At 34.2% G+C, this 72,089-nt stretch overlaps 1 protein-coding gene and 1 long non-coding RNA gene across 2 annotated transcripts; one reads left to right on the plus strand and one right to left on the minus strand.

The window, feature by feature from the left end:
- Nucleotides 1–2,986: 2,986 nt before the first annotated feature.
- LOC127732328 (uncharacterized) lies at nucleotides 2,987–5,312 on the minus strand. Its single transcript, XR_007996188.1, has 3 exons — nucleotides 5,238–5,312; nucleotides 3,978–4,379; nucleotides 2,987–3,258 (listed from the first exon to the last, which is right to left on the minus strand). It is a non-coding gene; the product is annotated as an uncharacterized LOC127732328 (long non-coding RNA).
- A 10,840-nt stretch (nucleotides 5,313–16,152) lies between these two features.
- LOC127732257 (uncharacterized) lies at nucleotides 16,153–47,781 on the plus strand. Its single transcript, XM_052241337.1, has 6 exons — nucleotides 16,153–16,168; nucleotides 16,791–16,911; nucleotides 25,887–26,109; nucleotides 33,337–33,469; nucleotides 41,545–41,693; nucleotides 47,761–47,781. Exons 1-6 carry the CDS (start codon nucleotides 16,153–16,155, stop codon nucleotides 47,779–47,781), a joined length of 663 nt encoding a protein of 220 aa, XP_052097297.1.
- Nucleotides 47,782–72,089: the final 24,308 nt, after the last annotated feature.

A 72,089-nucleotide genomic window follows, 5' to 3' on the forward strand; every position in this document is an offset into this window, starting at 1 on the left:
ATAAGGCCAACAAATCCTAAACTGTGCCAGTCTCTAATCTAGACATTTTGCAATCAATGTACCTAAAAAAAAGATGATTCTTAATGTTATGCAGCACTAAATGTTGTACAAAGTTCCTGACTGGGTCTCCCATTTCCCGATTTTACAATCAAACAATCTGCCAATGGGAACACAATGTGTTCTTCAGTCAGGGAACAGGAACTTTAAATAGGTTGAAAACATTAAATATACAGTAAAGAAGAGATAATTACATACACAGTCTTCCAAATATAAAACATAAAATCATAATTTATAATGTTTAAACAATTAAAAAGCATCTGCACCCATAATTCATGTAAATATAATGTTGCACTTGACACCAGGATCAAACACACAAACAATATGAGCAATCCAGCACCAAACGTTATCCCGTACCAATGGTGCTGGCAGCTGCTTACATGTATTTCTATGTTCAATCAGAATTAGACAACCTAAAAGTGGAAAAAAGAAGGAATAAATATCAACATAGCTTCATTTACTTAACAACAGACAATTAAAAGTGCAACCATTTCTTACAACATCTACACACACTTGACAATTATTCACTTTCACCACGCATCTATATGCATTAAATTAAAGTACTGATATTGCATTATCTATAAACAATATTGTTCTACTGTACTTCCACTTGCCATACTGGGCAACATAATCAAACATAGAATCATTATAAACAAAACAGCACAAATTTTATCCCATACCAGGGGTGCTGTTAGTTGCTTACGTGTATTTCTCTATATTCAATCAAAAAGAGACATGATTTAAGTGGAAGTAAAGAAGAAATAACTTACTCATTTTCCATGTTTACTGGAATACAGACATATTAATTTAAAATCTATACAATCATTTCATACAACAACTACACACTTGACAATTATTCACAACTTCACAACAGGCATATATCTGCATAATGTACAAATTTTACATTATCTATTAATATATATTGTTCTACTGTACTTCCACTTGCCATCATGGGCAACATGATCAAACATAGTATCAATATAAACAATACAGCACAAAACGTTATCCCGTACCAGGGGTGCTGTCAGTTGCTTACGTGTATTTCCCTATATTCAATCAAAAAGAGACATGACTAAAGTGGAAATAAAGAAGAAATTACATACTCATTTTCAATGTTCATATTAATTTAAAAACTATACAATCATTTCGTACAACAACTACACACTTGACAATTATTCACAACTTTACGTATAATAAGAAATCAAACTTGTTCATTATGTTTTTTAACTGGATAAAGAAGTTTATCTGCCTCAGTTATGGTTAAATTTCTGTTTCTATCCAATATACCCTCATATCCCGTGGCAGTCTAAATTTTTCCGACCTTAATCCCAAACGCCTCTTACAGAACCTACCTATTGTATTTATTGTTAATGTGTTCTCGTCCTGAATATGCATGAAATATTTGCCACTGGACGTTAAGCAACCAACAATCAATCAATCTTTGAAACAAATCAGTGTATCATATTTAAGCAGTAAATGATTAAGGAATGTTCCATTCATAAATGCATGTTGCACAAGGATAAACTTTCAATTGCGGCTATAACCACCTTATAGAAAAGTGTAATTGATTCAAGTGTTTCTATCTATTTCACCAAAGTTACAAACAACAGTGGTAATTTCAAACTGCCTTCAAGGCGGGGTTCATTATTCAGCAGGTTTTAGTCCTTTTCTAAAACAATTTTTGAATTACATAGAAAATGCTAAAATACTATTAGAACCAACAATTTGTTATGATATAATTAAGGAATCAACCTTAAAATGTTTACCAAGCAAAAATGACTTCACAAATTACAGGTTTCTGAAAAATTATTGCCAAGTCAACATATTTGATTTCTTAATTCATGTATACTTACATGTGGAACTTTTAATTATTTGAAGTACAATAAAAAAAACAATAGCATTTTCAAGAAAAAGTTGGACTGTTCCTTACATCTATCTAGACGGTCCCTTTCAAAAGAGCACATTTCCCAACTAAATAAGACTCATATGTGTCTTGGGTGATTGGCAGCTAATGGTGAGTTTCAATTCCTTTTGAACTCACACACTTATTGAAATTTCATACATTATTGTATGTAAAAACATGTTATTTAAGTAGCATTTTTGTAAGTTAACTGATACTTTTGGTTGTATCTGTTCTCCTTTTCACCCCCAAGGGTGACTGGGTAATAGAAGTATGGTCACCATTGGTTTTCCTCCGACCGGCAGTAAAACCCTTGCTAAAGTGGGGCGTCCGTTTGGCTGTGCGGGATGTACAAATTTGCAGCCACGTCCGGTCAGAATGGGGACGTTAAATCCGATGCCTCGTGTAAAGAGAGTGCTACGCTCTTTGCACGTTAAGAACCCTTGCATCAACTCTTTGAGGGGTCCGTAGGTGACCTGTTGCAGGGCTAAATTTCTGTCCCTATCCAATATACCCTCATTTCCCGTGGCAGTCTATATTTCTCCGACCTTAATCACGGACGCCCCTATTACAGAACCTACCTATTGTATTTATTGTTAATTTCAATTAATATTCAAGTTTTTGCTTATATATCATATAATTTCTCAACTAAAAATACATAGGTACTTACCCTAGGACAACTCAACCAAGTCTTTTCAAACCATTTGCGTAGCTTTTCCATCTCATTCCACACAGAACTTGACTGAAATATGACTTCATGAGTTAAAATTGTATCATAAAAACAAACAACAGGTTTACAGTGAAATCAAAAAAGCTTAATATACTCAAACTAGTAATAGGGAACTATGTTGACACACATTTTATTTTGTCATTCTTGTCCTCATACTTCTAAATTTTCTTGTCTGGTATAGTACTGGTGTTGCAATTTCAAGCATTTTCATTATCTGTTTAAAAACTGTCACTTTATTTTTTCATACTCATGTGAAAATTGCAAAGGTTAACCATATGCGAAAATAAATGGGTTTACAATAAGTTATTATATTAAGTTCATTGTTTTTTCCAGAATTTGTAAGTGTTTTATGAACACCATATTTGAATATGTCTGAGAATAAGCTTATCTTATTTTAATACCTTTAATGTAGACAAGGCATAATTATAATCATCTTCATTAAGTGCCCTAGCAATAGGTCTTAGAAGTGGAAGAACATTGGTCTTCTCTGTGTGCAGTCCATTATGTGCTGCAGTAAGCCATCTTTCCCAACTCTGCTCTCGGTGAAAATCACAAAGGTATACAAAAGAACCTAAAATGGAAGTGTTATATTACAGAAAAGTTACCTCTGATTAATCTTGCATCATTAACATATATAATAGTTATCCAGATTTAGAGTAATTTCTCCCAATTAGATTGGCTGATATTGTCTTAATAAATTACAGTGTAATTTTTTTTAGCTGCTTAATAGTCTTAATATTTTTAATTTATTTTCAGTTTTAGATTTAATCTCAAAATCTAATTGGTTGAATTTAAAACTGTCCTAATAATTTCGAGCAGAGTATAATTAATATTTATGGTAAAAACCGTCATTTTTTTATTTGGAGTGGACGTCTTAAAATTTTTGTGAACCTGTGTGTTTTATTGACGTCATAAATAAAACTTTACGTAAACGCATTGTCAACATCATAAACAAGGCGATATACGGTCAGTGACTGTATATGACATATGATTATACAGTCAATGCAATTTTACTGCGCAAATCATAAGCACAGCTGCAGTATATAATTCTCGTATTAGGACAATTGCACACTGTGTAACTTATTGTGTTGGATTAGACCAATCTAATGGTAACTTTGAAAATATTATATATCAATGTTATCTTTGCAAAACAATCAAAATCACAATAATTAAAGTACCTATAACATGTATTTTTTCTAACACATTCTTTGCATCAATTGTAAGAAGTATATTTTATAGGCTGATATAAATTCGGCATATATAAAGTAATAGAAAGTTTAACTTGCAAACCTGGAAAAACGTTTTCAAGGGCATTGATTTCTTCAGTGGCATAGTCACACATAAAGAACTTGGGTAACCACTCGGGATTCCATTCTTTTATAACCTGCAAGGCCTCCATCAGTGAAGCGCTGTCCTTGGTCTCTGTAACAAAGGTTCCAACAGTAATGTAATTTACGTTCGTAGGCACACATAGGAAATATAATGGGACAGAATATCTGGTTGACCTATATGTAGCATCCAAAAGGCATATCTCTTTCCCATACAGCTCAAGAAGTCTTCTCTGCCATTGAGTTTGGTGTACAAACAGGAACTTACTGTTTGTACCATACAGCTTCCTAGTGTAGGCCTCCCCTATTCTTACATCATCCTCTGCCTCTTGCTCATCACCATGATTCAATTCCAAGTCTGAGTCTGAAATTAAAATTGAAGTATATAGACTACATGTTTGTGTCCTTTTTCAGAAATTTTGTCTTATTTAAACACCCACAATATGGAAGCATCTAATATTCATACATGTTATATAAACTTCACATAATGTCATAGTCCAATATCAATGCTCTTTACAACTACATAATTCTTATATGATTTGCATATTAGGGAATACGTTGATATGATTGGTCGCGAGGACTTCCAGTAGATGTTCTTGACGTTGTTTATTTTTAGATAGACAACGTTGACCAAACTTCTTTTTATAACCAATGTAAACAAGATGGCGGCGATAATTACACAATCCGGCTCGACTTTACCATATTTATTTTCATTTCGCTTTAATCGTTAATTTAGATAATAAACACACAACATTTATTTGCATGATAAAGAAGAGTTTTTGTAGTAAATTTATATAAGAGTGCAAATTTCATGGAGTACATATTTTTGCGGTAACCAACAAATATATTCATGAGCCAGGCCAATTCAATGACTCACATATACAATTTACGAGTGTGGAAAAATAAATTCCTTTTCTCCTATTTTAAGAATAATAAGGATTAAACGCCTTTTTAAAGGAATTTATTGGCGTATAAACTCGACCAATTCACTCACAAACATGTTTGTGAGTGAATTGGTTGAGTTTATACACCAATAAATTCCTTTAAAAAGGCGTTTTATCCTATAATGGAGAGGAAAAAGAGACATAGAATTATACTTATTTTGACTAAACAATTTTTATATTATTTCCTGTTTGTATCCAATCTGAACTTAGCATACAGTAACACACAAAAGATTAACATCTTTAAAGACAATATAAATATAATAATTTGTTACACCTACTGTCCTTATCTTGTTCCAGATGATCTCGCTACAGACGAAGATGGAAGTTGTCTTCAGGGCGCTCATTTTTCCATTTTTCAACTTTAAGATAAGTCCAGAAATTAAATTTATAGAAACAAAATCTTCCTTCGAAAAACGTTTTTGCAGCTTATGTAGGTCAGCAAGGACTTCGGAATTGAAAGAAAATTGGATTTGATTACCTTCACTCTTTAGTTTCACGGACGCTTCCTTTTTCAACTTAGTGGCTATGGAGTCGTTGCCCGACACTAACTCGTTCTTCAATGCAGATATTTTAGAATCGAAGTACGACGTAAACAGTTGAAAAGTGCTGTCACTTATTTGTTGCTGTGGCGCTGTTTGCTGGGTTGCTGTCGACGGTACTGGTATAGGCAAACTAGGAAATGCAGCTTCTCTTATGAACGACAGGAGTTGTAGACTCGTGTAGTAGTAATTCGTCTTCGTCTTCGGAACGGTGATCTGTCATGGTTAATACAGACAAGGCAGTAGTACGGCGTTTGCTACTCAGCGTAAGGCAGAACTTCGAATAATAACATTATAAATTACATTTAATTTATATCAAACAGCAAGCACGAGAAACACGAGCCAAAATCATACGATACATAGAATACCTGTTTTAAATTCGCAATGCGACGAATTTCATCCAATGGAATACATTGTAAACATTACAGGTATTCTAAAAACATGTTCCCCAAGGGTGACTGGGGAATAGAAGTATGGTCACCTTTGGTCTTCCTCCGACCGGCGGTAAAACCCTCGCTAAAGTGGGGCGTCCGTTTGGCTGTGCGGGATGTACAAATTTGCAGCCACGTCCGGTCAGAATGGGGACGTTAAATCCGATGTCTCGTGTAAAGAGAATGCCACGCTCTTTGCACGTTAAGAACCCTTGCAACAACTCTTTGAGGGGTCCGTAGGTGACCTGTTGCAAGGCTAAATTTCTGTCCCTATCCAATATACCCTCATTTCCCGTGGCAGTCTAAATTTCTCCGACCTTAATCCCTTAATCTATTACAGAACCTACCTATTGTATTTATTGTGATCTTGTTCTCGTCCTGAATATGCATGAAATATTTGCCACTGGACGTTAAGCAACCAACAATCAATCAATCTAAAAACATGTGTTGATGTAAACAAACACACGTGTTTTACCAAAACATATACATGTGCTCCCGTACTATTATTAAATATATTGATGTCAGTAGTTACCACGTGTTACCGGAAGCATGGTTTGTTGTGATCATATGAGGCGTCCACCACGTGTTTATGTTTATCAACAAAAGACTACATGTGCGTGTGACCGGATGTTTATATTCTACACCAAAGGACAACACTACAGTTCATTATATATGTTCCGGAAGTTACTTTAAATAGTAATCGAACTTTTTGATTTCCAATTTTGGAAATAGGACTTAGTTATTTTGTGATTGTGATTTTGAAATTAATTTAATTTTGATATCATATTTATCAGAAATTAATACTTTGTGCATATATATTAGCAGATTAAAATTACATTGAAGGTAAATCATTTATATATTATTCCTGTATACATTTGAATGTTTTATTTCTGATTTAAACATTACAAACATTTAGTTAAATTTAGTTTACACATACACTAGTATACACCCCCCAAGGGTGACTGGGGAATAGAAGTATGGTCACCATTGGTCTTCCTCCGACCGGCAGTAAAACCCGTGCTAAAGTGGGGCGTCCGTTTGGCTGTGCGGGATGTACAAATTTGCAGCCACGTCCGGTCAGAATGGGGACGTTAAATCCGATGCCTCGTGTAAAGAGAGTGCCACGCTCTTTACACGTTAAGAACCCTTGCAACAACTATTTGAGGGGTCCGTAGGTGACCTGTTGCAAGGCTAAATTTCTGTCCCTATCCAATATACCCTCATTTCCCGTGGTAGTCTAAATTTCTCCGACCTTTATCCCTTAATCTATTACAGAACCTACCTATTGTATTTATTGTGAACTTGTTCTCGTCCTGAATATGCATGGAATATTTGCCACTGGACGTTAAGCAACCAACAATCAATCAATCAATCACTAGTATACATATACAGTACTTAGTATTTGTTGATAGCATACATTGATACTTTGATAGTCGATTACACGTACACATATTAGCATCACACTACAGTTGATACCTGATTTAACTTACACATCCGTGCATACTTAGGTGCATCTGTACTTAGGTACATTCATACTGAGGTACATCCATACATGTTTACATTCATACTTAGATATTTGGTTGATACATACATGACTTAGTATCACTTACTGTTATAACTTACCTAGTTGATTTAGTACAATACACAACTTATACTACGCACATAGAAGTTCATACTTGGAACTTAGTAGTTGTAGTTGTGCATTGATATAATAAATACACAGTTAGGATTTTCATTTTTATTTTTTGTATACAGAGATAGTATATGATATCTATGTTGGCTGACTCACAAGTAGCCACGAGGTTATGAAACACAGAACCATGTCATATTATTGAATAATATGTGGTAATACTTAGATTTTGAAATTGAATATGAGACATTGTATATACATATTTTTTAAACATACTTGGATATTGTTATACCTTGAGTAAAACATATAGGTTTGATTGTTCATGTTCATATGATTACATACTGGTGATTATTTTGTAAATTGTTTGTATACATACAGAGAATGTGATATAATATTGGTGTAATATTGTAATATAGCAATAATTTGTCATTATTGTTATGTGATAACTATATTGTTATAATATCCCTTGACTGATTGAATATTTGAATAGAAGTGATTTATTTAATACTAATATACTTATACTGATTTTCCTTTGACATTACTTAGACCTTAGACTTATTCATTGATAGTTTAGTATCGTCGAGTGAGATATTTGTAGTTTGATTAATATTCTGTAGTTACACTACACTTGGTCTTTATTGTTTGTAGTTACACTTTGATCATTTGAGATTTGAGGGACTATTGTTCATACTGTGTATTGTGTTAGATTGGTACAGTTTGGAAGTTAGTTTGTTCAATATGAATTGAGCATACTAGGATTGTACTTATTCGACAAGTCTCTACGTATAACTTGACTCATGGATCTGAATCTGACGGCTATCAACTTATACTATACGATGGTCTATTATGTATATATTAAGGTACAAGCCCTGTTCGTCCGTTGTACTAATATATATCATATGTTCATTTATATATAAAAAATAGACATATAAATGAAACCCATTGGTAGCCAAGAGGTTTCGTCGATGTGTTGATGTCAGTCGCACACAACAGATTTCAAGGAGGGTTAGATTCCCAGTGAAGGCATATAAGAATTACAAAAAATAAAGGCAAGTTTTTAAATTAATTTCATTAGTGAACAGAAATCATAAAGTTGAGAATGGAAATAGGGAATATGTCAAAGAGACAACAACCCGACCAAAGAGCAGACAAAAGCCGAAGGCAACCAATGGGTCTTCAATGCAGCGAGAAAATCCCGCAACCGGAGGTGGTCCTCAGCTGGCCCCTAAATAAAATTGTGTGCTAGTTCAGTGAAAATGGACGTCACACTTAACTCCAAAACATATAAATGAACTAAAATTAAAAAACATAGACTAACAAAGGCCAGAGGCTCCTGACTTGGGACAGGCGCAAAAATGCGGCGGGGTTAAACATGTTTTGTGAGATCTCAACCCTCCCCCTATACCTTTAGCCAATGTAGAATAAAGAAACACATAGCAATACGCACAGTAAAACTCAGTTTTAAAGATTAAAAGAAGTCAGAGTCCGATGTCAGAATAGGTAACAAAAGAAACTAAGCAAAATGACAATGATACATAAATGAACAAAGGACTACTAGCAGTTACTGACATGCCAGCTCCAGACCTCAATTAAACTGATTAAAAGATTATGTCTTCATCATATGAAAATCAAGTACAATCCCTCCCGTTAGGGGTTTAGTATCATACCATCATTAAATATATGAGAAGAACATAGCCCGTATCATGCCAACAACTGGTTTTAGAATAAATGTGTTTATTTCCGATGCAGAGCCACCATGAGTGAATCAATATTAATACCAAAATGTGCAATCCTTAATGATTTGACAACAGTATCGTAACTATATCCTTTCTGCATAAGTCTGTTTAAAGGTTTGGTTAGCTTTTGAGGTGAATGCCGACATTCTTGTACTTTGTAAATAATATTACCATAAAATATTGGATGTGAAATACCTGAACATATAAGATGTCTGCATGTTGATTTATATTTACGAATGATTTCCTTGTACCGATGATAAAATTTAGTAATTGTTTTGGCTAGTTTGTGATATCGAAAACCCTGGTGTAATAATTTTTCAGTAATACAGAGATGTCTTTCGTTGAAATCAAATACGTTGTTACATACACGAGCGAATCGAACAAAAAAATGAATAATTAACAATAGGAAATGAAAAATCATCTCTTTTATCATAAATTTTGGTATTAAGCTTCCCGTTAAAGATAAAGATATCAAGATCCAGGAAAGGGCAGTGTTCATTGTTAGTATTAGCTTTATTTGAAGTCAGTTCGGCAGGATAAATCTCTTTAGTGTACATACTGAAGTCGTCATTATTGAGAGCCAATATATCATCTAAATATCTAAAAATGTTATTACATTTTTGAATCAGATGTTGTTTCGATGGGTCTTTGCTGATTTTAGTCATAAATTGTAACTCATAACAATACAGAAACAGGTCCGCAATAAGTGATGCACAGTTAGTCCCCAGTTATAGTATCAAAGCAGGTACCAAAAAAAAAGTAAAATCACAAAAATACTGAACTCCGAGGAAAATTCAAAACGGAAAGTCCCTAATCAAATGATAAAACACATCAAACGAATGGACAACAACTGTCATATTCCTGACTTGGTACAGGCATTTTCAAATGTAGAAAATGGTGGATTGAACCTGGTTGTATAGCGATTTACATAGTTCTTTTGTTTGTTGTTACCAACAAATTTACCTAAAAGAGTTTGAACATATATATTCGCATTCCGACTTTTTAAATGCCCATTTAATCAGGTGTTTGAATTTTGTCTTAATAAAGTTTAGGAGACAACGTGGTATATAGGGTAGAAAAATCAAAACTTTGAACAGATTCGAAATCACCAATATAAGAATGCAATTTATCAAGTACTTCCAACGAATTTTTAACACTCCAAAAGTAATTAATTCCACTATTTTCAAAGGCCTTATGTAAACAATTTATTACCAGGGTTTTGATTGTACCAAATGTACTAGTAAGTAGAATAGATAGTTTAGTAGTGGAACAATGGCTTGAAGACGAAATATATATTCCTTGGAGGGTTCTTTTAGCTTATGTTTGATACGGGAAATTGGGTTATGATGGTTGTTGTTAGGAGTAAAATGATCTGTAAAATGTTGAATACGTATATCAACTATGTTCATTATCGAATCAAAAAAAGAATCTAATGATTTCTTGTCAGCTTTTTCTCGTTTTATCCATTTAGAGCAGTAAGTACGGAGTGAGTCGTGGATGATGTTACGACACTCATTCCAATTAATAATTGACGGGGGGCGATATCTAGGTCCTTTACTGAGGAATGATTTCAACTCTCGGTCACGAACGATGTTAAGGTCTCCTGTTATAACATGGGAACTGAGGCCATAAATGTATTCGGATTTACTGCAATTTCATGAGGTAGGTGTATTGTCACTGATGTCTAATGAAATATAAAGAATATATTATAGTGGACAAAACAATTGATAAAAGAACTGCTGGCTTAAAAAATACATAAATAAAGAAATGAAGACCCCATCCAGGCTGACAAAAATAAAAACAAAAGATATCTACAGGGCTTTAAACAGACTTTAAAAATAGACATTCATCCACATAATATGTCAATCTTTAAATCTTCCCGGGTCAATACAAATTATGAATACATTTTTCTCACTTTTTTTTTATTATTAGATGTTATCATTCAATTTTCAACTATCAACATTCGGTTTCGACATTCAATATTCGTTTTTGAACATCGAACACTTCATTTTAATATTCAGCATTACTTTTTCGACATTCAACATTCGAGCATTTAACATTAAACATTTCTTTTTAACATTCAACATTCGATTTAAATATTCAACATTCATTTTTTAGCATTCAATTTTCGTATTTCAAAATTCATTGTTCGATTTTAATATTCAATATTCGATTTTGAACATTCAACATTTGATTTCAATATTCAGCATTCGCTTTTCGATATTCAACATTCGTTTTTCAACATTAAACTTTTTTTTAAAGTTCAACATTTGATTTCAATATTCAGCGTTCGTTTTTAAGCATTCAACATTCGTTTAAACAATCAACATTCGATTTCAATAGTCAACATTTGATTTCAGTATTCAACATTCGATTTGGATATTCAGCATTTGTTAATCAACATTCAACATTCGAACTTTCAATATTCGTTTTTCAACATGCAACATTTGTTTATCAACATGGAACATTCGTTTTTCAACATTCACTTTTTTTAATAGATTTCCAACATTTAATTTGCAATATTCAATATTCAAATGCAGTTTTCAACAGTCGTTGTGCAACATTCAACTGTAATATTTAACAATCGTATATGATGAAGACAACATATTTTAATGTTGAATACGTATATCAACTATGTTCATTACCGAATCAAAAAAAGAATCTAATGATTTCTTGTCAGCTTTTTCTCGTTTTATCCATTTAGAGCAGTAAGTACGGAGTGAGTCGTGGATGATGTTACGACACTCATTCCAATTAATAATTGACGGGGGGCGATATTTAGGTCCTTTACTGAGGAATGATTTCAACTCTCGGTCACGAACGATGTTAAGGTCTCCTGTTATAACATGGGAACTGGGGCCATAAACGTATTCGGATTTACTGCAATTTCATGAGGTAGGTGTATTGTCACTGATATTAACATATTTTCACACTTCGCTGTAATTAAACACATATTACCGGGTAGATTTTTTGTAAACATAACAAATAAGAGGGAGTTCAGTATTATCAAAATAGCCAGGAATTTGTTCTTTAACAGAATGATCATTAAAAATACCGGCAATATTTACAAACTCAAAACTTTTATTGACATATTTAATTTTAATAAAATGGTTTTTTTTTGTGATCTTCAGGGCGATCAATTTTGGGAAACAATTTAGAATAACAATATGCAACAAGAAATGATTGTAACAGGATGCTGTTACGAAGTCTCCTAAACGAGGCTCCCATAAATCGTAATTCCCAGGTTCGCCTGACATTGGGCAACGTCCAGTGAAAATTGGTTTGGTCCAGTAAAGTTATATGCATTAGTGATGCCTGGGGACTAACCCTGTATATCATTCAAATCATCTTGGCATGACAAACCAGAATATATATGGTTAAGGGGTGGGGATCTCAACCATTTACAAGATACTAGAACATTGAGGGTGGGGGGAACCCCTGGGGACTGACCCTATACATCATTCAAATGTTCGTTACATGACAAACCAGAATATATATGGTTTAGGGGTGGGGATCTCAACCATTTACAAGATACTAGAACATTGGAGGTGGGGGGAACCCCTGGGGACTGACCCTATACATCATTCAAATGTTCGTTACATGACGAACAGGAATATATATGGTTTAGGGGTGGGGATCTCAACCATTTACAAGATATTAGAACATTGGGGGTGGGAGGAACCCCTGGGGACTGACAGTATTTGTCATTCAAATGTTCGAGACATGACAAATAGGAATATATATGGTTTAGGGGTGGGGATCTCAACCATTTACAAGATATTAGAACTTTCTCAAATGGCAGGGGGTCGGGATGACCCCTGGGGACTAACCCTGTATATCATTCAAACCATCTTAGCATGACAAACCAGAATATATATGGTTTAGGGGTGGGGATCTTGACCACTTACAAGATATTAGAACTTTTTTAAATGACATGCGGTGGGGGTGACCCCTGGGGACTAACCCTGTATATCATTTGATTTGCTTAATCATGACAAACCAGAATATATATGGTTTAGGGGTGGGATCTCGACCATTTACAAAATATTAGAACTTTCTCAAATGGCAGGGGGTCGGGATGACCCCTGGGGACTAACCCTATATATCATTTAAACCGTCTTAGCATGTCAAACCAGAATATATATGGTTTAGGGGTGGGGATCTTGACCACTTACAAGATATTAGAAATTTTTTAAATGGCATGGGATGGGGGTGACCCCTGGGGACTAACCCTGTATTTCATTTGATGTGCTTTATCATGACAAACCAGAATATATATGGTTTAGGGGTGGGGATCTCGACCATTTACAAGATATTAGAACTTTCTCAAATGACAGGGGGTCGGGATGGCCCCTGGGGACTAACCCTGTATATCATTCAAACCATCTTAGCATGACAAACCAAAATATATATGGTTTAGGGGTGGGGATCTTGACCACTAACAAGGTATTAGAACTTTCTTAAATGGCAGGGGGTGGGGGTGACCCCTGGGGACTAACCCTGTATATCATTTGATGTGCTTTATCATGACAAACCAGAATATATATGGTTTAGGGGTGGGGATCTCGACCATTTACAAGATATTAGAACTTTCTCAAATGGCAGGGGGTCGGGATGACCCCTGGGGACTAACCCTGTATATCATTCAAACCGTCTTAGCATGTCAAACCAGAATATGTATGGTTTAGGGGTGGGGATCTTGACCACTTACAAGATATTAGACCTTCTTTTAAATGGCATGGGGTGGGGTGACCCCTGGGGACTAACCCTGTATTTCATTTGATGTGCTTTATCATGACAAACCAGAATATATATGGTTTAGGGGTGTGGATCTCGACCATTTACAAGATATTAGATCTTTCTCAAATGACAGGGGGTCGGGATGACCCCTGGGGACTAACCCTGTATATCATTCAAACCATCTTAGCATGACAAACCAAAATATATATGGTTTAGGGGTGGGGATCTTGACCACTTACAAGGTATTAGAACTTTCTTAAATGGCAGGGGGTGGGGGTGACCCCTGGGGACTAACCCTGTATTTCATTTAATGGGCTTTATCATTTAGAACATTTTCAATTAAAAAGATTGTGTTTATCACAAATGGTGTTTATCACAAATGGTTTTCAATTTATAATCATTTGAAAATTTTAAAAAATAAAATCCCATAGGGTTCTATAGAAAAACCCTCTTTTCTTTTTGCCCCTCAAAGTACCCCTTTATAAACCCCATTACACAAACAAAACTCTGATTGCACCACTAGACATGTTAGTCTAACATATTGTGAAACCCTAAGTTAATCTGACAAGCGGTTTTGGAGAACGGGTGCGGACAAGTTAAAATTTAAAAGCGGCGGAAGAAGAAGAAGAATAATAATAATAATAATAAGAACTGAGCAAAAACAATAAGTCTTCCCAAACTTCGTTTGGGAGACTTAATTATAATTTTGACGATTTCATACTTAGGACTGCAATATGGAATTAATAGATAGTGTCTACCGTTGTTTTTTTAAATAGAAATTAGGTCCGAAATATTTGTATTGTTATTACGAAATTTTCTTTGATTGCGATTTATTCTACGCCCATGAGAACGGGTTTTACGTACTGTTTTAGAGACTATATCCAAAATGTTAACAGAATCTGTTCTAGATATATTACCAATTCCCATGATATTGTCGTTAAGACCGAGAGGATAGACTGTCTGTAATTTTTTAATCCAATTTATTTCAATTATTTTTCGTAATAAGCCAATTCAAACTTAATGAAATTAGGCACACGATGTGCCTAAGGAAACAGTTAGATATAATGACGTGAGTCAATTTAAGCGACAGATTTCGGAAGCGTTGATTTTAGGAAAATAATCCACGGTAAGTGAAGAAACTGACGTCATGGCAATGGTTTAAAGCTTACAAAAGCATATTAGAAATAAATTTAAACGATAATGTCGTCATCTAAAATGTTTCGTTTCTCTGTGTAATTGGTTGCAAGGAAAGATTTTGTGAACATTTTGATATGTATCCTTATTAATGTCAATATTCATTTTACTTTCAGTGTCATTATGAAACACTGAATGTAATGCATAACGATGTTTATCACGATAAGGTGACCTACGTTTCATTTTGGGGGCAAAGAGTATGAGGATTTTTTCGAAGATGGAATTTTTTATTTCACCTGTTGCTAGTCACACTTCTTTATTTCATTCGATTGATTGATTGATTGTTGGTTGCTTAACGTCCAGTGGCAAATATTTCATGCATATTCAGGACGAGAACAAGTTCACAATAAATACAATAGGTAGGTTCTGTAATAGATTAAGGGGTTAAGGTCGGAGAAATTTAGACTGCCACGGGAAATGAGGGTATATTGGATAGGGACAGAAATTTAGCCTTCCAACAGGTCACCTACGGACCCCTCAAAGAGTTGTTGCAAGGGTTCTTAACGTGCAAAGAGCGTGGCACTCTCTTTACACGAGGCATCGGATTTAACGTCCCCATTCTGACCGGACGTGGCTGCAAATTTGTACATCCCGCACAGCCAAACGGACGCCCCACTTTAGCACGGGTTTTACTGCCGGTCGGAGGAAGACCAATGGTGACCATACTTCTATTCCCCAGTCACCCTTGGGGGGCTATTTCATTCGAAAATGTATTTATAAACACAAATATATCCTGCATTTTTTTGGGGAAAATATGTATTTTCATACGGTCTTAGATTACTTATTCACAGTTCTGACCGGTTCAATACATTCATTATAAAAGTCTATTTCTCCTCGAGAAAATGAAATAGTCGTCTACTCATAATTGTAAAACACTAAAGGGAATAAAGAATCCACAACAATCCACAAATCTCCAATTTAACATGAACGATCATCTCAGTACCAGAATCTAAAACTAACGTGACGACTTTAATTTTGAAATCAATATTATTCAAGTTTTGGTAATATCCTTTTGGCGTTGATCCGTATTTATACATCCCACCATTGTGGTATTGTGCTATGATCATTTTTTTTGTGTTCTAGTCTTTAACTTTTCCTTATGTGCTTTGCCTATAGAGTGTATATATGCCATTTTGTTTTTCTTTGTTGACATAGTTGTTTGTTTTAGAGTTTTTAGTTGACATAGTTGTTTGTTTTAGAGTGTTAAAGATTATAACGCAATGTTGAGTGCTCTACCCCAATATTTGGCACTTACAATGTGTATTTGTTTTGCTTACACATTGTTGTCAGTATAACGGAATTCTATGCCACTGTCATACAAGTGAAAGGTTTAGCTTGGTATCAAGCCAGGCTTAATCCACCATTTCCTACATAAGAAAATACCTGTACCAAGTCAGAATATGACAGTCGTTTTCCATTCGTTTGGTGTGTTATAGCTTTTGATTTTGTCATTTGATAAGGGACTTTCCGTTTTGAATTTTTATTGGAGTTCTGTATTTTTGCTATCTTGTTTTTCATATTGTAATGATGTAAAATAGATTATCATCTTTTTATTTTTCAGCTGCTACTGCAGCAGATATCACTGGTGCACCAGCTATCACTGCTGCATCATCTACCACCGCTGCATCAGCTACCACTGCTGCACCTACCCCAACTACCACAACTAGTGATAATGGCAACGGGTTTTAAGATATTTTGTGTGTACCCAACATGTGTTTCTTGTACTAAAATAATTATCAATCTGTAATCTTTCATTGCATATCTGCACAAATTAAACGAGATGTGGGGAATTCCTAAAAGAGACAACATTATACGAGGTTTTGTTTGGGGTTTACAGAAGAGACAACAAATGCATATAGTGGAGGCCCAGAAATAAAGAATAAAGAAATAAGAAAAAATATAGAATACGGGTGCTGAAATATAAAGAATATATTATAGTGGACAAAACAATTTTTAAAAGAACTGCTGGCTTAAAAAATACATAAATAAAGAAATGAAGACCCCATCCAGGCTGACAAAAATAAAAACAAAAGATATCTACAGGGCTTTAAATAGACTTTAAAAATAGACATTCATCCACATAATATGTCAATCTTTAAATCTTCCCGGGTCAATACAAATTATGAATAAATTTTTCTCACTTTTTTTTTATTATTAGATGTTATCATTCAATTTTCAACTATCAACATTCGGTTTCGACATTCAATATTCGTTTTTGAACATCGAACATTTCATTTTAATATTCAGCATTTCTTTTACGACATTCAACATTCGAGCATTTAACATTAAACATTTCTTTTAAACATTCAACATTCGATTTAAATATTCAACATTCATTTTTTAGCATTCAATATTCGTATTTCAAAATTCATCGTTCGATTTTAATATTCAATATTCGATTTTGAACATTCAACATTTGATTTCAATATTCAGCATTCGCTTTTCGATAATCAACATTCGTTTTTCAACATTAAACTTTTTTTTAAAGTTCAACATTTGATTTCAATATTCAGCGTTCGTTTTTAAGCATTCAACATTCGTTTAAACAATCAACATTCGATTTCAATAGTCAACATTTGATTTCAGTATTCAACATTCGATTTGGATTTTCAGGATTTGTTCATCAACATTCAACATTCGAACTTTCAATATTCGTTTTTCAACATGCAACATTTGTTTATCAACATGGAACATTCGTTTTTCAACATTCACTTTTTTTTAATTAGATTTCCAACATTTAATTTTCAATATTCAATATTCAAATGCAGTTTCCAACAGTCGTTGTGCAACATTCAACTGTAATATTTAACAATCATATATGATGAAGACAACATCTTTTAATCAGTTTAACTGAGGTCTGGAGCTGGCATGATACGAAATTTCTAACTTCTCAGTATTCGTGATGGTGCTTCAGAAAATTTATTACAATTAACGCTGCTACATTGCATGGAAATCACTAATGGTCCATTACATTTCATGTCAGATCCACCCCATCTTATAAAAAATTGAGGAAAAATATACTCTTAAATGGCCAACATGATGTTCATAAAATGAGAGTCTGGTTTGATGGAAAAGATATTATTTGGGAGCATTTTGTTTCTGTTTATAAAAAAAGAAATAGTAAGAGCCCTAACAAAGTTGAATGAAGATTGATTGATTGATTGTTGGTTGCTTAACGTCCAGTGGCAAATATTTCATGCATATTCAGGACGAGAACAAGTTCACAATAAATACAATAGGTAGGTTCTGTAATAGATTAAGGGATTAAGGTCGGAGAAATTTAGACTGCCACGGGAAATGAGGGTATATTGGATAGGGACAGAAATTTAGCCTTGCAACAGGTCACCTACGGACCCCTCAAAGAGTTGTTGCAAGGGTTCTTAACGTGCAAAGAGCGTGGCACTCTCTTTACACGAGGCATCGGATTTAACGTCCCCATTCTGACCGGACGTGGCTGCAAATTTGTACATCCCGCACAGCCAAACGGACGCCCCACTTTAGCGAGGGTTTTACCGCCGGTCGGAGGAAGACCAATGGTGACCATATTTCTATTCCCCAGTCACCCTTGGGGGCCGTTGAATGAAGATGCAATTTACCTACACAATTTCTCGAAAATGAGTTAATCTTGCAGTACATGCGTTAAGTGAAGTAGTTACGAATGAAATGGAACACAATTAAAATGAGGCAACAAAATCTACACAAACATATTACAGAAAAAGTTGCTTATTATTTAATATTTCCAAATAGTAACAACGACCCATGTATCAAGCAGCTTGATGATATTCGAACTTATTTTTTTTAAATGGGAAAACAACCTTAAAAACAAATATATTATGCCAAGTGAAATTGATAAGCACAATATTTCTTGGCAACAATGGCAACGTGTGCACCTTACAGTATCTGGATCCGTAGATTAGGTAAAATAAACCATCAAACCATCAAAACCCATATAATACTTAAAAATCTTAGTCAAGATAGTGTTGAATCATGGTTTTCTGAGCAATATGCATGCTGTGGTAGTCGTGAACCATACGTTATGCAGTATAGTTAAAACTATACAAAACTGTGATCCATGAAAAGGACTAGCATACTCACAATACAAGTTATGGTCATGCACGGGGGGTCTCTTCCTATATGAAGGTATATACATATGTGCCGCTGGAATGGGTCCCTTTTTTGATACGTCAGATATATCAATGGGGTGCAATTTTACCGAGGAAATATATCAATAGGTAGTAATTGACCAATTGTGATATATTAAAGTACTATTTGAGCTGATAAATATATGAATGGGTTATGATTTCGCTGTGTATAGGTAGGGATTTCACAATTATTCAATATATGAATGGGGGGGGGGGGGGGGGGTTAAATCCCAACTGCATAACTGTACCCAAAATCCAATGTTGAGCCCCCGCCAGTAATAGAGGAGCTGGTGCGCATTTAGTCAATTACGATAGAAAAACCCGTATTGCAACTATTGACCAACAAGATCAGAACGGCTATGCTGACCTCAAAGATAAACCAGAGATTGATTGATTGTTTGTTGCTTAACGTCCAGTGGCAAATATTTCATGCATGTTCAGAACGAGAACAAGTTACCAATAAATACAATAGGTAGGTCCTGCAATAGAGGCCGTCCGGGATGAAGGTCGGGGAAATTTGGACAGCCACGGGAAAATGAGGGTATATTGGATAAAGACAGACATTCAGCCTTCCAACAGGCCACCTTCGGACCCCTCAAAAAGTTGTTGCAAGGGTTCTTAACGTGCAAAGAGCGTGGCACTCTCTTCACACGAGGCATCGGATTTAACGTCCCCATTTTGACCGGACGTGGCTGCAAATTTGTACATCCCGCACAGCCAAACGGACGCACCACTTTAGCGAGGGTTTTTACCGCCGATCGGAGGAAGACCAATGGTGACCATATTTCTATTCCTCAGTCACCCTTGAGGGTCATAAACCAGAGAAGAAGGTGAATTATTTCATTGGTTTGAAAACAAACATCACAAAACAACAGAAAAGTTTTGTCCGGAATTGGTGTGATCTGCAACTTTGCTACAGTTCCTAACATGATTATCAAAGACTAGAACTACACAAGGTTGTCAAAAATAAAACCAGCCATTTCCGATACAGCAAACGTTATGCAGAAATGTAGACCAAACTGCACCAATGTCATTAATGACTTTAGTATTCAAAGTAATGGTGATGAGGGGGTATGCACTCCACATCTTGCTTCCATCATTATTTTTATTAAGGTTTATGACCCCTTCTGTAGCCATGTGAATTACGAAATTTTCAAACTGCAATAGTATCAAAACAGCAAAGATGATGAATAATAGAGATGGGCAATTTTGAACATATACCAAGGAGAGACTTCGCGCAAAGCTTAATTATTTTTTGTTTCATTGCATTTAATAGAAAAAAGGGATTATATGGCAAATAAAACCAAGATTTTTGTAGAAAATCCAAAGACTTTAATAGAGATTTTTGTTGTAAAATTTTAAACATAGATTACTCACATGTTTTTCTATGATGTGCTAGCGTTTACTGTTTACAAAAAGTCACAAACAACCTTTAAATTAAAAAAAAAAACTCGTCACTAAAGTCGAGGCTCAGCGCACCCTAGAAGGTGTACTTGAATTGGTTAATATTTATATTTGTTTTAACCAATATCTAAATTTATAAACTTGTTTTGAGGAAATCATTGCTAGCACTGCATGCAATAATCCTCTATCTATCAAACATTGAATTGTCAAATATGAGAGCACATGGGGAAAGCACATGGTGGATTTTCTATAAAATTTCTATATCTTTAGCATTGAATCGACACAAGGGTACATAATCCGTAAACATTGAAGGAATACCCATTGTTTCTTCAAGTTTGTTGATGGAGTGCATGTCTCTGCAAAATTAAATGAAACATAGTAAGGATTAATTTATTGAAACACACTGTTATTCCAACAAACTATTGACAAGATTGTTACAGTGACCAACTATTTGATGTATCCATTGCCTGCTAGAAATAATTATAATTGTGTATGAACATTGTGATACAAGTTATCTTGCCAATTAACTTTCTGAGATAACTTGTAAATAAACATTGAGTTAATTTAAGTTGAATGATAGAACTCAATAGTGGGTTTAAAGTATTTAAAGGTGTTGGCATGGTTATCATGCACAGAACAACTTTTTGTACTACCAACGACAAACTAATTTTTCATTCACATGTGTGACGTTGCATGATTCTCTCTCCAATATGTCTCAACTGTTCTAAATAAGTTTGTTGATTCAGTCGTAAACTCGTTTTCAGCATGAAACAACTTAATAATCATAGATATATAGTTAGAGTCAGAAGCCATGTCACGAAATAGAAGTTTCCCTAAAATATAAGTTTCAAATAGAATAAAATGTGTCTGCCACACCAATCGTTGCAATTATGAGATTTAAATTTGTGTGAATTATAAATAGTATATATTTCAAGATTCCGAGGAATAGAACTAACTTGTTCTCGTTCTGAACCGGTTCTATGACTAAAACTATTGTATTGTTTTGAAAATTTACCTTTGTTTCACATGTACTTAAATAAATATACCCTAGTAGATCAATCTAACAACCAAACACACACAAACGTAAGAAAAACGTTTTTTTAACGTTTGTGAATATTGGAAGGAGAATACATCACGTGTCTGAAAAAGTCTATGACTACAGGTTGTTTAACAACTGTTAACATTAATTTGATCTCCACATGATCAGCCTATTTAGAACATAGTCCGGCCAGCAAATCGTTAGTTGATTTAGAAACAACTCGTATGTGTGCGATGTTCAAGTATTCAGCCACGTCCGGCCAGAGTGAGGACGTTAAATACGATGCATCATCTAGAGAGACTGCCACGCCCTGTGCGCGTTCAGAACCCTCGTAACAACTTTTTTTGTGGGTCAGTTGATTTAGAAGCAATTCGTTCAAACTTCTGAGTTTTTTTTATAAAAAGTATGTGTGGGCTGTTCAAGTACGCAGCAACGTCCGGTCATATTGAGGACTTTTAATACGATGCATCATTAAAGGAGACTGCCACGCCCTCTGCACGTACTGGAACTTTTTAAAATCTCTGGGGTATAGACATGTTAATAATTAGGTCCGAATGTTAGTGGTTGGCACGCTGTCTTTACGATAGGAACTATTGCACCAAGTCCTTGAGGAGTACATAGCTAAGCTATGGAAAGCCTCAGCTGTCATATATTAGACATTTACACAACGTTATGCTGAAGCTTTCAATGTAAAGTTAAGACAGCGTGACGATGAATTAAATCATCAAAATGCAAACTTTAAATAATAAAATGCTAAGTTGAATCTGCGTTGTGTTGACTTGCAACTGCAAGTGTTGATGTTGTGAAAGCATCGTGGTAAGCCTCGGCGTTATGATGATATGCCTATAACACGTAACGTTGAGTTGAAACTATATATTGTTAAGTTGACATTACACGATGTTAACTTGCTACTGCATAATGCTTAGACGTCTTCTTCGATTGCTAGGATAACAAATAAAACGAAGAGTTGAACTTCATGATGTTGACTTATTATAAATAAATGTAACGCTTAGATATCACAACGTTATATCATTATAATGTCACGATAGGTTTATCATACTGCATGTAGACTTTAAACTACACGATGTAAAGCTAAACTAGCATAACGTTATACCACTATAATGTCACGATAAGCTTAACATACAATATGCTCACTAGAAATTACACGACGTACAGTTGAAAGTACGTGATGTTAAGCTAAGATAGCATGATGGTATATCATTATAATGTCATGATAAGCTGACCATACAATATGCTCACCTGGAATTACACGACGTACAGTTGAAAGTACGCGATGTTAAGCTAAGACAGCACATTGCTACATCACTATAATGTAACGAAAGGCTTATCATAAATATGCTCACTCAAAACTACACAATGAACTGATGGAAGTACATGATGTTAAGCTAAGATAGCACGATGCTATATCACTTTAATGCTACGATAGATTTACCATACAATGTATTGACTTAAAACTACACGATGCACAGTTGAAAGTTTATGATGTTGAGCTAAGATAGAACGATGTTAGATCATTATAATGTTACGAAAGGCTTACCATACAATATGATCACTTAAAACCACACGACGTACAGTTGAAAGTTTATGATGTTAAGCTAAGATAGCACGATGGTTTATCATTTTAATGTCACGATGGGCTTACCATACAATATGCTCACGTGAAATTAAACGACGTACAGTTGAATGTACGTGATGTTAAGCTAAAATAGCACGATGGTATATCATTAAATGTCACGATAAGCTTACCATACAATATGCTCACTTGAAATTACACGACGTACAGTTGAAAGTACGTGATGTTAAGCTAAGATAGCACGATGGTATATCATTATAATGTCATGATAAGCTTACCATTCAATATGCTCACCTGGAATTACAAGACGTACAGTTAAAAGTGTATGGTGTTAAGTTAATCTAGCATGACATTGTCTTGTCTTTGAAAATTATTCAGCTGAAATATTAAAATGTTTTGTCATGATCCTTATTCACTTGAAAAAATACAGTTTTTGTTGGAGTGGGGCTTTATGATGGGCAGTTGTCATGACATGATGTCAACTGGTGACACCGAAATGCTTAGTGTAAATATTGAATATTCAAGTTGATAATGCAGGACAATAAGTTCAAGTACTGTTATGCAAAGCTCAAACGGCAAAATTAGCAATGAGAGCGATAATGCGTTGACTAGATCAAGTAAGACATTAAGTGAAAACGCTTTACTGCTAATACAAATTTCATTTTGCTACAGTTTCAAACTGGTGATTTTAACTTCAGTTTGCAAACTTTAGACTTAGATATCATTCACAGAAGTGTATATTTAAAATGTTTAGTTCAGAATATATGGTACTGGTTCGCTTTTACATAAACTGGACTTGGTGGTTCAAAGCGTAAAGGGAACAAAGCAATTCAGTATTACAAAATATCACACTGCTATGTTAGCAATACATGCGGTTTGCTTTAATCTACACAATTAAGAGCTACAATTTTACGTCGTTCATTCAAGAAAACATGGCACTCGACCAAATAACTATATTTTAGGCTTTAATTAAAATTGCAGTTTTTATAAATGAGCTCTGTTTACTTTAGAAATATATGTGTAACTGATTGAAACATCATTACCTAATGTCAAGAAAAACACTTCCACAGCTGTAGATAAATTTGTCATGGTCAACAAAATTGTTGGTGAGATAAAATAATTGATGCTTTTAGTCGTTTTCTTTCATATAAATGTCAAAATCGTAAATTTTATTACTTGATATGGCCTTTGTGGCGTTCATATATCGTGTTGTAATGTTATTTAAACAGTACGCCTTTAATGTTCTACTTGACTGAGTGTGTAAAGCAGCTGTTCAGTTGTAGGGGCCTTTAATACACGACGTAAAGTTAAAACGTTATGATGTTGACGTCGACCTTCAACTTTTTAGCACGTGATTTTTGTTTTGTTTTTGGCGGCATTTCATTTACGCAGGTCTACATCATGGCCGTCAGTGTAATAAAAAACGTGCTTGGGCAAATGGGACTTATAGCATTCTTTCAAAATTTTGAAAAAGAAAGAATAGACGAATATATGATAGAGAGTGTATCTGATTCCGAATTAAGCAGGCTTGGTTTGCAAACAATTGGCGATAGGCACCGATTCAGAAAACGAGTTAGGGAAAACATGTCCAACACACCTAACGCTGAAAATGGACCACCTTCCGTGGGATCATCGGCTGCCGTTTTCACGCCAACTTCGGCTATGCGAAGTAACATTTCAGAAATCAGGAATCGCCTATTCCAGCCATATGACATGCGCGGTAGGAAACGAAAAGGACAGGCACACCCTGGTCGTGGCCGAACATGGACAGCCAACTTCGTATGTTTGTCAAACGTAGATGCGTGTACTGTGCCATCTGTACAGGAGAAGGAAATTTTAAAGTGTGCTGGACTTGGTTTAAAAAAAAATAGTATTACTTTGTGATGACAACGAAGAGTCGGTTGTGCAGAAAATTATGTCGGCCGAAGAAACAGAGGATGGAGATGTTCAGGGATTTCCGAAATTAAAATTAGCTGGCGGGTTCGAATTGCTCAAGGCTTCACAAAATTGCTGAACACTTTCTGTTTTAAAATGTAATTGGTCAGTCAAAGAAATGAAAACGGTTATCAGCGCGCAAACTAGAGTGTACATACGCCCAATCCAGAACAATCTGAGTATAGTACCAGAAAAGTCTGAGTCAGGAAAAAAAATGGTTACACGGAGTGAAACATGCCAGTATTGTAAGCAAGACTTTGACGTAAGGGCACTCAGGGCTCATGTAGAGAGTTGCTCCCAATCGTCTGAGGAAACCATGTATTCGAATGCTGAAAATCCGGATAATATGGGACAAATTGTGACTTTTAATGAACCAACAGAAATTACTGTACCAACAGAAATTTCTGTAACTTACACTGATTTTCCAGATCTTGACTTTATGGATGTTATACCTGTTGAAACGATAGATCATATTCACTTGCAAAATATTGAAAACTCGGTTGGAATACAATATATAATTAAAAATTGTATCGAATATTGTAGGGAAAAAAATATTCAGGATCCTGCTGAAATAGTTAAAAAAATGCAACTTGAAATTGTGACGGGAAGACCTTTAGAAATATCCAATATATCGGAGGAGTTGACCGGCCAAACAACTTTTATAAGTGTAGACAGAGAAAATATCATTGAAACAGGATTCGAGGAAATTGAATCGTTGGGTGTCAGTGAATTAAGAAACACATTAGAAGTTTCGTTTTATGGAGAGGTAAGAGCCCTTAATTTATAATTTTAAGAAATTACTATGTCAAACCCGTTTATCCAATACCACCGCGGCTTTTACTCCTTCTCCTTTTTTTTTACTGAAACTACCAGTCCGAGAATAATCTGGCGTATGGTGGCCTTTTAAGTATTGCTGGTGTCATCTGGGATGATTGATGGGTCCGTTTTACGTCATAGCAGTTTCGGGACTATTTTCTATTGAAAAAAACTGTCTACAATTGCATACTTAGGTAGAAAGGGGGTGTCTAACTTAAAATCGAAAGAATTATTTAATTTTTTCAAAAGTATTATAAAAAGTGTGGATGACAGATCTTTTTTCAAGCTACAGGCTGTGCATAATTGCCAGTGGCAGATTTTGTATACATTATATCTAGTAAAACCAATTTTGTGTTAAAACTAAACGACAGAATTTAATATAAAATATAAGATTTAGGTTTTGGAAAATATATGAGAAAAAGTGTGGTAACGTGACTCGTATTCTTCTTACAAAACAAAATAGTTACATTTGCTACACATTCCCTTATAAAAGTAAGATTGTCTGAGTTATCTCCCCTTAATTGGCAAAGTTGGAAAAAATTGAATAATACATAAATTGTTTTGTATTTTTAGGACAGTCATAATAAAAGTTAATCACATAATTTTGTTTATTGTAATGAAAAGTCTTACAAATTAATTACATTCCTCTCAAAGTTTGCCTATTTTTTTTTAAGATCTAGGGCGTGTTTTATTTGTCTCTTCTGCACGTCTCTAGAATGTCTTCTGGTGAAGAGTAAAAAAAAAATAATCTGGACCTCTTCTGGAGATATTCTACGGAAGATCAATAAAACAAAAATTCAATTTGTCGTCGAATGTATAGCAGTTTTTTGTTATGTTGGATGACATAAATGAAGTTTACGATGATTTTATAGAAAATTAAGATACGTCCGGTAGACATGACTAAAAGTGTGCTCTGTTCGTGACATTTTTCTTTGTTCTTTCCTCTTACTCAATTTTGCTAGACAAATCTGACTTAAACCCCCCTTATTTGATTTTTAAGAATAATCTTAAAATGCACAAAAAATCGTCAATGTTCGTCTCGAATATGATCAAAAAGGACATCTTGTCTATCCAATTTTCTTAAAGTAACCAAACTGGATTATTTTTGTATAAAGCAAAGATATCGAAAAGTTCTCAAAATCATTTTTCTCTGGTGGTCCTTGAAGAAAATCTTCTGGTCCTAATTATTACTTCTATTCCAAAATTTCGATGGTCAAAACCTTCGGACCACCACTTTTCAAAAATTTTCATTGTATATGTATCAATATACAAGTATACAATGTATACCAGACATTTCCCAGACTGTTTTTTTTTTTTTGTTTTTTTTTTTTAATAAATCCGTTGGTTGTCATGTTACTGATTGATACTTCAGTCTGGGAGAACACGATTTATTTCAATACTAGTTGTTATTAGCTTTGAACAAACTTCCAGTAATTGCAAATACTCTTATTTCGGTGCTTTTTGTCTATTGTCTTAGTGTAAGTTTTTTTTTGTGTGTCTCGTACCAATCTTTTGAGTTAATCTAATTGCAATTGATTTGTGCAGGTTGTTCTTATATTGTACTGTTACACCACTGTCCCAGCTTCGGGAAGGGTTGAGCGGTCACAAAGATGTTCTTGTACTGTTACACCACTGTCCCAGGTTAGGGGGCCGGTTGGGCCGGATCCCGCTAACATGTTTAACCCCGCCACATTCTGTATGTATGTGCCTGTCCCAAGTCAGGAGCCTGTGATTTAGTAGTTGTCGTTTGTTGCTGTGTTACATATTTGTTTTTCGTTCATTTTTTTTTTTACATTAATTAGACCGTAACTTAGTTTTCTCGTTTGAATTGTTTTACATTTGTGATTTGGGGCCTTTTATGGCCGACTATGCGGTATGGGCTTTGCTTATTGTTAAAGGCCGTACGGTGACCTATATCTGTTAATTGCTGACATTGCTGTGTCATTTGGTCTCTTGTGGAGGGTTGTCTCATTGGCAATCTTCGTTTTTATATCAACCCTGCCATATTCTTTGTGTGTCTGTCCCAAGTCAGGAGCCTATTGTTTAGTAGTTGTCGTTGGTTCATGCCTCGACTCATATTTGATATTTTGTAAATTCTTTTGTTATGTAAAATTAGGCCGTTAGTTTTTTCGTTTGAATTGTTTCTCACACTTTTCACGTCGGGCCTTTTATAGACAACTTTTAATACAATATCGGGTTTTGTCATTGTTGAAGGCCTTAATTACGGTTGCCTATAATTGCTTACAACCACTTCATATTTGAACTCCGGTGGATAGTTGCCTCATTAGCAATCCTATATCTCTTCGTTTTTTTATTATATAAAATTGAGAATGGAAATGGGGAATATGTCAAAGAGACAACAACCCGACCAAAGAGCAGACAACAGCCGATTGACTTTTAAACTCGTGTTTTCCTGAACCGAGTTCTGAACATACATGACATATTTGTCACTGGGCGTTAAAAATTAGTAACAAACAATCAATCAATTTAAGCTTGTGTTAAATAAGATTAAAAACAATTTGATATTTATTCATTTATTGGGGTGGGGGACAGGAGGATTTCATATATGAATATAGTTGCCTGGTAAAAGCTGAAAAATAGGCATAATTAACGACAGATTAAAAAAATGAATAATGCCCTTTTCCCTTCCCCATCCTGCATCTAGAAGTTTAAACTGACCACCACGGAATAGCCCAACTTACAGTTGAAAGTACTGTTAACACCAATCAATCAAAATCCCTTTCCTAGAATATCAAATAGTCGTCCCTTAACTGTTATTGTCCGTGTAGTTCTTGTATTTATCCAGCTTACCGTCCTACAGGGATGTCCTACTAAGACTGTCATACCATAAAAACGTTTATAACGCAGCTCACATTCTAATATATCTGCATTCATAAATTTATTAATGTCATTTAGACTAAACGACGCCATGTTTGTTATGTGCCTCTGCTGTCTAAACTACCCATCAAAAAAGAAAAGGTGGAAGAGAGCCAGAAGATCTTCCCTATTAAAAAAAAACAGAAATGAACCTCTTCTGGCTCACTACCGAAGAACAAAAAAACACGCCCCTAGACCGATTTTGTTTTGCTATATTTTAATCTTATTGATGGGGGGGGGGGGGGGGGGGCAGTTTAAAAGACTATAAAAGTACTATTGCAATATACAAATTGATCTTATCTTGTCATATTTAACCCTTGTTATCATCAAGGCTCCGTTTGTACTCTTATATCTGTACATGATTTTTTTTTTTGTGAAAGATTGTCCAATTCAAGATATTGTTTATGATAAGCTAGGTAGCTTTTAATGAATTGAACCTAAGCCAATCTAATTAAAATATACCGACTGATAAAGATATGGGGTATAAGTCAATGAGAAAACACAAACAAAAAAATCTAGAGGATAACAAAGTACTTTCCAACTTTCTGACAGTAGTCATGGTAGTATCTAAATTTACGAATATACACAGAAACAATTAAATATATGCCACCAACACCAAATTCTTCAACCAACAACCAAACATAACAACTTACGAAATGAATGTGATATCGACAGCCTAGATTCCCGATTTGAGATACTAAGACACAAACGCGGAGTTAAACTTCTTTTTTCAAGATGTTTATAAGATATTTTCATAGTGACACCACAGATATAAAATTTCTACACTTAAGTTGATGTCGGCTGTACACAGGGAAATTTCACTCACGTGAACTGAGATTCATGTGAATCTCATGTGAAATTCACCTCAAACGAGCTTATACACGAAACTCACATGAACTGATTTCACATCAGTTTCTTGTGAAAATCACATGATTTTTTTTCACGTGATATTCACATGAATTTCAAAATAAAGTTATTCAAATAACATCTAATTTTTCAAATTTGTTTAAAATCATGAAAATTACCAAATTTGTTTTCGCAAAGTTCATGTGAAATTCGTTTGAAAAAATCATCGTCACATGAGATTCATGTGAAATTCGTATGAAAATGTTCACGCGAGTTTCATGTATGAGGGTCGTAATGAGGGTATCTTCATGACGAATGACGGTAAAAATTCTTGCCAAATGATGTTAACGGTAATTTTTGGTGCATGACGATAAAATGTACACTTTCTTTTAGACGATAAAAAAATCGACTGATTTTGACGAATCACGTTAATTTTTTTTCTCCAAAACAAAAAATAGTGGTAACGATAATTATTTGAGACCTCTGACGAATCACGGTAAGGATATTTTGACGAATCACGGTAAAATTTTAATCAATTTGACGCTAACGGTAGTCGAAAATGACCGTTTGACGCCTGACGGTAAAGGGCATTCCTTCCCTCATGTATAAGCTCGTTTCAGGTGAATTTCACGTGAAATTTTCACCTGAATTTCACATGAGATTCATGTGAAATTCGCGTGTCTTAGCAAAATTTGCCTGTGTAAGCATTAACAGTTGTAGTAATACAAGTCAATTTCCCGTTTTACGTTCAGTTGACGACTTGGAATCATGATAATGTTTAAGATGTAATGTTAGTATACTTAAAGTAATGGGTCCCTATAAAGTGCGAAACCAGAAAAAGAACAAAACGAAGTCGACGAAAAAAATCAAAACGAAGTCAACAAGAAAATAAAACTAAAGAAAATGGTTTATATTCATATCACATAATCATGTTCTCGTCACTGGACGTCAAATAGCCATCCATCCATCCATAGGTTCTTCTATTGAACCAACATTAATCACTTTCACAAAAGACTGGATGTGTATAATCATCTAGTTTTCTGTTTCCATGTGGGGAAATAACTACCTTTTTTTCCCATATCAATATAATAAAATGTGATGCAAACGTCAGAAAGCTGACAACCCAAAAAGATTACAAACATAGAAATTTAGTTGAAATCATACTTCTTTACTCTCGCATGCGACAAAAGTAAAATGTATGGCTGTTTTTCATTCATTGTTGAAAGCAGTACGGTATTTCAATTGGTATTTCTTAAAATCCCTGAGTAAAATTGTTAACATATATATATTTTTTTTTTTAATTTTATTTTAAATTCACCAATTCTAACGGTATTCTATACGTCGAAATGTGTTGTTCACATGTATCGAGGGATAATTAACCACATAACACGATAAGCTGTCAATCGAAAAAAAAGTCAATAATCTGATATCGGAACAATGAAACATCTCAACAGATCGATTAGTATAGTCCCGTCAGTGTAATAGTCCCAGGTCAAACAAGCCTAGCTAGCGACTTAAAAATACACCGTAAGAGAGAAACTTTTAAAATCCAAAAACATGATCATCAGCTCAATAAGATCTACAAGTCAACAGACTCCTTATATAGATATAAGAAGATGTGGTATGAGTGCCAATGAGACAACTCTCCATCCAAGTCAAAATTTATAAAAGTAAACCATTATAGGTCACAGTACGGTCTTCAACACGGAGCCTTGGCTCACACCGAACAGCAAGCTATAAAGGGCCTCAAAAATTACTAGTGTAAAACCATTCAAACGGTAAAACCAACGGTCTAATCTATATAAAAAACGAGAAACGAGAAACACTTATGAACCACATCAACAAATGACAACTACTGAACATCAGATTCCTGACTTAGGACAGGTGCAAACAAATGCAGCGGGTTTAAACGTTTTAATGGTACCAAACCTTCACCCTTTTTCTGAAACAATAGTATAACATCACAACATAGAAAGACACACTATAAAATATCAACTGAAATAGCTTAACTCAATCAAAGGACATATTAACACCATTGAACATACACTGAACAAATAAATTTGACCTATGATACAATGTAAATACAAAATAAATAAACTAAGGGAAGAATAATAAAATTAACATGTTATATCGGTATGAAAAGTTAAACAATTAAAGAAAAACAATATGCTCGAACAAAAATATCAGCCATTTGCAATAACTTTAAACACAGGTAAATGAAAATAATTTTGTTGTTAGGTATACGTGTACAGTTCCAATAGAGAATGGAAATATTTTTACAAAATAAATAATTTTGATGTTCATAGTACGAAGTGAAAATTTATAGTAATACCAAACACTTATAGTATGTATTGCCTTTTCATGACATGTTTTTATCACTATTAAACCAATTGTTTCAAAAACTTAAATAAATGGATAAATGGATATAATCTGTAAATAGTCAAAATGAATACAGATCATCAATATAAGAACTACAAAATGCCAATAAATAAGATTTACAAATAAGCAAACATAAGTGAATGAATAGGTTAACATATAGATATGGCATATTTTACCCGATGAGTGATTTATGGGCAAGCTGAAAATAAGACTGGATGAAAATGCATATTCTGCGATACAAAATGCAAAAAACAATTAACGTACAAAGGTCAAAATATATTATTGCATAGCAAAGCCGCTGAAAAAAATAAACATGCGTACCAACAGATGAAAATGAATAGTCAATATATGCAAAAAATCCTCCTGTCCCCCTTTCCATATTAGTTACTTAGAAACCTCCGTTATTAATGCGATGTAGTATTTAAATAATATACTATTTACCATATAAAAATAAGATGTGGTATGAATGCCAATGAGTCAACTCTCCACCAAAGACCAAATGAAATAGAAGTTTACAACTATAGGTCGCCGTACGGCCTTCAACGACGACAACCCCATGATGATACCGCATAGTCATTATAAAAGGCCCGAAATGACAAATGTAAAACAATTCAAAAAAGAAAACTAAAGGCCTAATTTATGAAAAAAACAATGAATGAAAACAAATATGATATACAGCAACAAACGACAACCACTGAATTACAGGCTCCTGACTTGGGACAGGCGCATACAGAAAAGGGGGGGGGGGGGTTAAACTAGATTGTTGGCGCCAAACCTAACCTGGGACAGTGGTGTAATAGTACAGCATAAGAACCTCTTTATTTTAGCATATTTTGTTGTATAATTCCAATAATCAGAAAATAAAAGAGAAATTGAATTCAAATGTCATTTTTCATTTTTGTTTTTTTTGTTATGATTTCTCAAAGAGAAAAACAAATGAATGCAAGAATACATGGACCATACAGACATAAATTTCATCTATATGCCATCCTTAATAATTTTACAAAATTTGTAAATGACAATTAAACATGAATATTTAACAGTTAACTTTTCACTTGATGATTTGTTTTGACAGATGGCAGTAGATGCTGGTGGTCCACGGAAAGAATTTTTCAGATTAATGCTTCAAGAAATTAAGAAAAAGTATTTTGACAATGGATTTCGTGATTTGAGAGCCAATGTTTATGTGTCCATTGGAAAGTTATTTGGTAAGTGTTAGCTGAGGATGCATTGTTTTGGTTTTAACAATTGGAGAGGGCCATTATGTGTCCTCCTGGCCTTAGGATTGTCTTACTAGTACTGAATGACTCAAATATCATATTTATATGCATTTAAGTGCAACAGGTTTGCTATTGCCATTACTAGTCTGGTAGTCTGCCAACGTTGTGGACTCTTTGGAACCCAAGATGTAATGTGTACTTAAGTATTAATCGTTTCCTATATGCCATCAACTCACTAACTGTGGCATAAACCAATGTCAGCTTATAATACATAGACAATAATAGTGCATTGACTTAAAGGGAAAGTCCGCGATTTTTTACTTATCATCTAAATATGTTCATCTTAACATAAAAAACACATTTACAAAGTTTTAAATTTATATTCTTTCTAATAATGGAGAAAATCAAGTATTTGTAACTTTTTTGGTTGACCTACGTCACTGGGTTGTGACGTTTTAACCCGATTTGTTGAATGATGGGAAAAAATAAAATCTGTTAAAGTCGTAATTGCTTATCAGAATTTTACGTAATTAAAAGCGCACAGATGACCGTTGGTCGTAGTTAATAACCACAATATAAGAATGAAAGAAAATGAATATGTGTGTACCGTTTTGTATTGATTGAATAAAACTTCCTATATGAAGTTATCTAAATATAAATATTTTCGAATTAATTTCATAAATTATTGAGATTTTTTTCATAAAATATCTATAGAACATTTTTACTGATATTGAACTGAAAATATTTTAAGTTTTATTTACCGTTATAACTTTTATAACTATTTCAATGCAAAATATTTGTGAACAGAGTGTGTATATTATTTTGTAAAGTCATTGTTTTTAATCCTCGATTTGAGGAGAATTCGTTTGAACTTTACCTTGCAGCAATTTAGCCTCAGGCGTACACAGGTGTGAATGCAAGAATACAGAGGTGTGAATATTGTCATTTTGAATTGATTAACAGAAAGAGTATAGCTTGTTTAATATACCCAGATGAAATACCCGATGACAATAGAGAAACAATAATTAAATTGTATAAATTAATTGAAAATTAACATTCAACTTTTTAATTCCGGAAGTGTTACAATATTAAAATGGAACAATTTTCGGTTACGTTCTATGCAATTAGCATAAAGTTAAGATATATGAAGTTAAAAGAATAGTACTTTTAATCTTAAAAAATAAATGTTACATTTCCCAATTAATCATCATTGCACATCTGTTTAATATACTTTTTTACCGGAATTCTTTAACTTGTATTTAAATCTGGCGATGTTTAAATGCTAACAATCGTAAAACTATCGCAATTTTAAAGTTTTTAATTGAAAAAATACAACAGTACATGTACAACATGCATGATTTTTTTTAATTTTCTTATGAACATTTCATTCTTACATAATTAAGTTCATTTGACAATCTCTTAGACAAATTATTTGTGAAAAGAATACCAATTATCGTTTATTTCATTAATGAATATAATTATATACATTATAAATCTAAGCTAATACATTAATTTGTTTGAGGATTTTTTTTAGGATAGCCGTCATTAATCCAAATAAGTAATACAGTTGTTGTAATTAAAGGCATATCTTAGTAATGTATTACTGATATTGACGATTTTAGAACAGTTCGTCCCAACCTCGTTGTTCTTTAAAAAATCTTTACTAGTATACTTGTAAGTTTCCTGACGTACGAGCGTATAAGCGCCATTGAGGATGAGCTCCAGAGATAGCAGACTATAGTAGCGTATTTGTTTGTTGGGCAGGAGAGGCCATGTAACCCCTTGTGTGTATACCACGAAGAAGATCTGAAGGTATATTACTCCCATTTTGTTTGGGTGTCAACCATCGATGTTTACAGTAATATTTAATGAATATTTAATGGAACATGATACAAAAGATAAAAGGAAAAAATTCTAAAGCCACAGTTAAACATTTAAAAAATGGCAATGATTTATTAACATCTGAAAAGGATATTGCCAACAAGCTTGGTGAAACTTTTGCGAAATCTTCTTCTTCTAACAACTACAGAGAAGATTTTAAAAAAGTTAAAAAACAAAAAGAAAAAATTAAATTAAACTTTAAATCAAAAAATGGTGAAAATTATAATAAACTCTTTTCTCTTGAAGAACTTAAAACATCTCTGTCAAAAGCCCATGATACAGCTTGTGGGCCTGATAATATTCACTACCAACTGTTAAAACACTTGCCAGATTCCTCGCTGGAAGCTCTTTTGCAGCTTATGAATAACATCTGGGAATCTGGTGATTTACCATCAATCTGGAAGCTTGCAACCGTCGTGCCTATTCCAAAACCAAGTAAAGATCACACGGATCCTATTAATTATCGGCCAATTGCTCTTACCAGTTGTGTCTGTAAAACACTAGAACGGATGGTTAATGATCGCCTTGTTTGGTTCCTGGAATCCAATGGGCTTTTAGCCAATATCCAGTGTGGATTCCGCCAAGGTCGCAGTACTCTTGACCATCTTGTTCGATTCGAATCATTTGTCCGTAATGGTTTTTCGAAAAATGAACATGTAGTGTCGGTCTTTTTCGATCTAGAAAAAGCCTATGATACTACATGGAAGTATGGTATTTTAAAAGATCTGTTTGATATGGGGTTGAAAGGCAATATGCCAAATTTTATTTCGAATTTTTTATCTAACAGACAATTTAATGTTAGAGTAAATTCAACCATGTCTGATCTGTATGATCAAGAGATGGGTGTCCCTCAGGGCAGTATTTTATCTGTTACATTATTTAGTCTTAAAATCAACAGCCTTGTTGAAGTTTTAAAAAGTAATATTGAAGGTTCATTGTATGTTGATGACTTTTTAATATGTTATAGAAGCAAAAATATGAATAACATAGAAAGACAATTACAGTTATGTCTTGGAAGAATTGAAAAATGGGCCTCGGAAAATGGGTTTAAATTTTCCATTTCAAAAACGGTCGGGATGCATTTTTGTAACAAAAGGAAATTGCATCTTGATCCAGAACTCACTTTGTACGGCAACCCAATTAAAATGGTTGATGAAACCAAATTTCTTGGGTTAATTTTCGATAAAAAGTTAACCTTTCTACCCCATATCAAAATGTTAAAATCGAAATGTTTAAAAGCATTAGATATTTTAAAAGTTGTCGGCAGCACCGACTGGGGTGCTGATCGCAACATTTTACTTAATTTATATAGATCTCTAGTTAGATCTAAACTAGATTATGGCTCTATAGTGTATGGCTCTGCAAGGAAGTCCTACATACAGATTCTCGATGCTGTGCATCATCAGGGTTTGCGTCTCTGTCTTGGCGCATTTAAAACCTCACCAGTTGAGAGTCTGTATGTAGAGGCTGATGAGCACTCACTCTCTAACAGACGTTTGAAGCTTGGACTTCAATATGCTGTCAAACTAAAAGCCTACTCAGATAATCCTGCCTACAGCTGTGTTTTTAATCCAATGTATGAAGATATTTTTGCAAAACATGAAAATAAAATTCCTCCGTTAGGTATACGTTTAAAATCACATTTAGCTTCTTTTGATTTAAAATCTGTTGCTCAAGTTGAAACTTGCAAATGTCCTCCATGGGAACTTCCCAAACCAAAAATGATATTTGATCTCCGTGAACACAATAAAAATAAAACAAATCCTCTTTTAATTCAGCAACACTATGCTCAAATCAAAGCCAATTATTCAGATTTTTCAACTGTCTATACTGATGGATCAAAAGATGGTGACAGAGTTGCATCTGCTGCTGTCTTCAGGGACAGAGCTGCAACTCTCCGTTTGCCATCTGATGCATCGATCTTTACTGCTGAAGCAGAAGCAATAATTTTGGCTTTGAAATTTATTGCTTCTTCAGATAAATCCAAATTTATTATATGTTCTGATTCACTTTCATGCTTACAAGCTATACAAAATACTAAAATTAAAAACCCAACAATTCTCAAAATTTTATATGTAATGAGGAATTTAAAAATTCTTCTTAAAGAAATATTATTTCTATGGGTGCCGAGTCATGTTGGAATCCTTGGAAACACAGCTGTAGACCTTGAGGCAAAGAATGCCCTGGGTGACCCTTTATCTAACTGTGATATACCATATACCGATTTTAAATCTAATATTAGAGAATATGTTTTTAATATATTGAAAAATGAATGGAGTAAAAAAGATGGTAATAAATTACATGAAATTAAACCTAATTTATGTAAACCTTTCAATAATTTTATGTGCAGAAAAGATCAGTGTGTTATTTCTAGATGTCGTATTGGTCATACTAGAATAACACACGAATATCTTTTAAAAAATGAAGTAGAACCACAATGTATACCTTGTAACTGCAAGTATACTATTAAACATGTTTTAATCAATTGTATTGACTTTGCTGATATTCGGAAGAAGCATTTCAATGTCAATAATATGTATAATTTATTTAATAATATTCCATTTACAAATATTGTTTCATTCTTAAAAGAAATTGGAATATATTATAAAATATAAAAATGTTGTTATATTTAAAACGATTTTAATTTTTATCACGTTATCTTAGTGTTGATTTTTATTTGTAAATAATCAATTTGCTTTAGTCTAGAATTTTAGTTTATTGAAAGACCTTTTGTCTGATTTTAAAAATATACCTTAAATTGTTATAATATTCGAATTAGCTCTCGCCGCGATATAGCCTTTCTGTGCTAATGCGGCGTAAAGCAAACAACAATCAATCAATTTAATGAATAAGATGATGATGGTAGAAAGAACTATGAGCGTCATGTGGAAAATATTACATGCATGTCGGACCATGAGTTGTCAATCTGTATGAAAAGATTTCCAATACAACCATATTGAGTAGGAATTTTTACTTGCTATACTCTCGTACTAGTATTACAGAGTTCTTGTGTCTTTTAACTCAGACACAAATCTTTTACTTTAAGATGTATGAAAGGTTCTAAATATATATATATATCTTAAATGTAACAATAATCAAACGCCTATAGGCAATCACTAAAATGGTATGAAGTTTTTATACAGATTTATTCTTATTTACACAATCATTAACAAACTAAATAAATTTAACAAAGTAACACCGTGACACTACGATATAACAAATGGGATACTAATTATGTTTAACCTTAACACATCAAGCAGGAACATATATATTAATATACTGTTCCCAGCATCAAGTTAGTGCACGTGAATATCAATTAGGAACACAATGTGTGATTTTGTATAACTAAAAATATCAAAGCGAGCAATAACTTTGTCAAGCAAACTTTTTTTTCACTATGCCTCTCTTAATCTCCGCTCCTTTACAATAACTATTTCACTTTTCGTCGATCATTCTCTATATTGTTCTCTATTCGGTTATTTTGTTTCACTATGCCACTCTATCTCCGCTCCTTTTTCCCCTGTCGTCCTAATCTTTATAAAGATAGGGACATTAGACATAGAAGGGGCTCTCTTATCTTCAATGAATTAATATTGATAGTGACTATAAGTGCTGCATTACTTTATATATCTGCATGTTTGCCAATCGACAAAAGCTTGTATTTGCGTGAAAAAAATTTTTTTCTTCAAAAATATGGTCCAGAATCATGACAAAACAATATTCATTTCACAAAAATGTTCAAAGGTCATGTTTATAATTTTTTTAAACTTATTATCAGCAAAAATAGTGGATAATATTATTATCAGAACATCATTCATTAAAAGTTGGAATTATAATTTCAAACACACACAAGATAAACAACGTTAGACACAAATATATGGTTCAATAAATGTTACCTGTGCACACCGGGTACCTCAATAAAGAGGCCATGCATGAACCTGTATTATATAATTGTGTAATACGAATTTTTAGTTGACAGGATGTCACTGGAATACCCAGGGACTTGTATCTAATATACGTCCTTGGAATACCTAACTGAATGTGTCGCTCTGACACGACATCTATCAATAATTCTGATATACCTATTATCAATTCGGGAGGAAGCCAAAATATATATATAATAAGATAACGTAAATAAAATTTAAAACCTCTTCCTAACATTGCTCCTTGTCAATAGCCGTTAAATATCATAATTAAAAAAATGTTATTTTATATCGTATAACTTTATTAATTGAAAAATTATCTTGTCTAAATACGGAACTATTCTTTATACAACCCCCAAGGGTGACTGGGGAATAGAAGTATGGTCACCATTGGTCTTCCTCCGACCGGCAGTAAAACCCGTGCTAAAGTGGGGCGTCCGTTTGGCTGTGCGGGATGTACAAATTTTCAGCCACGTCCGGTCAGAATGGGGACGTTAAATCCGATGCCTCGTGTAAAGAGAGTGCCACGCTCTTCGCACGTTAAGAACCCTTGCAACAACTCTTTGAGGGGTCCGTAGGTGACCTGTTGCAAGGCTAAATTTCTGTCCCTATCCAATATACCCTCATTTCCCGTGGCAGTCTAAATTTCTCCGACCTTAATCCCTTAATCTATTACAGAACCTACCTATTGTATTTATTGTGAACTTGTTCTCGTCCTGAATATGCATGAAATATTTGCCACTGGACGTTAAGCAACCAACAATCAATCAATCTTTATACAAATCAATGCACTTTATATAAAAGAGGCATACTAATGAATCTTCTGTAAATCAGTGATTGTTACAAGAACACTGCATTTGTCTTTCTTATAATTGAAACTCTTCTTCCTCATCAAATCTATATTTTTTTTATTCAACGAGATCTTATCATATAAGGATTTGATAACTATAGCTATAAGAACTGCTAGGTTATTTTGTTATTGAAAAAGGATAATTACCATCGAATCTCCCTCGAAACAATATTGTTCAAAATGGTCTTCACACACCAACTTGTGCTTGCTATAGATGCAACTATTTGCTGTTAGTTTAAGGTTGTACAACCATGTCTGATACAATTCTTTCTTTTTTTGTGGGATTGGGAAAACTATGTAGACTTTTGTCATAACCTTGTCTGACAGAACAACCATACACTTGACAAGACATTTTGACACTGCATAACCGTCTACGGTAATCCCCAATTGATGATGGGAGTTTTTAACGCACGGTCGGTAAATCCCTGATTCTTTTTGTTCTTTGTGGTTTATAGATATCACGTGACTTTTTAGATCGAACATGCCGACAAGATGGCGATATGTCGAGAACTGACAGTGAATTTCAAAAATCGATTTTGATCTCTTTACATAGAGAATAAAAGTTTTTATTTATGAACATGTGGTTTTTTATGCTTAAAGAACAAAATATCAATTTTTCATTTTTTTGCGGAGTTTCCCTCTTACATATCAACGATATAAGGATGAGGCTTAGAAACGGGGAAATGCGAGGCTCTGCCAAACTTTTTCCATGTTTCGGGCCGAATCCTTATATCGTTGATATGTAAGAGGGAAACTCCGCAAAAAAATGAAAAATTGATATTTTGTTCTTTATATGTCAAGGCAATGCACTATTATTGTCTTTATACTGCAATCTAGAAAACACATTTTCAATTGTTGTTTAATGTGTTAATGTTATTTATTTGATTTAAATATTGGGAATGGACTAAAATATCAACAATATGCATAAACATAATGATTTATAGGTTGAGCAGTAGGATTTTGAAATATATCCTGACCTGATAAGAGTTAAAAGTAAAGTAACCTTGCTTGAGACAGGATGAAAATAGAAATTCTGCAACACTAAATGCAGGGAACAATTGTTTACAAAAGTTTTTAAAATTTTCATGCTGGCCGCAAAGAAAATAAGCATGCAAAGCAACAGATGAAAATGAATAGTCAACCTCCAAAATATCCTCTTACCACCCTTGAAAAAAGGGTGCATTCATCCCCCTCTGATGATCACCTAGGGCAATGCTGGTTCTCATTTAAACTTTTCAGGTAAGCATCATGTTGTGTTGGTTTAAATTGCTATATAAATTCAAATAGACTTAACATTTGATAATGAGAGTGATTTGCATATCTAATGGGTAAAAAAATGGAAAAAGTATAAGGTTATTCTTTTGTATTAAATGTATAAGATTTTCAAAATGTTGCCAATTTCATTGCAGCCCTTAGCATTCTCCAAAACGGAAAGGTTCCCCAATTTATGGATACAGAAACCCTTGATAAAATTTTTGGCGATGAACCCTTGAATTTAGAGGAGAATAGATGCATATGCAGTTTAAAAGAAGGACTAGATACTCTTGGTATTGTCGAGGTAGGCATTGTAGTAAACCACCTACAAAACATAATGATGGAATCATACATTAAGATGGAAAAATGCAAATTGAAAAGAAGTAGGAACATTTAGCCAATTGCAGTATGCTAATATTATGGTTAAAATGTTTGTCAAATTCTGTAGATCTATGTCAGTTCTCAGAGTTTGGCAGCTAATTTGTTGGTGTCCACTCCATTGATTATACTGATCATTGTCTTATTTGTCTGTCCTTAAAATGTGTAGAACTATATTGTTAACCAGTAGCAAGGCTGCACATTATATCTCAAACCGATTTCCGTTTTTAGCTCACCTGGCCCAAAGGGCCAAGTGAGTTGTTCTTGTCACTGAGCGTCCAGTGTCGTTGTTTTGTTAACAAAAATCTTCTCTCTGAAACAACTGGGCCAAATTTAACCAAAATTTACCACAATCATCATTAAGGTATCTAGTTTAAAAAATGTGTCCCATAACCCAACCTGTTAACCAACATGGCTAAAAATAGAACATTGGGGTAAAATGCAAGTTTTTTCTTTTATCTTGAAAATCACAATAAATAGAGAAAATCTGACAAGGCAGAAATGTTCAAAATGATGAGATCTATCTATTGTCCTTTAAATCAAAACTGTCAAACGACTTCTTGTAGGATTTATTGCGCTTAAATGACAAATTTTACTAATTTTATTTTTAGTTTTGCCAACTATCTTAAAAAATCATAATAGAAAAGCAGCAAAAATGATCAGCAAGACAAGATATACAAGTAATTAAGTCTCCCAAACGAAGTTTTCAAAATGGCTGCCGTTGCCATGGAAACCGCAAAAATGTGATTTTTTTTAAAATGCTCTGAATGTACTGAAAATTTAAAGAAAGATGTACATGCATATATGTGCATTCACCAAATTTTTTGAAATGGCTGCCGCTTAGTGGCAATGGGGGAAGGGTGACATCCGCTATTGCTTGCAATGGCAATTCTAGTTATTATTATTATTCTTCTTCTTCCTCTTCCTCTTCCGCCGCTTTAAAATTTGAACTTGTCCGCACCCGTTCTCCAAAACCGCTTGTCCGATTAACTTAGGGTTTCACAATATGTTCGACTAACATGTCTAGTGGTGCAATCAGGGTTTTGTTTGTGCATTGGGGTTTGTAAAGGGGTACTTTGAGGAGCAAAAAGAAAGGAGGGTTTTACTATAGAACCCTATGGGATTTTTTTTTTTTATTTTTCAAATGATTATAAATTAAAAACCGTTTGTGATAGACACAATCTTTTTAATTGAAAATGTTCTAAATGATAAAGCAGATTAAATGAAACAAAAGGTTAGTCCTCAGGGGTTATCCCCACCCCCTGCCATTTGAAAAAGTTTTAATATCTTCTAAATGGTCAAGATCCCCACCCTAAACCATATATATTCTGGTTAATCATGCAAAGATGGTTTGAATGATATACAGGGTTAGTCCCCAGAGGTCATCCCGACCCCCTGCCATTTGAGAAAGTTCTAATATCTTGTAAGTGGTAAAGATCCCCACCCCTAAACCATATATATTTTGGTTTGTCATGATAAAGCACATCAAATGAAATAAAGGGTAAGTCCCCAGGGGTCAACCCCACCCCTGCCATTTGAAAAAGTTCTAATATCTTGTAAGTTGTCGAGATCCCCACCCCTAAACCATATATATTCTGGTTAGTCATGATACAGCACATCAAATGAAATAAAGTATTAGTCCTTAGGGGTCATCCCCACCCCCTGCCATTTGAGAAAGTTCCAATATCTTGTAAATGGTTGAGATCCCCTCCCCTAAACCATATATATTCCTGTTCGTCATGTCACAAAGATTCGAATGATATATAGGGTCAGTCCCCATGGGTCCCCCCATCCCCTATGATCTACAATCTTGTAAATGGTTGAGATCCCCACCCCTAAACCCTATATATTCCTATTTTTCATGTCAAGAAGATTTGAATGATATATAGGGTCAGTCCCCAGGGATCACCCCCACCCCCTGCCATTTGATAAGTTCTAATATCTAGTAAATGGTGAGATCCCCGCCCCTAAACCATATATATTCCTCTTCGTCATGTCACAAAGATTGAAAGACATATAGGGTCAGTCCCCAGGGGTCCCCCCACCCCTAATGATCTTATATCTTGTAAATGGTCGAGATCCCCACCCCTAAACCATATATAGTCCTATTCTTCATGTCGAGAAGATTTGAATGATATACAGGGTCAGTCCCCAGGCATCACTAATGCATATAACTATACAGGACCAAACCAATTTTCACTGGACTGTGTGATGTCAGGCGACCCTGGGAATGACGAATTATGGGAGCTTCGTTTGGGAGACTTCGTAACAGCATCCTGTTACAATCATTTCTTGTTCAATAAGGTTGAAATCGTCAGAGGACTCTTAATTGGAGTTATTGCCCTTAAATGACAATTTTTATCATTTTTTTGCGTTTTTGTCTAATATCTGAAAAACTATAATAGATCATAGATAGAAACTTTAATAAGCAAAATGATCAGCAAGACAAGATCTACAAATAAGTATATGGTTCGAAAGTTTTTACTCCTAATTAGACTTATCGCTCTTTAATTACGATTTTTAACGATTTTTAGCGTTTTGCCTCTTATCTTGCAATTGAATTATTATAGATATAGCCACTGTAAATAAAAAAAAATGATCAGCAAGACATTAGATCTACAAATAAGTCAAAGTTTGCTGAAATCGTTAGTAGATAGATATAAGAAGATGTGGTATGAGTGCCACTCTTTATAGGTGTGATTGCCCTTAAATGACAATTTGTACCCTTTTTTTTGTGTTTTGGGCAAACACTGAAGAAGATAGAGATAATCTGTAAACAGAAAAAAATTGATCAGCAATACAAGATAAAAAAAAGAGATTTTTGTCATGAATTCTATATTTAAGTCCACAATCTTTGAGAGTATCCATTGTTGAAGATACTCTTAGACCTACTGTGAGGACTGTGAAGGAAATCAAAATACAAAATCGTTACTTCAATGCATTCCTTTGAGAATTGGGTTACATGTTCAAATACTTGAAGAGTTTGGTTTCTGATCGACTTTATTTTCAGTTCAGAATCTTGAGATTAGTCCTGTAGGGGTCAAAATCAAAATTGACAAAATTTGATATCCAAATTGGATCACAGTACTGTACCAAATGCAAAGGACAATTGTTAATCTGCATTGCTGTTATTTGCCAAGAGGTTCATTGTGGTAGAAATTTTAGCCATACAGATTGTTAATTTCATTTTTTTTGGTTACAACACCTTTTCTGGATTTACCTTCATCAGGAATGCTCAAAGCCAAGGATGTATAAGAAATGAAACAGTTGAAAACCTATATAACCAAAAAGGACACTAAAAAAATAGCCAAATCCATCTAAGGTCAACTTTGCCTGAGGGAGTTGATACCTTAGTTTCTAATAATTTTAAAATTTATTAACAGACAATTTAAAAAAAGTAGAATTTATTAAAGTGAATTGATTATCAGTGTTTCTCTCCAGTTATTGCAGTTTATTAAAAATTCTGACCTAATTTAATTGCAATTTGTTTTATCATGTCAGAAATATTAACCAACTGCAAAATCAAGTCATCAAATTGCAAAGTGTTAAAATAAAGCAAACTTACAATCCTACAAGACTTGAATTCTGTTACAATCTTTTCTGATTTCCACAATGATTGAAAAAGTTAGGTTGATTGATTGAAAGGAATTTTCTCTCTGCACATAATCTCTTTCCCCCTCTTGCATTTTTGGCTTACAACATCATACATATTCCGTTGACAATATTTTTTTTTATGCAGGTTGTTAGAAATTTGCCAACATTGAGACATATCTTCAGCAACAATTCACCAAGGCTAACCGTTAAAAAGCTCATTCAATTGCTGAAGCCAGAATTTAGTGAAAGAGGTTCAAATAGATTAACACTGGAGAAGAATGTGTATTCATCTTTCATGAGATACATCAGGGAAGTTTCAGGTATGTGGTTTAGTGGTAAAATAGTAGCAAATATTTATATGTCCTTGTAAGCTTGTCTGAGCCAATGGGTCATGGGAATCATTGCCATCATTTTTTTCCATTGACTATGTAAACTTTGAATTACTGTGCTTATTCAGTAGGCTTTGCCCTATCACAATACCAATTTCTATTTTTTTTCCAAATCGCAGTTTGAAGCACCTCTACACACTGATCAACTGGTGAAACATTTTAGCTCATTGCTTCAGTGTAAGGTTGTTAGTAGCAGTAAAACAAATAATGCTTAAATTAATTTTACCATCCACATCCAACTAAATAATGTCTAGCTGTGTCAACATTGAAATAAAATTATCATCTACATTGTACTTTATTATAAGCAACACTGCTTTATAAAGGTTTGAATTGGATATGAAAACTTCTATCTCATTGACATTTTATAAGTTATTAGTTCAAAACATTGTTTTATTTGTAAATAATTCATTGCTTTGTTTTCAAGACTAACAAAAAGTTATTGTGTAATTTTGATTTGGATATTTTTCTATAGCTAGTACTTATCTGCTAATATTAAACTAAAGGGAAATAATTCACATTATTTATAATCAGCAAAATCTTTATGTTCTGTCAACTATCAAACCAGATTTATATTTTGAAATATAAAAAATATGTATATATACTGAATACACTATTTTTTATTCAGTATTCAGTATTGATTCATATATTTTTTTCAAATCTCGTACCTGTGCTATCAATGGGGGTCTCATTGGGGGGGGGGGGGGGGGGGGGGGTTCTGATCCTGGATCCCGCTTACTGTTTTGTCAGATTCCCGTATCCCGCTTAGACTATGTACGTAACCAATTCTCATTTTTTTGTAATTTCCCTTGTCCCGCTACACTTCATTTCCTTTTCACGGCACACAATAATTTGACTTTCATGTGTCACGCTTACAAAAAATAGGCAATCCCGCGTCACGCTTAGACCCCAATGAGACCCACATCAACTTTCATATTAACATTTTAAAATTCATTTGTTTTCAAAATTACTTCCTTTATTATTAATATATTATCTGATGTGTAAATTTATTTGTTAAATGCGTGAAATTTTGTTGAAAACAGAATATTAAAGGGTCATTATATATCAGAAAAATCAGCAATGAGTTGTATATATCATAGATTCTTCTGTAAATTATCATACGCTGACTGAATATAAATTATTTCCCTTTAATGTCAGCAGAATCAGTAGTTGCTATAGGAAAAAATATCCAAAATAAAAATACAGTATGGCCTTCAACAATGAGCTAAACCTATACCCTATAGTAAACTATAGAAGGCCCCAAAAATGACAAAACAGGAAAAAATTCATTCAAAAAACGGCTTGATTTATGACCAAAAAAAATGAAAAAACAATTATATATGACAGACAACAACCGATGACTGAATAAACCAATAAATTGTAGGCCTCTGACTTGGGACAGGCACATATAGAATGTTCGTAAAGGCTCAACCCTCCTTTAAAATGGGAGTTGGTGAAACAGCACAACATAATTACAAACTGTAAACATCAGTTGAAAACGGCTGAATTTTTAACTTGTGACAGATCTAATGATACACAAAAACAATCCCCAAAAAACATTTAAGTCAAAAGACACAGAGTACAATCTAGTCTAGATTACTCGCAGTTACTGAAAACTAGTTCAAAGCTAATAACAACTAATAAAAAAATTATGTTTCCCCAGAGCAAAGTATCAATATGTACACATCCAATGGATGTAGTGTACAGATGTCATAAACAGTCTGAGGAAAGCATGACTTTGGACCATGTCAAATTACAAGTACATAATATGACAGTACACATTATGTATAGAACCATACATTTTTCATAAATGCATATAAGAAATAATAGTTTAGTTATGTTTTAATTTATCAAAAACAATATACAAAAATCTTACTAAGGTGTGAAATTGATATCCTTGAAGATAAAGTGTATTCAAATGCAAAACATTTTAGTGTGTCAATTTTTGTTTACTTTCAAATGAAATGAAAATAAGAAAATATAATAGTGAAATATTACACTTTTATTTTCCAGCTGGACGGAGAGGAACCTTAAATCTAGAGAGTATTTTAGAATTTGTCACAGGAAATGACCAAGAACCTCTCCTTGGTTTCGAAATTGAACCATCAATTTTATTTACCGAATGCACAGAGTCCTTTCTACCTATGGCAAACACGTGCATCTGTAGAATGACCCTTCCCAGAGGAACACAATTCGTCACTCTACCAGAAGATTTATCACTATTTGAAATTTACGACTTATCCTTCTCAAATAGTTACTATGGACTAAAATGATGTTGTATTTGTTTTATTAATACAGAGCTTTACCTATCTTTTTGCTTCAACACATGTATCTATTTCTCAAAATTTGTGTGCAATTAGAACAATTTTTACAGAAAAAATATATGCACCCCAACATATTATGCAAAACTACCATGTAAAATTTCATTGGCATCCTCAGCATACTTTTGGAAGATTTAAGTTTTACAAACATGTTTTACAAAATTGTTTGACAGATAGATACAACTATCCACATCCTGGATGAGACGCCTTAATTAATAATTCTTGCAACATAACTGCATTCAATAAAATTTGGTTCCTTTGCACTTGATTCACATTGGTGTTGTAGCAAGTGATGGTTAATATTACCAAATTAAAAATAGAATTAATGAACTACACAGCCATGCATGTACTTTATATCTTATAAAGCTCAGTTGCCTCTTTAAGGTTACAAGGTTACCAGTGATGACAATAGCACACAAATAAAGCAATAATTGCAATATTAAAAAAACAATCCATAGCTATTTTGCATTATATACATGTAGATGTGCATGTAAGTTTGGGGGAATGTTGGCTTTCTTTAAAATCACAAGTTTTGAGAAATTGATTTTGTAAACATCAAAAATCCAAAAGTATGGGTACATATAAGAGGCCAGTTAAAAAAAAAATCCGCAGTTGTTTAACGTAATATGTAGATCTGCATATTGTTATTATTTTTTTTGTGAGAAATTGACCAATTAATTTTTGGAATTGGTCATTTTTATTATTTAATCACAAATCTTGAAAAAAAAATTTTAATGCAAAAACTACAAAATGATGGTTTCGACACAGATGGAACTTTGCACAGTTGTTGCGCTAAATATGTCAATATGCAAACTATTTTTTGTATCAAATCACTAATTTTAGAAACAACATTTTTTTGCTAGGATTTCAATGAAAACGGATGTATTGGTATAATATGCTTCACTATACTCTAGATTGATTCCAGATGTCAAAATTATTTCTTTAAAAATGATATGGGGAAGGGGGGACACAGAAAAGTAAAAAAAATCTCTTTTCTTGAGAAGCATCTTTTTGTGCTAGTATTTCAAGGAAAATGATTATATGTGTATAATAACTATTCCAAATGATTCACATTGACAACAAAATAATTTTTGGTGAAATCTAAGACAAATGTTGCTTTCACTTATTTTTTTTTAAATCAATAATTTGAAGAGTTTTTGGGTAAAAATTTAAAAAGTATTTTTTTATGTTATCATTTTACCAAAATCGAAGTATAGGTATTTCAAATTTATTGCCAGCAGCAAAAACTTTTTTTTTAAATTGTAAAAAAATGGAAATGAAAACCGTTTTTGTTCAAGAAACTAAAATTTTGGAAAAAATATTTTTTACTAAGTCTAGGATTTAAAAAAAAATGGAAATATAGGTTTAATATACCATTCCAAATTGATTCCTTATGTCCAAAATTATGTCAACCACCAATGTCTGCCATAAAACATCTTGTAAAAATAGTCCACTCAGATTTTAATGAAACTTGATGCTGTCAAAAAACATGTCCTGAATTTGTTTCTGTTGGTAAAATTTACTTGAAGAAAATTTAAACCCTACTGAATGATTTTGCTTTGTTTGTATCAGAATTAAGTTTGTTTCTGTTCCTCACATACAAATGTTCAAGCAGTGTCTTTACTGAAATCCATTTTTTCCAGTTTAATTACATATTCAGTTTGGAAATTAGTTCCATAACTATTTTCACTAAATATTTTTGATATACACATGTACTTATACATGAATGTTGCCAGGGGATTACATATTATTATTGTTGTGGGTGATGATTCATGTGTACTTTTCTTATTTTTATTTCAAATATTGTGTGGCTTGTCGTTTTTCAATTCGGCATGCATTTTCCAGGAAGGAAAAGACAATTTTTGTCATAATCTGTATTCACGGGTTACTTTATTTTGAAAAAGGATTTTTTATGTTGGATTTTGTTGATGATTAAGTGGTAAATTGACAAATGTAATTTGATGTTTAATTTTGTTTCACTTTTAAACAAAACTGTTTGCATAGTTCAACAGAGTATTACCCCCAAGGGTGACTGGGGAATAGAAGTATGGTCACCATTGGTCTTCCTCCGACCAGCAGTAAAACCCGTGCTAAAGTGGGGCGTCCGTTTGGCTGTGCGGGATGTACAAATTTTCAGCCACGTCCGGTCAGAATGGGGACGTTAAATCCGATGCCTCGTGTAAAGGGAGTGCCACGCTCTTTGCACGTTAAGAACCCTTGCAACAACTCTTTGAGGGGTCCGTAGGTGACCTGTTGCAAGGCTAAATTTCTGTCCCTATCCAATATACCCTCATTTCCCGTGGCAGTCTAAATTTCTCCGACCTCAATCCCAGACGCCTCTATTACAGAACCTACCTATTGTATTTATTGTTAATTTGTTCTCGTCCTGAATATGCATGAAATATTTGCCACTGGACGTTAAGCAACCAACAATCAATCAATCAATCAACAGAGTATTCTGTTAAAACAAAATATATGTTGCCCAAATAATGTGTACGGTGTTACAATGTAATGTTTGAAGTACTGGACATTGTTTTTTTTATGGTTTGAATTGGGACATTTTTATGAAATAATTTTCTCTTTTGATATATGGCATTTGGAATATAAGCTAATATACAGAAATATAGAAATGCTAGATACCTTTCACAATTTAAGTTGACTGATATACCAGTGTCTGCCAAATGAAAGAAACTGGAAAATAAAGACTGATAGAAATATTGTTTTGATATATGGAGATGTACCACGACCTGAAAAAGTGGTCAGCAACTGCTTGAAAAAAAACACTGGTCAAAAGTGCATGTGACTTAAAGTGTGTTTAAAAGTTGTTCATCTTTTGATAGTATTAATACCCCCGCCTTGATAGGGGATGCTATATATAGTTGCACATGTCCTTCTACCCTGTCCGTTTAGCTGTCCGTCTTAATCTGTCCATCACAAGAATTGTTTCTGGATAATAATTCAAGTATCACTTGACAAAATCTTTGAAAATTTTAACACAATGTATTAAACCATAAAATACAGTTCAAGTTCGATTTTAATGGTTTTGGCATTTATCGTTCAAGACTTATACTCCTTATTGGTAGTTACCTAAATAATTAGATGTGTTTTTGTGCTTTCCTAATAATTGCTATACAGCTTCACCAAATCTTTGGAAATTATAACACAATGTCGTGGACCATAACATACAGGTTGACTTGATTTTGACATTTTTGATGAATAACTGTTCATAAGTTATGCACCTGAACTGAACCGTATTTTCCTTTCATGGTATCCTTATAATTACAGTACCGGGTATAACTTTGTCAAATCTTTGAAAATTTGAATACCAGTATTTGTAGTTTATAATGACATATATAGGTCCTACAAAGATACATGTATATAAAATTATATAAACAGATAAAATTGTTGCTGTACATGTAATATGATATGGGTCTGATGTAATTGTTATCTGTACATGCACTTGAGAAGTTTGTGGCCTTGAAGCAGCTAACAAAATAAAATGTAATCAGGATTGCAACGTTGCTTTACATTGAAATTATTTATTTCAAGATATTCCGAAAAAACTCATGACATTCCATTCTGCATAACAAACTCTGAGCAGGAGTGTCTGTGATCCTAATATCACTTAAATCTAGCTGTTAACATATAGGTTAATGATTTAACGATGTATCATCAAATATCGTTACTACTACTTAGAATCTTATTAAGCAAAATATCAAGGTTTTTTTTTTATAACTAAGGGGTGTTATTATTTTTTTTTTTTGCCATTTGAAAATTCAAACAAGACCGAAGACAAATATTGTATATGAAAAATTTGATTGCAGTTTGCAAATTGCAGCAGAAAAAACTTGTGAAATTCTCCTTATTTTAGTAATGGTAGTCAGTGGTTACAGTCACCAACCACAGAATCTGGAGTGTACACAGTATTAATGTCCATAAAATTTTGATGACAAATGTGCATAATAAAACCTTTGCTAGTTTGTTTCTGCTTCTTACTAACATATTTCATTCATTGCAAGTAAAAAGCCGTTGTGGTGGTCAGTCTTTTTTTGAAAAGGGGTTATAAACATATCATCTATTGAAATACTGGAACGTTGTACTAGCTTTTTCTAGAAAGTATCTATCAGAAATACCAGAATAAAGATTATATGCATCAAAATTATCAAGTTCATTTCTCCTTAAATACGGTTCTTGCACCTGTACAGGAAGTTTTATCATAATCTAGCACTAATTGTATAGTTTTATTGTTGATATTCACCCCATATGTGCCAAGTGTTAGATTAGTTTTACTGATATTAAAGAAATTTCTTGGTATTCCTAAACGGAAGATTTTATACACACAGAAGAAGAAGTATACTTAACAACAAAATTATTTTCATTTACCTGTGTATAATATGACGCAGGTTTCTTCAAAAGTGATGATTTTCTAAAAATTGTTTGACATTTCACAGTGATATCATACTTTAACTTTGTTTAAACCTGTTTATTTAGTTTTGACTTTATTTATTTATCCCTTATAATTTTTATTAACTGTATTTGCATTCAGGTGTCACAGGTCAAATTTATTCGTTCATTGTGTGTTAATTTACGTTTTTTGATTGAGTTAAGCCTTCCCAATTGATATTTTATAGTGTGTCTTTCTATGTTGTTATGTTATACTACTGTTTCAGAAAAGGGAGAAGGTTTGGTACCATTAAAACGTTTAATCCGGCTGCAAATGTTTGCACCTGTCCTAAGTCAGGAATCTGATGTACAGTAGTTGTCGTCTGTTTATGTAGTTCATACGTGTTTCTCTCGTTTCTCGTTTTTATATAGGTTAGACCGTTGGTCTTCCCGTTTGAATGGTTATAAACTAGTAATTTTTGGGGCCCTTTATAGCTTGCTGTTCGGTGTGAGCCAATGCTCCGTGTTAAAGGCCATACCTTGACCTATAATGGTTTACTTTTATAAATTGTAACTTGGATGGAGAGTTGTCTCATTGGCACTCATACCACATCTTCCTATATCTATTTCATTTATGTTTTGTTGAGGAAGAAATTGTATAAGACTTCTTTTGATATACAGTAGTTAATGTCTTTGTAACGTTCATGGCGTTTTGTTTAGCATTGATTGCTTGATTTGTGTTTAACGCCACTTTCAGCCTTTAATTGTACTATCTCATGGCGGTCAGTTTTTATTGGTGGAGGAAGCCGGAGTGCGCGGTGAGAACCACCGACCTTTGGTAGGAAAACTGACAATCCTAGTCAATTAAGATTGGAGTCTAACACACCTACCACGTGCCAGAATCGAACTCACAACCTGAGTGTTGACAGGTTAGTAATACCTCGAGTTTTCGACTACTTAGACCACTCAGACACCAAGGCCCATTTTGTATTGCAGATAAATGGTGTATTTATAAGTTATTAATGTTTGCTTATCAATAGAAATTTAGTTAACATGACAGTCATATATAATGATCATTGGTATCGTCATCATTTTTGACTGTTCCAGAAGACCGTTTTATGTATAACTTATACACAATGCGTATTACCACAAAACACGGATCAAGTTCGAATTTGTGTGGCGTCACTTTTACCATTCTCGACTTATGTCCCTTTATAACGTTATATGCAAGTGGGGGCATCATCTGTGTCCCATGGACACGTTCTCCATTTATTTATTATATAACTTTTATAGTTTACTCCAGGCAAACTGGTTTTGAAAAGTCGGCTGGAAATTTCTGAGATTTATTTTTAGACAAGACAAAGTTTGTTTCATATTGACTGTTATGCAAGTTTTTTTTATTTTGTGTGATTTTTTTATTGCGTGTTCGTTTGTACAGGGACTTTCACAGGCACTTGTCTCAGAAAAAAATTTCCTATATACCTATATAATAAAAAATCCCTGGTTTGTATATCTTAATATTTTAATCCACTGAACGAGCTTAAAATGCGAAGGATGGAGATCTCAGAAAAACGTTGAAAATTGCCACATACTTTTTGTCATATGTTTAGTTTTGTTATTTGGAGTAATCGGTGTAACTTGTTTGCCGACTTTGATATCAGCTAGGGGCGGATCCAGGATTTTAGGTTAGGGGGTGCAAACTTAAATTGTTTTGAGGTAAATATTCTTTATTCAGCTGAGGACAACCCATGCTTTGCAAATTTTAGGGGGTGGCGCACGCTCGCCACGCCCCGCCTGAATCCGCCCCTGGATATAGTTTCTGTTTCAAGGAAAAGGTTCACGTTTGGCTAAATATGGCATTGAATTCAAGTTTTATCATATGTCAAACAGTCCACGATTTGATTATAAAATGGTGTATTTGAAAGGCCTAATTTATTTGTCGAGATTTCGTAGCGAGAACAAATACATTTTATGCTTTTTTTTACACTGTATGAATATTGTTTTTATTCTGCAATTCAACATTGAGCTTAGACGTAAATTATTTTTTTTTAATATCAATCGTTGAATTTGTATTTGAATGAAATCGACCTGACTTTAACGCGGAACCCCAAATTGAACTATGATGTAAACAATAATTTGAACATAACCGTACGCTCGCAACAAAAGCAGGATACCAGGAGACTTTAAACGTCTAGTATACGTTTAGCGCTTAGTTTTATCTGTATACATGTATTTGTATAGTAGAAACGTCGATTGCAGGATAAAATAAATTCTCTTCATAAGAGTACATTACCGGCTCCAAATTCAGGATTTTGGAGATGCTGTCAAAATACTATAATTTTGTGTTTTTTGCGGATCTGAAAGCTGATAGGAAACCTTGGCCTCAACCTACGATAAAAAATGTTCTATAACCATAATATGCCACGGTTTTTATTGAATCTCTAGATACAAAAACAATTTCGGATCGGGGGTTGAGGCCAAAGTTAATTATGCTAAATACTGTTGACACGATGAAATGTCTGGCCTGCTTTACTGACCATTGATCTTATGTTGAAAGTCTTAAAGATAATGGTTTTACTACAAGTATCACATGAACTTAACATTTTTAAAGATCCATGACAATGAGGTCAAGGTCAGATAAATCCTGTCAGACAGGCATGTACTACTTACAATTATTCCATACACCAAATATACTTGACCTATTGCTTATGTTAATTGAAAAACAGACCAAAACACAAAAAACCTAACATTGACCAATGGACTATAAAAATTAGGTCAATGTCAGATGATACCGGCTAGACTGACATGTACCCTTACAATCATTCCATACGTCACATATAGTTGACCTACTTCTTATTATATCTACGAAACTGACCTAATCACGTAACTTTAACCTTGATCACTGATCCATGAAACGAGATCGAGGTCAGGTGAACCCTGTCTGACGGACCTTGCAAGGAACTCATATACCAAATATAGTTATCCTATTACTCATGATAAGTAAGAAATTCACATGACAAAAAAAAAACTTTTTTTTCAAGCAATTGCTGAACCATGAAAATGAGGTCAAAGACAATGGACATATGACACGAAAACTTCGTAACATAAGGTATCTGCATACAAGGTATGAAGCATCCAGGTCTTCTACCTTCTGAAATATAAAGCTTTATACAAATAGTTTACTTTACACCGCCGTCGTCGCCACCACAGGATAGTATACTGCGACAAAAATTTGGACGAAATTGTAGTTGCAGAATTAACGGTTCTTAACTTCGTAATTCATTACGTGACGAGCATCAAAAAGATATTTAATATTAAAATTGAGAATGGAAATGGAAATGGGGAATATGTCAAAGAGACAACAACCCGACCAACGAGCAGACAACAGCCGAAGGCCGCCAATGGGTCTTCAATGCAGCGAGAAAATCCCGCACCCGGAGGTGGTCCTAAGTTGGACCCTAAATAAAATTGTGTGCTAGTTCAGTGAAAATGGACGCCACACTAAACTCCAAAACATATAAATGAACTTAAATTAAAATCACATACATGACTAACCAAAGGCCAGAGGTTCCTGACTTGGGACAGGCGCAAAAAATGCGGCGGGGTTAAACATGTTTTGTGAGATCTCAACCCTCCCCATATACCTCTAGTCAATGTATAGAAAAAAGAAACACATAGCAATACGCACAGTAAAACTCAGGTTAAAAGAAGTCCGAGTCCGATGTCAGAATAGGCCTTAATATACTTCACGTTAAAATGTCAGATTTTGATTGGTTAATGCAAGCAAGACATTTTATCCCCTGGCTCAGCTGCAGAGGGAGACAATTTTTTGAATGTCACACTTTATAAAATGTAGGCATTCCAGGAAGACACACTTTCGTGCAAATCATACAAAAATTGATAATGCAAAAGACTATGCACTGAATTTACATAAATAATTTTAAAGACAATGCTAAAGTTCTACTTTTTTCATAGATTGAAAGCATAAAAAATACATCTTGTAATTGTAGTATTTGTATTTTTATCCATCTGATGAGTTAAGCCTCTTTCAACTGATTTTTAGCCACATTCTATATATATGTGCATGTTCCAAGTCAGGAGCATGTAATTCAGTGGTTGTCGTTTGTTTATGTCTTACATATTTGTTTTTCGATTATTTTTGGTATATAAATTAGGTCGTTAGTTTTCTAGTTTGAATTGTTTTACATTGTCATTTCGGTGCCTTTTATAGCTGGCTGTGCGGTATGTGCTTTGCTCATTGTTGAAGGCTGTACGATGACCTATAGTTATTAATTTCTGTATCATTTGGTCTTTTGTTGAGAGTTGTCTCATTGGCAATCATACCACATCTTCTTTTTTAAATCTTGCTTCATTTTTGTTACTTTTCTATGGACTGTAACGTTATTAGTACATGAAGTCATAGTTTATTACTTGCCATTAAAAATTAAAAAAATAATAAGGACAGAAAATTCAGAATAATAAATTAAATAACACATATAGCTGAGAAGGGATAGAGCAAATGGTTACCTCTCGAAAAAAAACATTGCCAGTCAACCTTGGCTTCGCCTCAGTTGAACATGTTTTCTCGGTGTTATAATCTGCTTTATTCCCATTTCAGCTACATGTTATTTATATATTATAGCAATATAACAACTATTTCTATGTGAAAATTGTAGAATTTTGGCATGATCATAAAATATTACAAACTTAGGGCCAGTGTTAACCGTTCTTGGACATACCCCTTTACATTTACATGCATAATTGGGAAGATATAGATCTAAGCATATTGTGTAGTATTGTTGAAGACTTTATGCTGCTCTCAAGCAGTATCCGGGTTATTTGTGTCGTCTGGTTGCTGTCTCATTGATAAATGTCTCAGTTTCTTCATATATAATGCGGAAACTAACATATTATTACTGAACTGAACTGAACTGAAAACAAATGGTTCAATTTTCTTTACCAACGACATGTACTGACTGATTTTTAAATAACTTCTACTCGGTATATTTTGGTATATTCATTGAAGTATGAATTTTGCAATGCTTTATTTTCTTATTTCGAATACTTTACTGTCCAAGAATGCGGAGACAATTTATGTAACTTTCAATACCAAAGCTGGAATCATTTCCAATAATTGCGGTATCGAGAAGTTCTCTTGATCGCTGGTTTATAACCTGTGGTAATGGTTCGAATATTGGTCGTTCATTTTCCGAATAAATGTTTTCTTCTATGAAACCTTCAACACCGTAGTCTGCTGTATTTTCTTCATTGATTCCGATAGGGTTTTGAATTTGACTTGATGTCCACAATCTTAAAGGGGACGAGCGAACAGTGCGTACCTTATGCCCTGCCCATGCTTCTGCCCAAAATGATAAATGTCTATTAATCTCATCTAGGTATACAAAATGAAGAGCTGTTATATGAACTTCATTCAGAGGATCCAATATTTTTTCATCTTCCATGAAACCAAATAAATTGTAAAAGAAAGATAGCACACCCTCATAAACATCTCGCCATAATCGTTCGATCCTTTGATTGTGTGTACTTTTACCGGTGATCATTCCTGTTGGTCCTCGATTCTGGATCATGTAATCTGCTACTCTTACATTTTCCAGCCCCTTGTCAGATCGCACACGGAATGGAATGCCAAACTGCTGAATACCTGACAAAAAGAATTGTAGAACAGTGTTCGATGTATTATTGTCTGCGCATTTTAAGAATGTTACCATCCTGCTGAAACCATCTATTCCAAAGTGCCATCGAAGAAGTTTATGATTTGTATCGATATGCCACAAGTGGTTAGCTCCTGCCACATTGTATACTCTTCTTTTAAGCCTATGTCTTCTTCTTTCTTGTGAACCACGGGCGTAAACTCGGTGTATACTGTCTCTTAAACGCCACCTTGGTATTTTTACCCCCTTTATAAGTAACATTTGTTTCAACATATTTTCACCACAATTTGGAAAAGATACCATTAATTCTCCAAGTGTTAAATCTAAATCCCCATCTTGTATATCAGAAAAATACTGTTTGCTTATATCGAACTGTCTCATTCTGCGAAATATTGTACTCTCAGAAACAGACAGAAGGTTTGCTATCTCTGAGATCAAGAAGCCGCTTTCAATAAAGTTTACTAAAACATCCTTTGGTATGTAAAATTTAGGAGCTCCACTTTTACTAGTGTCCTTAATTATGACATTAGAGCCAAATTTAACGCACTCGGTTCGTAATCTCATCATGTCGTTTGTTTGCATGATTCCGATTAACTTCAGTTCCGAAGAAGACAGCAAACCAACAATATCAGGAGTTATTTTTTGACCTTCAAAGTTTGGATATAAAGATTGCATGTTCAGTTTCTTCAAAACACCTTCCATTTCGAAAAGTATGTGTTTCCCAACGGATAAGCAAACGACAAATTACGTTGAGAACATCAAAATGAAAATAATTCTTCCTGTGACAGATCAATGGTTGCCTTATGATCAAAAACACACAATAAATTTCAATTCCCAAAAAAATGATCATGTCCGACCCCTCATAGTGTCTTTCAATTCATCTTACTAGGATGATTTTAGCTTAGAATTATTTTTTTAAGTCAACACCACGAAGGTTATATAAAACACAAATATGTGTGATCCAGTCATTGTTTTGATGGTACTATACGTTTTGTTTCTTTAATTAAGCATTTCGCTGTTTCAAGTGAAGACCAAACTACTCCAAGTCTTCATATTGTTAAATGATCCTGGCTTTATTAAATTTGAACGTGTCATAGTTGTGATGTTAATAACATAGAAATATGTTAGGTAATTTTATTGAAATTTCAAATTTTCATTTTAATGTATTCAATTTTCGTACCAATTTCTTAATTTAGAGATACATTCTTGGATGACAGCAACCTATTATTTCAAGTAACCATAATATAATTTAACCTTTACAAGACGATATTTAAACTTATTACCAGTCTGTCATACTTAGCATTTTGCTACCGCATGTGAACATGGTGTAATTTCAACTTCACGTTGTGTAGTTTTAAGCCAACCTATTGTATGATAAGCCTACCATGGCATTTAAATGATATAACTTCGTGCTTTATTAGCTGAACATCATATACTTTTAACTGTACATCCTGTCGTTTTCAGTCAACTCATTGTATGATTATCATACCGCGATAGAATAATGATATAGCATAGTCCCTATTCAGTTTAACATCGTGTACTTTTAACCTATCACCGTGTCGTTTCAGGTCAAAATAATGTATGATAAGCCTATCGTGACATACAAATGATATAACATCGTGATATCTAAGTAAGCTTAGATAGACATCGTCTACTTTCAACTGTATATTATGTCGTTTTAAGTCAACTCATTGTATAAAAAGCCTATCGATACATTTTAATGATATAACATCGTGCTATCCAGACTTAACGTTGTATACTTTCAACTGTACGCCCTGTCGTTTTATGTCAACCCAATGTATGAGTATCCCTCCGTAACATTATGATGATATAATATCGTGCTATTAAGACTTAACATCATGTAGTTTAACAGTACGCCTTGTAATTCCAGGTGAGCATATTAAATGGTAAGCCTATCGTGATATTATAATGATATACCATCGTGCTATCTAAGCTTAATATCACGTACGTTCAACTGTACGTCGTGTAATTTCAAGTGAGCATATTTTATGGTAAGCTTATCGTGACATAATAATGATATACCATCATGCTATCTTAGCTTAACATCACGTACTTTCAACTGTACGTCGTGTAATTTCACGTGAGCATATTGTATGGTAAGCCAATCGTGACATTAAAATGATAAACCATCGTGCTATCTTAGCTTAACATCATAAACTTTCAACTGTACGTCGTGTAGTTTTAAGTGATCATATTGTGTGGTAAGCCTTTCGTAACATTATAATGATATAACATCGTGCTATCTTAGCTCAACATCATAAACTTTCAACTGTGCATCGTGTAGTTTTAAGTCAATACATTGTATGGTAAATCTATCGTAGCATTAAAGTGATATAGCATCGTGCTATCTTAGCTTAACATCATGTACTTTCATCAGTTCATTGTGTAGTTTTGAGTAAGCATATTTTATGATAAGCCTTTCGTTACATTATAGTGATGTAGCAATGTGCTGTCTTAGCTTAACATCACGTACTTTCAACTGTACGTCGTGTAATTCCAGGTGAGCATATTGTATGGTCAGCTTATCATGACATTATAATGATATACCATCATGCTATTTTAGCTTAACATCACGTACTTTCAACTGTACGTCGTGTAATTTCAAGTGAGCATATTGTATGTTAAGCTTATCGTGACATTATAGTGGTATAACGTTATGCTAGTTTAGCTTTACATCGTGTAGTTTAAAGTCTACATGCAGTATGATAAAACTATCGTGACATTATAATGATATAACGTTGTGATATCTTAGCGTTACATTTATTTATAATAAGTCAACATCATGAAGTTCAACTCTTCGTTTTATTTGTTATCCTAGCAATCGACGAAGACGTCTAAGCATTATGCAGTAGCAAGTTAACATCGTGTAATGTCAACTTAACAATATATAGTTTCAACTCAACGTTACGTGTTATAGGCATATCATCATAACGCCGAGGCTTACCACGATGCTTTCACAACATCAACACTTGCAGTTGCAAGTCAACACAACGCAGATTCAACTTAGCATTTTATTATTTAAAGTTTGCATTTTGATGATTTAATTCATCGTCACGCTGTCTTAACTTTACATTGAAAGCTTCAGCATAACGTTGTGTAAATGTCTAATATATGACAGCTGAGGCTTTCCAAACTAAGCTACGTTCCTGTTCCTTTTAAACCTATTCTTTTCTGATGAGTCTTTTGTCGAAACGCGCGTCTGGCGCAAATATAAAATTTCAATCCTGGTATCTATGATGAGTTTATTTATCCAGTGGCAGTCCATAATTCTCGGTCGACCCTATTACAGGCCTAAACATTGTATTTATTGTGGTCTCAAAATGTACCGTTTAAGTTCCGTGTAGCACTTATCAATTCAAAATTTTAAAAAGTTTTCAAATTTTAAATTTTTGGAATTTTGATCAAAGTTTTAAAATATTAAATTTGAAAATGTTTGAAATTTTGAAATTTTTAACCAATTAATTCTTAAATTCTAAATATCGTTTTTAAATTTGAAAAGAAACGAACCAAAATGAAATGAACAGTTACTGTTACTTAAAAGTTAATGTATAAAATAAAACCAGCGGCAGACAGTTGTAAGCGGTGAAAAATTGGATAACAAAATAAATATTTCTCAAAAGCGGAGAATTAATTCTAAAACAAGAAACACGGCTGTGATTATGATCATTCTTAAGTTAGGAAATAAAGCACGAAATACATCAAATCATTTATTGCAAAATAAATAATTTAAAACAAATTGGACATGACATGAGATAACAGTATCCTAAGGTTTTGCATCTATTGAAAAAAAATAAGGTTAAACATATTTAAACCTGCACCAAACAAGTTGATTTACGTTTGACATAATCTCTATAACATAAGCCTAGCGTTTCAGATAAATAATTCAGAACTATTTGGTTTTCCAGCGCCAATCATTTAGGAGTAACAGTGAAAACTGACCAACTCGCAGTTGGCCAAATAGTATGGTAGGGTTGAGTATGTATATATTTTCTACAGAACTTTTAGCAATAAAATGGCTAAATACACGTGTATTCTTCAAAATTTGATTTCATTTTGTTTTTGTTTTGCTTTAGTTTCATAGTTTCATAGTTTATTAAAGAAAACTCAGCCACAGAAGACTGCGTAACAGGAGCATATCATACACAATATTAATTACAACATAGTTCATAATACGAACAGTATACATAGTTGAATTAAACATCTTCAGAAATAAGTCTTTGTTTATTACAGTTTTAAATTAGACAAGCATCTTTTCTACCTTTTGAATAAAAATTGACAGCTTAGACAGCACATTACTATTACAATATTTAAGCATGCCTAGTACTTTTTTTGCATTTGGATATTTTAAATAATATGGAGGTATGAACTTCCCCCTTAAATCCTTAACTTCACAATTGGTACATTTACATATATAGTGGTATGTATCCCCAAGACCAGCTTTACAAAGTGGGCAAATTCTCTCATTTCGCGGTACATTTCTCCATCTTCCTGTTTCGATGGGAAACTTTGTACGACGTCTTATTATCTGCACTCATGTCGGTTGATGAAATCATTGAATGTACATTTTGAACGATCATCTTTAACCTTTTATCTACTATTTCGGTTGTTATAAATTGTTGGCCTTCAAATATTTGGCTTTTGGGCGTTCGAGATGAAGCTGGATCCAGAAAAGCGCTTCGGACGCATGCAATTTTTATCGATTGCATGACGATCCTATATTGCCTTGTATCATTGATTTCAGTTCTAAGTATTGGTACGGTAGGAATACTGAATTCATGGTGACGCAATGAACGTTGTGCTAGCCTCGAATGTGGGAGGTTGTTGATATCTTTTTTACACTGTTACCCGCTATACACGCTGCATTTAAGAGTGAGATCAAATATTAATAGCTTGGAGCCAGGATACTGTTATAAGGTATCTAAATAAACTCATTACAGATACCAGGATGTAAATTTTGTATTTGCGCCAGACGCGTGTTTCCTCTACAAAAGACTCATCAGTGACGCTCGAATCAAATACAGTTAAAAAGACCAAATAAAGTAAACGTTAACATCCAACTAATCGTTCTGGCTTTGTAAAAGCTGAATACATTCATACCATATAAACGTATACCATAAACATTATTTTCAGCCTGCATATTTATGTAATAGTTGCCGCTGTATATTAAGCGCCAATCTACCCATTTAAAGGTGTCGTCATTTTGAAATCGTGATTTGAAATAAATGTTTTAAAGTTCATATCAACGATAAATGGTTAGCTATTTAGGAATCGGAAATATAAATATTGTCACTAAGGTAACACTAAATTTGACTTGGATACTTCCACGAGGGGCTTCAATAATGGTACATTTTTCAGGTGCGGATCAATGAATTTGAAAAGGTTGGGGCTTAGTCAGGGAACAACCATTTAACTTCAAAGAGGGGGGGTGGGGGTATGGTTTTTTTTCCTAAAAAAATATTCTGATCCCCAATTTGATGAAAAAAATATTCAGTTTAAGCTGAGGATCAAAAAAATATTCTGAACCCATACTTTATAGTGTTAAATTTCGAACAAAATAATTTGATTGAAAGCGTTGAAAAAAGAAATAAAGTTTGACTCCGACAAAAATACCCCCCCCCCTTTTTGAAGTTAAATGGTCCCCCCTTGGACAAGGTTTGGACTGATGCTTGTAAAAAGTATATGCATTTGACATATATGTAGCTCCATTAAGGGTCCTAAATCCGCCCGGTTTTTAAATAGCGATTAAAAGATAACGGGATTTTTTTTTGTATTAAGGGATAGTTCCGTATTTGTTATTTGTGCATTTTTAAGTTATCACACGACAATCAGCTTTGAACAAAGTACAAGTAAGCAGCGAAGTCTAGTCAGAATGAGGCGTGTAGAAAGAGTGCCAAGCTCTCGCTCTCTTCGCATTAAGAACCCCTGCAGTAACTCGTTGGTTTGTTACAAGGCAACATTTCTGTCCATATCCCTTATACCCTAATTTTCAGTGGCATCTAAATGTGCCGATCTTCATCCTGCACGGACTCATACAGGACCTACCTATTGTAGTTATTGTTAATTTGTAATTGTCCTGAACATGCATGAAATATTTGCCACTTTTAACCAACAATCAATTATTTAAAATAGGTCGTTTATATACAAATTACAAAGACACTTATGTTTCGACTCTCGGGCTAAGTAGCCCTTAGATTGATTTTGATATTTTTAACTTTCCTTTGGCCATACACGTCTTCAATTATTTCGGTGTTATATTTACTTGACTTTCAAATATTCAGTTTTCAGCGTTCCGTAGCTGAATGCTTTACTTAAAATTCAGCGTTTTATATTCTGGTTTTTCGAGAGCAACATTGGTGTATGGCCAAAATGAACGTTAAAAATAGCAAAATCCATCGTGCACAGAGCATGGCACTCTCTCTATGATACTGTTATCTCATGTTATGTCCAATTTGTTTAAAAAACCCGAATTCTTCTTTAAATTATTCATTTTGGAATTAAAAATGATTTGATATATTTCGTGCTTTTTATTCTTAATTAAAAATGATCATAATCACAGGCGTATTTCTTGTTTTAAAATTAATTCACTTTTGAGAAATATTTATTTTGTTATCCAATTTTTCACTGCGTACAACTGTCTGTCGCTGGTTTTATTTTATGCATTAACTTTTAAGAAACAGTAACTGTTCATTTCGTTTTGTTTCGTTCCGTTCCGCTTTTATTCCGTTTCGCACTTTACAGCTACCCCTCTTTTCGCCCGTTTTCTATTTTTGATATCTTAGTCAAAAATTAAAAAATCAAACTTTAAAAAAGCGAAATAATAAAAACTGCACGTTAAGTTTAGTACTTTTAAAGCTTGATCAAATATCTAAAGTATCAAATTTAAAAACGATATTTAGAATTTAAAAAATTTAATTATTTGATCAAAATTTCATAAATTTTAAAAAATTTTGAATTTTGAAATTTTTAAAATTTTGATCAAAATTCCAAAAATCTAAAATTTGAAAACTTTTTAAAATTTTGAAATGATAAGTGTTAAACGGACCTATCTACCTTGGCTACATATTTCTTCAATATTAGTAAGGCTTTGTCATTCATCCCGAAAATACGAATTATATTCACGAATGTAGACAAACACCAAGACCAAAAGAATTTTCTCACTGTACTCTATAGCTGTACACCATTAATCTCTCAATCAATGAAACATTCACAGAAGTACGCTAGAAATAGTTTAACAAACAACATACACAGGCGAGATTAATAGTTCATTAGTTAATCGTAGTAATAAAGTAGCAAAGGTTTTTTGAGAGATCAGGTCACAATTTGTCCATTCACATTACTTACGGCATTAATAATCTTCCCGTTCTTTGCGATCATGTCTACCTTCAGGCTTTAGAATAATAGTCCTGGAAATCCTCATTTATCCCATATTCTTCATTTGGAGTCAGTACCAGTTTTTCTGAAATATTAAATTTGTATTAGATAATAATAATTAACATGATATGGAATCATACAGGAATATCAACATGATCAATGTTAGTCGGTAATTTTAAGATTAAAACGCGATGCTTGTTTAGAGCAATGGTCGAATTTTAATTTCAAACAATCCTTAAATACTATAATACCTATTCTTGGCTTTTATATTCAGGTGCAGTCATTTCGTTTAAGTACAGGTTGTAGATGAATTGGTTATTAGTTTTGTAATGAAATATAGTGTGGTGCACGTTTTAAGCTAAGCGTCCAGTTGACAAATACTCAGTCCACTGAAATATTGTTAGATGATCATGTTTTCGCTGAATCATTCTGATGGTTGAAAACAAAAATTCCAGATGGAAGGTAATATTTATATAAAGCGATAGATTATTCCGTTAATGTATTACAAAAGCGTTTCACAATAGTCTCGATGGCTGAATCAAAAGATGAACGTTACATCATTTTCATCACGATCTTTTCTAGTCTCTTTCATTAATAAATCTACATCTATATATTCTACTGCCGTAAAATGTTCAGTGTATTAATTCAAATGTAATCAGACAGTGCTGAATTACAAAATAAACTGTTGATACAGAGATATGTCTCATCATTATGTATCAAGATAGTTTATATTCAAATGTTGAAATTAAAAGGGTAAACACTAACATATAAACAATCCAAAGTCAAAGATTGAAGTTGCAGGGTCAAATAACCTCCAGGAACAATGAGAAATATCAATACTTACAAAACTCAATGAGGTTTAAAAAAAATTGATCACTAAATTTCTCAACAGGCCAGTAGACTTTTAGGGATATGTGTCAAAAGATAATGTATTGCTACCTATAACCTAATTGAGAGTATAAGGCATCTTAACAGACTGTGACAATTCTAATGTTTGCTGCTGACATTCCGTCGTAACAACCGTCAAATTCCCCATTGTAATCATCCCTGGCTGATTGAGAGTTCATTTCTCCTGTTGAAATATGTTGTTAAGTTATTGACAGTCCAACCAATTTTACATCACTTTTCTGAAATAAAGTTGGTAAAACATCAACGTAACGGGTAAATATAAAATAATTTGTAGTTGGTAATACACCGATAACATTCGTGTTTCTGCTAGAAAATGTGCACCAGAATTAAGTTATTTTGTTTTGTAACCTCCATAGACGCAATGTCCAGTTAATACTCATGTTTTACTGGATCAAATATCCAGTTGTATTCGCAAAGCTTTGAGAATCACTGATAATCTGACGCTGGCCTACGGATACATACACTCACGTTGAAAGGAAAACAAATTATAGGGAATAACGTAATAAATATTATCATGAATATGTCAGTCAAAGATGAAAAAAGCTTGGATAATATAAAGTGTATGTTGTCATACTGCAGTTATTCTGTTCAATAAAATGACCTACATTTGCAAACATCTACATCTGACATTGAGTTATATTGTTGGCAATCATACCACATATCCTTATGTTATAAGTTCATTTATTGTTGTGTAGATCAGATATTTGTCTTCATTGTACCCTTTTCGGTCCTTCAGTAGAGAGTTGTGGTGTCTTGCCTTTTATTTTTGTCCATTTCATAGTTTGTAGGCACATTTGGTTTGAACACCCTTTTTTTGTTTGTGGCAACAACAGAAAAATGCATTTTAACTTTTTTGTACATTCATGTAAATGAACACGACGGGTGCCACATGTGGAGCAGGATCTGCATACCCTTCCAAAGCACCTGAGATCACCCCCAGTTTTTGGTGGGGTTCGTGTTGCTTAGTCTTTAGTTTTCTATGTTGTGTATTGTGTACTATTTTTTGTCTGTTTGTCTTTTTCTTTTTTAGCCATGGCATTGTCAGTTTATTTTCGATCTATGAGTTTGAATGTCCTACTGGTATCTTTCGCCCCTCTTTTAATTATTTTAATTGCTATTTTTTTAAAGTTTATTCATGATCCTTGATTTTGATGCAATCAAAGCACTTATCCTGCATATATATTTGTCTATTTTATTGGTATATGTTTTTATTACTCCTGGTGTCTTCTTTTCATCTCTTCACAGATTGCTTCACAAAATAGTACCCAGTTTAGTTCAAAGACAGACTTCACCAAATTCATTACATAATGTCCAAGTCCAATCTTGAAGTATAACCAATCTCAGAAATATTTCCTGTGCTCTCCTGAGCATGCTTATTGTATTCATCAAGTGTTATAAATGCTTTATTGCAATCAGCAAATGCACAAATAACTGGCTCTTGCAATAAATTTTTAATAGCTATACATGGAACGCCATCACAACAGGTGAAATGTCCAATGTCTTTTGCTACCACCATATCGAAGTGTGTCATTCTCTACTCCAATCTTTCTAATGACTAGCAACTGTCAAACTTCTATTGGGGTTGCAAAATTCTGTTTGATCCTTTAAAACAGTCTGTATTGCATGGTTAATATGATGATACAACTGTTCATTGTGTTGTTTCCATTTTTATGTAGTCTTCGCCATCCTGGTCGATCATGTCTGAAATGATAGACTTCAATTTGTCATTCTCCTGTGTCTTTTCTCCAGGTTTTCTCTCAGTGATTTTGTTGCCGAATGATTTGCTAACCGGCCGAATGTTGATGGGATTTTTGGATGGCAAGGGCAGGGGATCGTTATGGCATCTATGCAGGCCCAATTATGAGGAGTTCGAAAACAAGAAAATATAGCATGCCTCTTTGTCGTCTTTCCATTCTGAGTAAATTTTTTGCCCTTCTTTTTTTGAACAATGGATGCCGTGATAATCACAGACAACATTGCCCTTAGTAATAAAAAATTCCTTAACAAAGACTTCCCTCCCCATAGTTGCTGTGTTCCTTATTTTTAAATTGGGCCAGGACTGGTCTTTACTGCGTTGGGCAATTAAGTCCCAATCCCCGGTTTTAAAATCTAAGGAATTCCGGGTCCCCACCCAATGCTTTAAACGCTTTTCGATTCGACCCTTTAATCTGCCCTCCTGTATCGCTATACTTACCTCCTTTTGGTACACCTTCAACTTTGCCTCGGAAGGATATGGTAGAGTTTGTGTTAAGAAGGCAGGTGATGGCTTCTTCAGTTCTTTTGCATTAGCTTTAAGAATTTTATCCGCCACGTATGTATGGGCGAAATCCCTTTTTTTCTACTTTAACCTTTCCGAAATACCCTTAACAAAATTGGAAAGTTCTGCATTATTGGGTCCTTACTAGGAAATGTGACAGTCAATGATTTGGGTGGGGGGAGGGGGGGGGATAGGCCTTTAACATGGTCGCCACTATGTCATCTTTTTTTGTCGGATCTATTTGTTTAGTGTCCTGTGATTTGGTCGATAGAATGACTTTTTTGAATAGGGTGCCAAGATTGTTTTGGGCTTTCGCAGAAGATGGGCTGACCTGGGTAGATGAACTGGCCTGTAATTGTATCAGGGGTACATCTTCAGAGGATGCTGATGACGTGATGGATGGAATCGTGCGTGTCAGTCGTTTAGGTGTTATCGACCTTTTTGGTGGTAGTCTGACACGTTTGGTTGGTGAAATTTCCAGCAATGGATTTGCTGTAGTAGGTTTTTTGTTCGGATGGACAGCACTGAAAACCCTCATCCGGTACATAAATTCATATGCGTCCACGGCTTTGTCCGTGTTCAGTCCACGATAATTCTGGTCGGCAATCTGTTCTTAATGTCCTAAATATCTCGTCAAGTTCTTTTTTACATTGTCAGGACAAGAGTTTGCCAGGGTCTGACTGGCCTTTCGTGCTTGTGTCACGCTTTATGACACTCTTAGGCCCACTTTTTTATGTAGTCTTGCGATAAGGACGGATCCATTTGTAATTTCGTAACCTTTAGAATTTACGAACAGCATTTCAGAAGTTTTCCCCTTTATCGGTCAGTACCCTAACCCTTATCTTAATGTAGGTGTTAATTAATTGGACCTGGTCTTCACTAATGGTCAGAGTACCTATACATGATTCCTTTGTTTTGTGTTCGGCAACACAAATAACGTAATTTAAATCCTGCTGAACATTTCCCTCGTCATCGGTAATAACATTCCCATGTCCGTCTGTCATGTCGCGACTAACCTTGGTGGTTTCGATGGCAGTATAGAATTCAGAGAGCCGCATGTTGGTGTTCATGCTGACCCTCTGGGCATTTTCAAGACAGTGCTTTGCAATGAAATAGGAATTTAGGAACATAAAGTCTGAATTAGAAATCCTATAATCATTGTCCTTTGCATGTTGCAGGATTTTAAGGGCAGGTTTTTCTGCTAGCGGAATACCCTTTGTGACCTCGGTGATACTAGGTGCGTTGCGGGCTGCGACGTCACTGCACCGCGTATGTCTATTGACCGTCCGTTTCATTACGTCGTACCCTCTTTGTAGTTGGTTGATCGTATCTCTTAACCTTTTATTATGTGCCCTTTCGTCAGTCGTCAATTCGTCAACCCATGTGGTCAGAAAGTCACAAAGTTTTTTTTCAGATTTTTGCAGTACCCTACAAGTGTGGCGGCCTTATACCCTGTTTTTACCATGCCAACAAAAACACCTGATGAATAGCGACATTTGTCAAATTCTTGCGGTCAAAGCTTATATTGGTGTTATGTTTGTCAAGTTGCCAAGGGACCATTGTCACCTGTCTAACGTAGTTTGTAATTGCCCGTTTAGTCACCGTCTTTTTTTTTAATTGAACAAAGATGGGAAGTTGGCTATATTGTAACGGTATGCTGTTTTGCTCACATTATATCATAGAGTGCCCTGTTGGTATGTCTGTGGGGATTGGGCCAGAGTTTTAGGGCTCTTACAATTGCCTACAACAGAATTTTGGTGTGCGGCAAAGGATACTCTTTTTTGTTTATATCTCTCCATGTTGGCATATTTTTTCAAAACCCTACATGCTTTTTGGTTGTACTTATATCGAGATGGTTGTACAATACTGCCTTGGGACTATTGGGATGAATTCCAACTCGTCTTTGTGAAGGATATGACGTGTCAAAGTCCTCGTCAGCGTCCGTATCGTCCTCTATGTCAGATACCTCGATTGCCGGTGCGGGACTGCTGACGGCGGGGCCGTTTATTGGGAGTAGCCAGGTCCGACGAATCAGAATTTATAATACGTTTTACACGTTTTCTTATTGGTTTGCTAGGTGATGGTGAGGATAAACGTGTAATGTCCTCGTCCGTCAGTCTGTCCAAAGATACGACAGGGCTCTGATGAGATGGCCTAGGTCCTCTTTCGGCAGTGTCATTGTAAATGTCTGACCAAGCAGGTGGAGGGAGCTGGCGACATGTATCAAGCTTACCCTTATTGAAAATAACCCGTAAATTACGAGTAGCAGGGCTGACCTCATTAGCAATGGGAGTGGAACTTGATGCCGGGTGGTAGTCTTTGTCTTTTGTTTGTCTGTCGGTCTGTCAAATGGGACCCACTGAGGAGCTCTTTTTAAGTTTTTTGGCATTCTAGGATTGATCAGTCCAGTGGCTAGAATGTGCCCATAATTTTGAAGCAATTTAAGTACTTCATTCCTCGAATAAAACCTGTCGGGAACTGTCAGGTCAATATATAAATAATTCCTCATGTTGTTGATACACTTCGATATTACAGTTGGCAGTCCTACTGTCATGTTTCCTACATTTGGGACCAAAATTGTCAAATGTTCTTATTTGCTTTTTTCTTTTTGGTGGGTGCCTCAGAAACAGATTGGGTGACTGGGGTATAGAAGTATGGTCACCATTGGTCTTCCTCCGACCGGCAGTAAAACCCGTGCTAAAGTGGGGCGTCCGTTTGGCTGTGCGGGATGTACAAATTTGCAGCCACGTCCGGTCAGAATGGGGACGTAAAATCCGATGCCTCGTGTAAAGAGAGTGCCACGCTCTTTGCACGTTAAGAACCCTTGCAACAACTCTTTGAGGGGTCCGTAGGTGACCTGTTACAAGGCTAAATTTCTGTCCCTATCCAATATACCCTCATTTCCCGTGGCAGTCTAAATTTCTCCGACCTTAATCCCTTAATCTATTACAGATCCTACCTATTGTATTTATTGTGAACTTGTTCTCGTCCTGAATATGCATGAAATATTTGCCACTGGACGTTAAGCAACCAACAATCAATCAATCAATCAGAAACAGATTCAAAAGATTTACTAGCCAAATGTTTATTCTTTTTAGGGGTAACAATTTTGGATGGCACAATTTCTATATCTGCAATGGCTTCAACGATGGGGCTAACTGGGACACTTTTGACTGAAGCCTCTGCAGTAACAAATTTAGTTGGGGTATTGCCTTGACTTCTAGTATTTTTCTTTTTTGGTGGGGTGTCCTTTATTGGTTCACTCATGATGGGGCACCAATAATGGGGAGTGTAACTGGGATACCTACATCTTCATTGTCCATGTCGAAAAAAGGAAAATTGGTCAAAAAAATGACTTAGAATATTGCAAGGCTCCAAGTGAATCAATGGAAAAATAAATAAAACATG

The sequence above is a fragment of the Mytilus californianus genome, unplaced genomic scaffold (genome assembly GCF_021869535.1).
Source record: "Mytilus californianus isolate M0D057914Y unplaced genomic scaffold, xbMytCali1.0.p SCAF_23, whole genome shotgun sequence".
NCBI lineage: Eukaryota > Metazoa > Mollusca > Bivalvia > Mytilida > Mytilidae > Mytilus > Mytilus californianus.

Bases quoted from the DNA above. Each gene is read 5' to 3' on its own strand.
- LOC127732257 (XM_052241337.1), top strand. The intron at 16,912-25,886 runs GTTTTAAGATAT...CGAATATTGTAG, and splicing joins ACTAGTGATAATGGCAACGG to GGAAAAAAATATTCAGGATC. The intron at 26,110-33,336 runs GTAAGAGCCCTT...TTGTTTTGACAG, and splicing joins AAGTTTCGTTTTATGGAGAG to ATGGCAGTAGATGCTGGTGG.